General features: G+C 43.5%; 1 protein-coding gene and 3 pseudogenes across 2 annotated transcripts; 3 read left to right on the top strand and 1 right to left on the bottom strand.

Moving 5' to 3' along the window:
- Window positions 1-2,177: 2,177 nt before the first annotated feature.
- On the top strand, window positions 2,178-3,980 carry LOC136480902 (uncharacterized; annotated as a pseudogene).
- Window positions 3,981-17,120: 13,140 nt separating this feature from the next.
- LOC136480901 (uncharacterized) lies at window positions 17,121-18,035 on the top strand (annotated as a pseudogene).
- A 27,396-nt stretch (window positions 18,036-45,431) lies between these two features.
- Window positions 45,432-50,468, top strand: LOC136482943 (cysteine-rich receptor-like protein kinase 44). 2 transcript variants are annotated; one of them, XM_066480088.1, is made up of 8 exons: window positions 45,432-45,999; window positions 46,751-46,806; window positions 46,937-46,977; window positions 48,201-48,304; window positions 48,972-49,236; window positions 49,347-49,575; window positions 49,683-49,827; window positions 50,129-50,468. In XM_066480088.1, exons 1-8 carry the CDS (start codon window positions 45,562-45,564, stop codon window positions 50,345-50,347), a joined length of 1,497 nt encoding a protein of 498 aa, XP_066336185.1. In that variant the 5' UTR covers window positions 45,432-45,561; the 3' UTR covers window positions 50,348-50,468. The 2 variants fall into 2 exon arrangements, with proteins under 2 accessions (XP_066336185.1, XP_066336184.1); XM_066480087.1 differs by having other exon boundaries at window positions 46,937-47,004.
- Window positions 50,469-66,242: 15,774 nt separating this feature from the next.
- Window positions 66,243-72,089, bottom strand: part of LOC136484253 (kinesin-like protein KIN-14P) — a 6,284-nt pseudogene continuing 437 nt past the window's right edge.

Below are 72,089 nucleotides of genomic sequence, written 5' to 3'. Positions count from 1 at the left end.
AGGCTACCGCCCTGACCGCCGGCTGCCACGGGCGTGGGCATGAGCCGGTCCGGCCCCGGCCGCGCTCAGATTGTCCGTCCCCGCCGCGGCCCTAGCCTGGCCAGCCGCCGCCGGTCCTCCCGGCCACAAGCCCAGGCCACGGGCAGGCGTGCTGGCCTGGCAGGCCGGCCGCCGCCGTAGCCGCCCGGGCATGGGGGCACGCACAGGCCAACTGGCCCGGCCGCCGCGCAGGCCTAGCCATCACGCAGGCCGTGGGAGCAAGCCGCCGACCACTGGCTGACACCACAAGCGGGCATGAGGACGCGGCCGCTCCTCCCTCCTTCGGTCTTTCCCTGCGTGAGCGCCTAGGCATGCCGCTGTCGCCCTCCACTCTTTCACGCGGGCTGCCACAGGCTGGAGCCACGGGCGCGGCCCCCACGCGCTCGGCAGGCACAGGCGCCGCCCCCCACCCTTTCCCTACGTGTGTCTGAGAGAGGAGATTAGGGAGAGAGAGAGAGAGAGAGAGAGAGAGAGAGAGAGAGAGATGAGGGTTAAGGTTTTTCCCTTGGGTTTTTTGGATCGAAGCCATTACAATTCTTCGAAGTTGGAGAAATGCCAATACAATTCGGGTATTCTGAAACATGCCATTATAATTCTGGGTGTTGCTGGTGCTAGCCATTTTCTATGTATGTGAACAGCTCGAGCCCACTATCAGGTCGAGGAAGGCGTACATGACTTTCGTATGGACATCGGTGCCCTTGCTTGCGTGTTACAAGCCGCCGCAGCCCTCTCTCCCGTTCATTCCATCCCCCACCCGTGCTCCTCTCCGTCTTCCTCTTCCTTTCCCTAAGAACCCTAACCCTAGACTATAGCCACCGCTAGAGACCTGCGGAGCTGTGACGGTGACCTGCAGAGCTGCAACGGTGGTGGCAGCGGTTGGTGGTGTCACGTCTGTGGCCAGTGCATCCACCGGAGGAGATGTAAGACCCATGAAGACGACGGGCGAGGTCTTCCTGCTTCTGCGCCGTAGTGCTACGGCGGAGATGGAGGACTGCAATAGCAAGTAATGTGTGTGCGTCCCCGTTATCAGTTTGAGCACATAGTGTAGTTGACTTGTGTTTGCCTATTTACACTTCAATTTGGGACTCGATTTGATTGTTGGTAGGAATGGTATGTTCGCAGTAGAGGTTAAAGTCCACAGTTTCTTTACGAAAGACTCAGATGGTAGGAAATCATACACTAAAGGCACTGTGATTAAGTGGGATGTGGAGTTTGGGTCTTTAACGCTTGAACTATTGGTGTCAAGTATTGCAAATGAATTTAATGTGTCCTCTAACCAGTTACCCACAGTGTGGTTCTTTGATAAAAGGCTGCATGAGGATGTTAGATTAATTAGTGAAATTTAGATAGTTGATGTCTTTGAAATGTACAAGGAAGAGATGGGTTGTCAGCTTGTAGTGGGATTGTTTGATAATAATGCTGAGTTTGATGACCTACAGCCTTTATGTACAATTCCTCCTGAGGTTAGATTTGAGATACCCAACATTGATTTTTCCATTGTCGATGAACCAAATAGTACTGCTGCTAACAATCAAGAGGCTCCTGAACCCAGTACTGCTGCTGCTAACAATCTAGAAGCAGATACTGATTTAGAGCCTGAACAAGGTGATGATGTTGATGTAGAGCCTAAGAGGGAGTCTGATATATTTGATAATCCTAAATAATATGTTGGAGTTGATGATGGACAAATCTATATTTCAGTTGCTAATGCACAGCAAGCTGCTAATGCACAGCCAGTTAACAATGCTTATGATTCTATTGATGCTCACCCATCTGATGAAAATGCTTTTGCTGTTGATGATGAAGTTGATGATGCAGACCCTCTTGAGGTGCATGTACTCCATGATCCTGAGAATCCAAACATAGTGAAGGGGCACTGTTTCCTGATATTATTGCATTCAGGAAAGCAATTAGGCACCATGTAGTGAAGACTGGTTTTGAGTTTGCTGGGCTCAAAACAGACAAGACCAGGTTCTTTGCTCACTGTGCTGCCGAGGGTTGTCCGTGGCGCATACATGCATCCACTATTTTTGATAAAAAATAATAAAGGTAATGTGTTCAACTGCTACTGTTTATGACCTATTTGTGGCCTTTTTTGACATGCCAATGACCTGTTTGACATGTTTGTGCAGATAAAAGTGCTTCCTACACAGCACAATTGTCCTACCACCAAGCTTAGAGAAGGAAAGATGGCAAGTCAGGGCTGGTGTGCAGACAGGCTAGCAGACTGGGTGAAAAAGAATCCAAATAACGGCCCAACAGATGCCAAAGACAAATTGGAGGGTGACTATGGAATTAAGTTGAAGTACTCCAAAGCTTGGTCAGGTTTGCAGGTTGCTCTAGACCAGATTCATGGATCTTATGAGGAAAGTTTTCAACTTTTATTCAATTGGGCTGCATAGGTTGAAATAAGTTCTCCTGGTAGCATTGTAGAAATAGAATTAGAGACAATAGGTGAACAGAAAAGGTTCAGAAGGATATTTGTTGCTCTGAAGCCATGCATTGATGGGTTCTTAGTTGGTTGCAGACCATTTATTGGTTTAGATGCTTGTAGTCTGAATGGGAGGTATCTTGGGCAGTTGGTTTCAGCTACTGGGGTTGATGGCCATAATTGGTTGTACCATATTACCTATGGTGTTTTTGACACAGAGACTAAAGATAACTGGAAGTGGTTCATGCAGAATTTGCACAGAGCTATTGGGGACCCTCCAGGATTGGTGATTTGTTCAGATGCTTGTAAAGGCCTAGAAAAAGCTATGGGAGCTATCTTCCCACATGCTGAGAACAGGGAGTGCATGAAGCACTTGTACCAAAACTTCATGAAGCACTACTCAGGTGATGTGTTCACTGACCATCTGTATCCTACTGCAAGGAGCTACACAGAAGGCATGTTCAGGTGGCACATGAAGAAAATTTTTGAGTTTGCTCCTAATGCAATTGAGTACCTTGAGGAACACCATTCTAGGATTTGGTACAGATGTGCCTTCTCAGAGCTTAGCAAGTGTGATTACCTAACTAACAATGTGTCAGAGAGTTTCAATGCACAGATTAAAAGGCTGAAGGGACTTCACCTCCATGAGTTGTGTGATAGGCTGAGGGAGCTCATAATTGAGAAGAGGTACATTAGGAAGAAGATTGCAAGGTAGTGGGAGGATGGCATCCTCCCAGGTGTACTCAAGGATCTCAATGCCATTAGCAAAAATTTGAAAGTAGTCAAGGTTGCAACCTGTGATGATGGCATTGCAAAGGTCACAATATTAGATGACTGGAACAACCAGAAAAGACACATAGTGGATCTTGAAAACCACAAGTGTTCCTACAGGGAATGGCAAATAACTGGCAAGCCTTGCAAGCATGCCCTGGCTTGGATTTGCTCTAACAGAGGAGTCCAAATCTCTGACTATGTCCATGAGTATTACTCTGTTGCAAAGTTTAGAGCTGCATATGAACAGAGAGTGGAACCTATGCTAGACAGGTCCTAGTGGCCTCATTTTGAGCTGGGATTTAAAGTTTTCCCACCATTACATGGAAGAAAACTAGGCAGGCCTAAAGTGGTAAGGATAAGAGATTGCTTGGAAAAAAATAGTACAAAGAAGAAAGTGAAATGTCAAAGGTGTGGAGATTTTGGACACTTTGCCAAGACATGCAAGGAACCTGAGATGGGACCTGATGGTGAGACTGTTGCTGCATTGAATAAAAAGTAAGACTTGTACTATTTTCATTTTGTATTTGTCTACTAAATAGTGGTATCAAAAATAATTTGTTTGAACTAATGGTGCAGGAAGAGGCCGACTGAAGAAGAAGCTAGACCATCTCAAATGAAGAAGAAGAAGTCAGCTTCAGCTAAGAACAAGAAGACAGCTAAGAAGAAGAAAACACCAGTCAAGAAAAAACTGATGAAAAATGTTGCAGTCCACCTGCTAAGGTTGTTAGAGGTCTGATGGATATGCTGAATGATGGGCAGTAATCCACCTGCATCTTATTTTTTGATTTGGATGTATTTTGTGACTTAGGAGTCTGTGATGTAAATGGCCTTTGTGGCCTATCACCTTAGTGCATTTGAACCTGTAGCTTAATTTGTGAACTTGCTTGTGTGAATGGCCTATATGGCCTTTGGACCTGAACCCGTTGTAATGGCCTAAATGGCATTTGAACCTGATCTGCAATGGCCTAAATGGCATTTGAACCTAAACCTGAGAACTTGGTATTGCCGATGAAATGGCAGATTTGGTTTTATTTTCTTATCTTCACTTGTGATGGCCTAAATGGTTATTTCTGATATATTCTTATTCCCTTAAGTTGTGTTGCATTTCAACTTGGCATTGAGATATACATACAACCATTTGGGTCCTATATTTGGGTCATACAATTCTGGGTCATACATACACCCATTTGGGTCATATATTTGGGTCATACATTTCAGCTTGGCCTACAATTCTAGAAACATACAGCATATATTTGGGTCATATATTTCTGTTATAATACAAGATTTCAATTTGGCACCCATTTCAATTCATACCATACGTTCATTTCATTACAATTCTAGAAACATATAGCCACACACACACATTCTGGAAACATACACACACACTCCTTCCTAACAGAAATTGCTACAATCAGTTCACTTCCACATTGCAGCCACAAGCAAACCAAGCAAAACACCAACAAATCCTACAAAAATAGGCGCTAGCACAGAAGAATCCACCACAATCTGCATGTTCTTCTTGTCCACTTCAGTTGTCCATGCAGGCATTGGCTCAATAGGTTGCACCCTCATTTTCCAAAGCTCACAAACAACACTGTCCAGTGTTTGCTTCACCTGTTGCAATTCTTCCTTCAAATCGGCACAACAGTCACCAGTTGCATGCTTCACATTCTGCAATCGTCGTTCTGATGCTTCTAAGGCTTCATACTCACATTCTGCAATCGTTTTTAGTTACACTATTTGTTTCAGCTGTTCACTTCCACATACCAGCAACAACCACACCAATCATGACACCTACAAAGCCTACAAAGATAGCGGCTAGAAAAGAAGAATCAAGCACAATCTGCATGTTCTTGTTGTCGACTTTAGGCTTCACTGCAAGCATGTTCTTGTTGTCGACTTCAGGCTTCACTGCAGGCATCACCTCAACATGTAGCATCTTTATTTTCCAAACCTTTGCTACAACACTATCTAGTGTTTGCTTCACCAGTTCCAATTCTTCCTTCAAATCGACGCAACAAACACCAGTTGCATCCTTCACTGACTGCACCCTCCATTCCTCTGCTTCCAAGGCCATATACCCCTTCACAGAGTGGATGTATGGGCAGGTACTATCATCATCCTGTAATCGAAACAAAGGGCATAAATCAGAGATGAATCAACACACAGCGAGCACAACAATATAAAAAATCATAACCTTGATGTTGTACGGGCACTTGAGGTACCACTCGCCCTTTGTCGTCGGTTGCTTGCTCTGGATGCGGACCAAAGTAACATGTGAAAGCTCTAGTTTGGTTTTGGTGAATTGATGAAAACCTAAGTGCTAACCTAGTTTATCAAGTGATCATGAGATAGGTAGCACATTCCAAGTGGTGAAGCAAATGAAGATCATGACATAAAGATGGCGATGCCATGGTAATGATCAAGTGCTTGGACTTGGAAAGAAGAAAGAGAAAAACAAAAATCTCAAGGCAAAGGTATAAACCATAGGAGCTATTTTGTTTTGGTGATCAAGACACTTAGTGAGTGTGATCACATTTAGATTTGATAGCCATACTATTAAGAGGGGTGAAACTCGTATCGGAATGCGGTTATCAAAGTGCCACTAGATGCTCTAACTCATTACATATGCATTTAGGATCTAGTGGAGTGCTAACACCCTCGAAAATGTTTGTGAAAATAAGCTAACACATGTGCACAAGGTGATACACTTGGTGGTTGGCACATTTGATTAAGGGTGGTGAAGTTTAGGTGGAAGGGTAAGTAACTCCACCGATGGAGTGTCCGCCCGTAGAGTGTGGACAGTCCGACGGTGCCACCAGCGCCCTAAACAGAAAAGACAGAGGTCACTAGAAGTGACCGGACTCTGGCCTCGGTTGGACTGGTGCGTCTGGTCAGGTGTAACAGCGAAGACGCTGGCGTCGGTCAAATGACCGGACGCTGGGTCGCACTGCGACTGGATGCTGGTAGGGTGCGTTCGGTCAGTACTAACGTATGCTGACGTGAGGCGCACAGAGGAGACGTCGTCTGACCGGACGCTGGCAGGGTCCGGTCAAGCATGACCGGACGAGTTTGGTCGGCAAAATACGTTTCTAGAACCTTACTAGAAACGACCGGACGCTGGAGGCTTAGAGTCCGGTCAGTTGTAGCAGAGCGTCCGGTCAACTGATGACCGTTGAAATCTGACAAACAGTATTTGAAGCAGGGGACACGTGGCGTGAATCACGTGACCGGACGCTGAGGGCCAGCGTCCGGTCGATCGGACCAGAGCGTTCGACCACCCCACGCTGTACCCAGTGAAGGGGTATAACGGCTCTATTTCATGGGGGCTTCTATTTAAGCCCCATGGCTGGTTCAAGCTCACTCTCTTGGCCATTTTCATTGACATAGCAACCGTGTGAGCTTAGCCAAAGCCCTCCCACTCATCTCCATCATTGATTCATCATCTTTGTGAGATTGAGAGAGAATCCAAGTGCATTGCTTGAGTGTTTGCATCTAGAGGCACTTAGTGTTCGTGTTTCGCTGCGGGTTTCGCTTGTTACTCTTGGTGGTTACCGCCACCTAGACAGCTTGGAGCAGTGAGGATCGTTGAGCGAAGGGTGGTGATTGTCTCTGGCTTCGATCATGGTGATTGTGAGGGGTTCTTGACCTTTCCCCGGCGGAGAGCCAAAAGGTACTCTAGTGGATTGCCCATGGCTTGTGTGATCCTTAGCTTGTGTTGGTTGTGCGACACCCTATTGATGGTTTGGCGTGTGAAGCCAATTAGCGCGTGAACCTCCAAGTGAGTGAATCGCCACAACGAGGAGTAGCTTGCCGGCAAGCAAGTGAACCTCGGTAAAAAATCATTGTGTTCATCATTGATTCTGAGGTGATTGGTCTTCATTGTTATTCATCCTTGTGATTGATTAGTTTCTTCATCTACACGGTGGTATAACCTTCTTGATCACTCTCTTTACTTTACCGCAAACTAGTTGACAAGCTCTTTAGTGTAGCTAGTTGTGAGAGCTTGTTTGCTTGGTTGGTGTGGCTCTTTAGTTAGCCTTTGAGAGCACACTAACATAGGGTAGTGTCATAGCTTTTGTGTGAATAGACACTGTCTAAACTAGAATTGTGGTAGGTGGCTTGCATTTTGAATAGGCTAGCGCAACACTTGCTTTGCCTCATAATTATCTAACCTTTTTGTTAAGTGTTGTTGTAGAAATTTTTATTAGGCTATTCACCCCCTCTAGCCATTAGGACCTTTCAAGTGGTATCAGAGCTAAGGTCACCATGATTTGAGGCTTAACAACCTTCGGTGTAAAAATAGCTCAAATCAACAACACCAAGAAGCCACCCCAATTTGATGGCGCAAATTATCCATATTGGAAGTCAAAGATGACCACACACATCAAGTCAATCAATAGAAAGGTGTGGAAGGTGGTAGAAACCAAAATTGAGATTGGTGATCCAGAGAATCCCACCACGGCCGAAGAAGTGCTTCTCCAAAACAATGACATTGCTCTAAGTGATATTCATGATGCAATTGATGAGGGAACATTTGAGCAAATCAAGAATATTGAGATGGCTCATGAGGCATGGAAGAAGTTGGAAGAATCATTTGAGGGCACTCAAGCTGTGAAAGGTGCAAAGGCTTACATTCTCAAGGAGAAGTTTGCAAGTTTCAAGATGAAGGAGGATGAGAGTGTGTCGAAGATGTTTCATAGGCTTCAAGTGCTTATCAATGATCTCAAAGAACTTGGAGAAGAGGTGAAGGACAAGGACTTCTCCCACAAGTTCTTGAGATGCTTACCTTCAAGATTTGGTACATTGGTCACTATTCTAGTAAGGAGTGGTTTGGACACCATGACACCAAACCAAGTGTTGGGAGACATCATGACCGATGATACATATAGAGATGAAGATGAGAAGGAAGAAAAGGAGAAGAAAGATGAGAAGAAGAAGAGTGTGGCATTCAAGGCCACATCATCCAAGGGCAAAGCTAAGCAAGAAACATCAAGTGAAGAAGATGAATCATGGGATGATGATGATGAGAAGATGGCTCTATTTGTTAAGAGATTTGGCAAGTTCATGGTGAAGAAGGGCTACCGTGCTAGAAGAAAGAAGTCTTCATCCATGAACAAAGAAGAGTCAAGAAGGTGCTTCAAGTGTGGAAGCAAAGATCATCTTGTTGCTCAATGCCCATACAATAGTGACAATGATGATGACAACAAGAAGAACAAGAAGAAGGACAAGAAGGAAAAGAAAGAGAAGAAGGACAAGATGGCATTCAAGAAGAAGAAGGGTGGTTCATATGTAGTCACTTGGGATAGTGATGCTTCCTCAAGTGATGATGATGATGATAGTGATGATAACAAGACCACCAAGAAGAAGGTTCTTGCAAGCATTGCTATTAATGAGAAGCCTTCTCTCTTCGAATCTTCATCGTGCTTCATGGCTAAGGCCACTAAGGTACAAACTAGTGATGATGAAAGCGATGAAGAACATGATGATGAAAATAAAAATAAAAATAACCATGATAGTGATAGTGATGATGAACCCACCAAAGATGAGTTATTTGACATGCTAGAGGATGCTAGAGAACACTTTGACATCAAGAGAAGGGAATGCAAAAGCTTGTGTAAGGAACTAAAAGCCCTTAAGCAAGCCTTTGATGAGCTAAATGCATCTTATGAGAGGCTAGAGGAAGCCAATGAGAAGCTTGGCAAAGCTCACAAAAAGCTTGAAAAGGCTCATTCCTCTTTGCTTGATGAGCAAAATAAAAAGAAGCATGTTGAAACTTGCAATGTAGGTTTAACTTGTGATATAATTGATGAATCACTATCTATGTCTATCATTGTTGCTCCTACTAACCCTTCTTGTAGCACTTCCACTTCTACCTCATCTAGTAGTGATGGTCTCACTTGTGATGCCTCACTAGTGGTTGAGAATGAGAACCTCAAGAAGGAGGTCACTAAGCTCACTCACACTTTAGCTAAGGCTTATGGTGGTGAGGACCGCTTGCTTATGTGCTTGGGTAGCCAAAGAGCTTCTCTCTACAAAGAGGGATTGGGCTATACCCCCAAGAAAGGAAAGGCGGCCTTTGCTCCTCACAAGACTAGTTTTGTGAAGAACAATAGTTGGTTTTGCAATAGTTGCAAGCAAGTGGGTCATAAAGAGTAAGAATGCAATAACAAGAGCAAAAATGCTAATGTATCCTTCATAAAGCTTGATACTTGCTATATGCTTACTAAGGGTACAAATGGTGTGAAGGCTAAGTTCATTGGTAAACCATGGATGGGCTCAAAGAAGAAAGTTATTTGGGTACCAAAGAGCTTAGTGACTAACCTTCAAGGACCCAAGCAAGTTTGGGTACCTAAAAAGAATTGATATTCTTTTGTAGGTCAATTACAAAGCCGGAGGAAGGCATTGGGTTCTTGATAGTGGATGCAGTCAACACATGACCGGTGATGCAAGAATGTTCAACTCAATCAACACCAATGTCAATGATGGTTATGATAGTATCACATTTGGTGACAATGGCAAAGGCAAGGTCAAAGAGCTTGGTAAGATTGCAATATCAAATGACATGAGCATATGCAATGTATTGCTAGTAGAGAGCTTGAATTTCAATTTGCTATTAGTGGCACAATTGTGTGATCTTGGATTCAAATGCATATTTGGGGTAGATGATGTAGAAATCATAAGTGTAGATGGCTCTAATTTTATCTTCAAAGGTTTTAGATATGAGAATCTATACTTGGTTGATTTCAATGCTAGTGAAGCTAGATTATCTACATGCTTGTTCACTAAGTCTAGCATGGGTTGGTTATGGCATAGAAGGCTTGGTCATGTTGGAATGAAACAATTGAATAGATTGGTTAAGCATGACTTAGTTAAAGGCTTGAAAGATGTTGTGTTTGAAAAGGATAAGCTTTGTAGCTCTTGTCAAGCCGGCAAACAAGTTGGAAACACCCATCCTAAGAAAAGCATGATGAGCACTAGCAAAGCATTTGAGTTATTGCACATGGATTTGTTTGGGCCAACACAATACACTAGTATCGGTGGAAACAAATATGGCTTTGTAATAGTGGATGACTACACAAGATACACATGGGTATTCTTTCTAGTGGACAAAAGTGATGTATTTGCAACATTCAAATCATTTGTCAAAGGCATTCACAATGTGTTTAAAACAACCATCAAGAGAGTTAGAAGTGACAATGGTAGTGAGTTCAAGAACACTAGAATTGATGAGTTGTGTGATGAATTTGGAATTAGACATCAATTCTTGGCCAAGTACACACCTCAATCAAATGGCCTTGTTGAGAGAAAGAATAGAACACTCATTGATATGGCAAGGTCTATGCTTAGTGAGTACAATGTGAGTCAATCTTTTTGGGCCAAAGCTATCAACACGACTTGCTATTGTAGCAACTGCCTCTATTGTCACCGATTGAAAGAGAAGACACCATATGAGCTCTTGAATGGTAGAAAGCCAAACATTGCATATTTTTGGGTTTTTCGTTGCAAATGTTATATCTTGAAGAATGGCACTAGATTGGGCAAGTTTGACAAGAAATGTGGTGAAGGATTCCTACTTGGTTATTCCACTACAAGCAAAGCATATAGAGTTTGGAATTTGGATAGTGGTACTCTTGAGGAAGTTCATGATGTTGAATTTGATGAAACCAAGGGTTCACAAGTAGAGAATGAGAATTTGGAAGATGTTAGAGGCATTCAACTTTCAAATGCCATGAAGAACATGGATATTGGTGAATTGAGGCCTAGGCAAGTGAATGATGATGAAGATGATCAAGTGCAAGTGCTCTCTAACTCAAATGTGCAAGATGATACAAATCAAGTTAGTACAAGTGGCTCTCATGAAAATGAACAAGATCAAGTGGCTAGTACATCATCTCAACCTAATGATCAAGCAAGTGCAAGCAATCAAGTTCCAATACTCCAACCAACAAATGTTGCAAGGGATCATCCATTAGACACTATCATTGGTGATATTTCAAGAGGTGTGCAAACTAGATCAAGATTGGCATCATTTTGTGAGCATTTCTCATTTGTGTCATCCATTGAACCAAAGAAGATAGATGAAGCTTTGAAGGATGTTGATTGGGTGAATGCTATGCATGAAGAATTGAATAACTTCACAAGAAATCAAGTATGGGAATTAGTAGAGAGACCAAAGGGACACAATGTGATTGGAACCAAATGGGTCTTTAGAAACAAGCAAGATCAAGAGGGGATAGTAGTAAGGAACAAAGCAAGATTGGTAGCACAAGGCTATACACAAGTTGAAGGTCTTGACTTTGGAAAAACATATGCCCCGGTTGCTAGATTGGAAGCAATTAGAATCTTGCTAGCCTATGCTTGTGCCCACAACATCAAGCTCTATCAAATGGATGTTAAGAGTGCATTTCTCAATGGTTACATCAATGAAGAAGTATATGTTGAGCAACCTCCCGGTTTTGAAGATGACAAGAAGCCCAACCATGTGTACAAGTTGAAGAAGGCATTGTATGGCTTGAAGCAAGCACCTAGAGCATGGTATGAAAGATTGAGGGACTTCCTACTCTCTAAAGGGTTCATGATGGGCAAGGTTGACACCACTCTTTTCATCAAGAAGATTGAAAAAGATTTATTTGTGTTGCAAATCTATGTTGATGACATCATATTTGGATCAACAAATCAAGACTTTTGTGATGAGTTTGGAAAGATGATGGCTAGTGAGTTTGAGATGTCCATGATTGGAGAGTTAAGTTACTTCCTTGGTCTTCAAATTAAGCAATTGAATAATGGTACATTTGTGAGTCAAGGCAAGTATATCAAGGACATGATCAAGAAGTTTGGCATGAATGATAGTAAAGCCATTAGCACACCAATGGATACAAATGGCAACTTGGATAGTGATGCAAGTGGAAATATGGTGGATCAAAAATTGTATCGATCTATGATTGAAAGACTACTCTTTGTGACTGCATCAAGGCTGGATGTCATGTTTAGTGTATGGATGTGTGCAAGATTTCAAGCCTCACCAAGAGAAAGTCATTTGAAGGCTACTAAGAGAATATTGAGGTACTTGAAGCATACACCAAATGTTGGTTTGTGGTATCCCAAAGGAGCAAAGTTTGAGCTAGTTGGTTACTCTAACTCGGATTATGCGGGATGCAAGGTTCAAAGGAAGAGCACCTTGGGCACATGTCAATTATTAGGAAGATCACTTGTTTCATGATCATCAAAGAAGCAAAATAGTGTTGCATTATCAACCGCTGAAGCCGAATACATATCTGCCGGTAGTTGTTGTGCACAAATACTTTGGATGAAGGCCACTTTGAGTGACTTTGGAATCAAATTCAAGAAAGTGCCATTGCTATGTGACAATGAGAGTGCAATCAAGCTAACCAACAATCCGGTTCAACATGCAAGAACAAAGCACATTGATGTCCGCCACCATTTCATAAGAGATCACCAACAAAAATGGGACATTTGCATTGAGAGTGTAGGCACCGAAGATCAACTTGCTGACATATTCACCAAGCCATTGGATGAGAAAAGGTTTTGCAAGCTAAGGAATGAGTTGAACATATTGGATTTCTCAAATATGTGTTGATGCACCCCCCACTAATATGACATGCCTCTCCTTCGAGCTATTCAGGGTAAAAGTTGATTGGCATGACATACATCCTTGCTAAGGACATGTTTAGTGCATCTAGTCACATTTTCAATCTCATTAGGACCTTTCAAGTGGTTCTAGTTTATTAGGCTCATTCATAGAAATCAAATGAATTTGATGTTTATATGGTATCACTATTGCTTCTATGCTTGACTTAATCTAGTGATAGCATATGACATGTTTGTGGGCTTGAAAACCTAGTGTTTAATCTAGAAAATAAACTCTAAGTGTTTAACTCAACATGGTACAAGATAACCCTTATTTGGAGGTGTGAAGAAGCTTGTCCTTGGATCAAACCGAGTTAAATATCTTTGGCAAACAATCTAGATTGGACTAAATTTGGGAAAATTATCCTCACCCCATTGATTGAAATTGATAATATTAACCTATCTATTTTTTTGAACCTTTGTGGTCATTGATGACAAAGGGGGAGAGAAACAAAGATATAAGTGATAGGGGGAGAAACAACAAAGATATTAGTACATGGGGAGAAAAAACAAAAGATATATTAGTGTACTAAGATGGTGAAAAGACATCAAAGGTATGACAAAGGAAAGGAATCAACTAAAATTTCGAGCACACAAGTAGGGGGAGCAAGCTTATGAACTTGTATGGTGCATTTCATATGTTTTCTTGCATGACATAAGTTTTGAATTTCAACATCTATGCTTGTGTGGCGTATGCTAGTTGTAAGGTTGAATGATGAAATGAAATCATTAGATAACTTTCATTTCCAAGCAAGTTTTTACAAGTGGTATCTTTTCAAAGTATGTTTCCAAGTGATATAGAACTAACCATGGTGCTAAGGATGGTATAATGGTGCACTTTGATTGGTATCACGCTTCAAAGGTCCATCTTTTATACCTTAGCATCATTTGGTAGACATTGTCTCCTATAATTCCTATCTAAGCATATGTACAAACTACAATCCAAACTCTTAGCACATATGTAGGGGGAGCAATTGCTACCATATAGAGTTCATGAAACTTGTCCATATCCTTTTACACATGGTAAAAATGCTTGGGCAAGCAACATGGATTCAATTAAATTTCAATTCATATCTTTGTGCAAGGGTTGTCATCAATTACCAAAAAGGGGGAGATTGAAAGCTCTAGTTTGGTTTTGGTGAATTGATGAAAACCTAAGTGCTAACCTAGTTTATCAAGTGATCATGAGATAGGTAGCACATTCCAAGTGGTGAAGCAAATGAAGATCATGACATAAAGATGGCGACGCCATGGTAATGATCAAGTGCTTGGACTTGGAAAGAAGAAAGAGAAAAACAAAAAGCTCAAGGCAAAGGTATAAACCATAGGAGCTATTTTGTTTTGGTGATCAAGACACTTAGTGAGTGTGCACATTTAGATTTGATAGCCATACTATTAAGAGGGGTGAAACTTGTATCGGAATGCCGTTATCAAAGTGCCACTAGATGCTCTAACTCATTGCATATGCATTTAGGATCTAGTGAAGAACTAACACCCTTGAAAATATTTGTGAAAATATGCTAGCACATGTGCACAAGGTGATACACTTGGTGGTTGGCACATTTGAGCAAGGGTGGAGAAGTTAGAAGTGAAATGGAGTTGGTCGCAATGATGCCGACGTCGGTCAACTGACCAGACGCTAAAGGGGTGCGTCCGGTTATGTTGTTGGTCGGCACAATGATTAGGGTTAAGCACCGGACGATGGGCTGTGTCCGGTCAAGCATGACCAGACGCGTCTGGTTGGCAAAAACATGATTTGGACCCTTACTGTAAATGACCGGACGCTGAGGGTCCAGCGTCCGGTCAGCTCTGTCGAAGCGTCCGGTCAACCTTTCGACCGTTGAGATCAAATGATCATCGTTGAACGCAGGAGACACCTGGCCGCCATCAGGCGACCGGACGCTGGTAGGGTGCGTCCGGTCAGTGCTGACGTGAGGCGCACAGAGGAGACATCGTCTGACCGGATGCTAGCAGGGTCCGGTCAAGCATGACCGGACGAGTCCGGTCGGCAAAATACGTTTCTGGAACCTTACTGGAAACGACCGGAAGCTTGAGGCTCAGAGTCCGGTCAGTTGTAGCGGAGCATCCGGTCAACTGATGACCGTTGAAATCTGACGAATAGTATTTGAAGCAGGGGACACGTGGCGTGAATCACGTGACCGGACGCTGAGGGCCAGCGTCCGGTCGATTGGACCGGAGCGTCCGATCACCCCATGCTGTACCCAGTGAAGGGGTACAATGGCTCTATTTTGTGGGGGCTTCTATTTAAGCCCCATGGCTGGTTCAAGCTCACTCTCTTGGCCATTTTCATTGACATAGCAACCTTGTGAGCTTAGCCAAAGCCCTCCCACTCATATCCATCATTGATTCATCATCTTTGTGAGATTGGGAGAGAATCCAAGTGCATTGCTTGAGTGTTTGCATCTAGAGGCACTTGGTGTTCGTGTTTCGCTGTGGGTTTCGCTTGTTACTCTTGGTGGTTGCCGCCACCTAGACGGCTTGGAGCAGCGAGGATCGTTAAGCGGAGGGTGGTGATCGTCTCCGGCTCCGATCATGGTGATTGTGAGGGGTTCTTGACCTTTCCCCGGCGGAGAGCCAAAAGGTACTCTAGTGGATTGCTTGTGGCTTGTGTGATCCTCATCTTGTGTTGGTTGTACGGCACCCTATTGAGGGTTTGGCGTGTGAAGCCAATTAGCGCGTGAACCTCCAAGTGAGTGAATCGCCACAACGAGGAGTAGCTTGTCGGCAAGCAAGTGAACCTCGATAAAAAATCATTGTGTTCATCATTGATTCCGAGGTGATTGGTCTTCATTGTTATTCATCCTTGTGATTGATTGGTTTCTTCATCTACACGGTGGTATAACCTTCTTGATCACTCTCTTTACTTTACCGCAAACTAGTTGACAAGCTCTTTAGTGTAGCTAGTTGTGAGAGGTTGCTTGGTTGGTTGGTGTGGCTCTTTAGTTAGCCTTTGAGAGCACACTAACATAGGGTAGTGTCATAGCTTTTGTGTGAATAGACACTATCTAAACTAGAATTGTGGTAGGTGGCTTGCATTTTGAGTAGGCTAGCGCAACACTTGCTTTGCCTCATAATTGTCTAACCTTTTTGTTAAGTGTTGTTGTAGAAATTTTTATTAGGCTATTCACCCCCCTCTAGCCATTAGGACCTTTCAACATGGCAAAAGGGGCACTCCCTTCTACCGTTGGTCATCGAGCTCGAGCCACTAGAAGTTGCCTTCATGGTGCTGTGACTCCACTTCCTGGCCATGGCTTCAAAGTTGGGCGCCGCCATCGAACCGAGTCTTAAGAGCAACAGATGCCACTATGGCCGTGCTAGACTGCTCCACCGTGGGCTACGATGTCGGCTAAGGTAGGGGGTTGGATGCTAGCTATATTGTAGGGTTAGGGTACTTGGAGGAGGGGAACGGAGAAGGATGAGCGTAGGTCGCTGTCGTAGCTCCACAGGTCGCCGTTGCAACTCCATAGGTCTCCGGCGGTGGCTACAGTCTAGGGTTAGGGTTCTTAGGAAAAGGAAGAGGAAGATGGAGAGGAGCACGGGTGGGGGATGGAATGAACGAGAGAGAGGGCTGCGGCGGTTTGTAACACGCAAGCAAGGGCATCGATGTCCATAGGAAAGTCACGTACGCCTTCCTCGACCTGACAGTGGGCCCGAGCTATTCACATACGTAGAAAATGGCCAGCACCAGCAACACCCAGAATTATAATGGCATATTTCAGAATACCCGAATTGTAATGGCATTTCTCCAACTTCAAAGAATTGTAATGGCTTCGATCCAAAAAAAACCCTTTTCCCTTCCCTTTTATATGGCTGAGGGGCAAATCTGAGCCATCCATCTTGATGAACAGCCACGGATGGTTGGACCAAGAAGGCCAGTCCATGAGGCATAGTTATGGACCTTTTAGGCCCATTTTGAGTATACTGCACAAAGACCTTCATTTGTGCAAAATTTGTGGCCAGTAGCCCACTATATTTTTCTTTTATGTCACTGCATATTATTATTATTATTTACTGCAATTTATTTTCTACACTTATTTAAATTCCGCATATTTATTTATTTCAATTTATTTTACTTATTTAATCGCATTGTAATTCTGAAGATTATACCTAGAAAATTTTTGTGTAGTCCTGAAGACTATGCATGGTCATGATCCTAAAGATTATGCACTGACATTCACTAACCATGTACATTAATTGTGTAGGCATGTTGGACATCACAAAGAGGGATTTCGAGGCGCTCGCCGTGGACAGCAGCAATGACCTCACTTGGGCTACCGACGTCGAGATCAAACTCGATGGCATTAGCCTCGATCATACCATTATGGAGCCTGAAGCTGGCAAAGATGAGCGCACTAAGCCTAACAAAGCAAAAGCGTTGCACTACCTGCAACACCATCTCCACCCAGACCTAAAGTGTGAGTATATGATGGAGAGGGATCCACTGGTTTTATGGCAATCCCTAAAGAACCGCTTTAGCCAACAGCTGACGATTGTGCCCCCCAGAGCGCAATAGGACTGGATCAATCTGTGCTTCCAAGACTATAAGTCTATGGCAGCGTATAACTCTGCTTTGCACAGGATTGAGACTAAACTGCGTCTATGTGGCTAGAAGATCACCGACGCCAATATGATCAAGAAGACTCTATCCACCTTCCACCTCGGCAATATAGTACTGCAACAGCAATACAGGAGCTCAAAGTACAAAAAGTACTCTGAGCTAAGTGAAGTACTATCTCTTGCTGAACAACAGCAATAGAATGAGGTCCTCATGAACAATCATTCTACCTGGCCTACTAGTTCTATGGTTGTGCCTGAAGCACATGCTAACGTTGCTAAGAGTTCTCACAATGACAATAGGGGTCATGGAAAGGGGAAGTGGAAGGGGAAAAGAGGTGCTATGTTCAAAGGCAAAGAAAAGGGAAAGCCCAAGGGTAGAGTTGGACCCAAGAAGGAAAAAGGTGGCCGCAATGGGGAAGAGCAAGGCGATTGCTATAGATGCGGAGCTAAGGGGCATTGGTCATGTACATTCCGAGCTCCAAATATAGTAAATAATATATCTGTTTTGATAAGCTCGACGAGCTCTTCACAATGGTGCACTTCAATTCATCATTTGAGATAGTTTTGTTCTATGAAAAATTAAATATCCTGCGAGACATGTGATAGTACCCAAACTCGTGGAACTTGTTAGAATCAAACCCTATAACTATGTTTGGTGATGGAATTAAGCATATATGCAGGTTATGTTGACGGTTTATAATTGGTGTTAACGACCGTCAACAAGCTCCCCCACACTTAACCATTGCTAGTACCTGAGCAAAGGTAAACTTGAACAATGGATTAGGAGTTGCATCAATGTTTTCACTCCTCAAAAGTACACATGCGTTCAAACAAGAATTCTCCTCCGGATTAGAATAAACTGATCTAACTTTCAAACTTACCCATATTACCTTCAACCATGGAGCTTCTTAGCCTTTACTTGGGTCTTGAGCAATTGAAAGACATAACGATCAAATCAAGCACTATGTCTCAAGTTCTTTGTTTTCACCATTGTTCTGGAGGTTTTATAGGTTTTCAAAATAAAACTAAGAGATTCCATTATACGACACTCTTCAGTCTCTCAATATATGTGATATTTGTGGATCCTCACCAAGGCAGTAAAGATGCTATGCCTTTTTCTCTTCCTACCACTAAGACTTATGTAGAGTTCATAAGTAGGGAGAAAGCTAGGGCATACCTGCAGTGCATATATTGTAAAGTCAAACAATGGATCCAAAAGAGAGTTGAGTCATAAAATCAAATCAACATGTGTATGTGTGTGGATGTATGGTGGATATATTTGGTGGCTAACCTAATTCTACTTTGCTCCTTGAAAACTTATCTCTCTTTTCAAACTTGGAAACATTTTTGCAAGAGAACAGGGGCTATCTTATTTATCTCTTTTTTTTCTTTTCAGACGGGCATCTGAGTACCCATTGTTTTCAATATCTCGGACACTTGTCCATTTTTTCATCTCTTTTTTTCTTTTTTTAATGAATAACTTTTGCATAGCCCCATGTCTCTTTTCTACAACAAAACTTTGAGAGATAGCTTACAAGAACTTGGAGCATTGATTTGGCGGATAGAAAACCTAACAAGCATGTTTTTGGGTTCACCCCAGTGTAGGAGTAAAACATTTTTGAGTGGATCTAGATGGAAGGCATGTTTTTGCGTACTCCCAGTGTAGCAGTAGCATGTATATATGGCGTGTACGTGATCTTGATTTTAAGAGTATGACAAACCTCTCATAAGGGTCAACAAAGCTTGACAAAACTCAATGCAAAGCAAGCAGCATATATGTGGAAGTTTTTCCTGTCCTAGATAATATGTATGGCTCTAGTAGGAATTCAAGTTTTGTCATATAGGAACTCATCATATAGCATTTTTATGTTTTCAAAAGAAATCTCTAGAACTTTAGTGTCACTTGGAATAAGATAAACAGTAGCTCAGACCTTCTAATATCGTATTCGTAAATTACCTAGACTTAGATCAATCATATGCTACCCACAAGTTTTAATTTCAGAGTAAATCCTTATATCAAAACAATCTTATCCAAAACTCGAGAGAATTCAAGGTTGGAAACTAGGTACTTGAAAGCATTACAACATAGCAACTATTCATCATTTCCATTTTAAGTGATTTGCCTCAAAATCTTTATTATTTATTTAGCTCTTAAAAGAAATAAAAGCAAACTAGACACACTATTTTTATTTTATTTTTATTTTTATTATTATAGGGATAACTATTTATTTTTGCTTTTAGTTATTCATCTTTTTTAACATATATATTTTAAAGCAAACTAACAAAAGGAGAAGAAATACTTACCTAGATACACGGGGGTGCCTTCTCCCTGAATTTGGTTGTTTCTTTCAACATTTGTTGATGTTGTGCTCTGCTCGGGAGGTTTGCCTCCCCCACACTTAAATTCTGTTACCTTGCATAAACAATATGAGGAAACAGGCACCAACAAAATACTAGGAAGATCCTGGCAATACGGTAGCAGGTAAACATGGTTTTTAAGGGTTTTTTCACAGAGTAAAGAAGAAGAGCTGAATTGAAAATGTTATTTAAATTCTACGAAGTTAATTATATCCAATTCTTCTTCTGGCAATTGTGTGTCATGGAAAACTTTTAAACGTTGACTATTTACCTTCAAAAGCGTACCTTCATCATTTTGAAGTGTGACTGCTCCATGAGATGATGCGCTAATTACCTTGTAAGGTCCTTCCCATTTGCTTTGTAGTTTCCCATGTCCAAACAACTTCACTCTAGAGTTGAAAAGCAACACCTTGTCACCTGGTTTGAATTCCTTCTTTTTTAATCTTTTGTCATGCTACCTTTTCATCCTCTCTTTTTAGAGTTTTGCATTATGATATGCCATTTCTTGCAATTCCTCTAGCTCAGAGAGTTGCATTTTTCTTTTCTTTCTGGCTGCTTCAAAGTCCATGTTCCACCTTTTTATGGCCCAATGTGCTTTGAATTCCAACTAGACAGGTAGGTGACATGTCTTCCCATAGACCAGTTGGTATGGTGACATTCCAAGAGGTGTTTTGGAGGCTGTTCTATAAGCCCCTAGTGCTCCGTGTAACTTATCCTTCCATGTTGTCCCCATCTCGTTAACGATCTTCTGCAAAATGTTCTTGATTTGCTTGTTTGATGTTTCTGCTTGTCTGCTTGTTTGAGGATGATATGGTGTTGCGATGTTATGATGGACCCCATGATCAGATAAGAAGCGTCGGAACCTTCTATCAATGAAGTGAGGACCTCCATCACTAATTACCATGTGTGGAACTCCAAAGCGTGGAAAGATAGTCTCTGAAAATATCCTCTTGGCGTTATTGGAATCTGCAGCTCGACATGGTAAAGCTTCAACCCATTTTGAGACATAGTCAACTACCACCAAGATGTATTTGCATCGCCGGGATTTTGGAAATGGTCCCATGTAGTCGATTTCCCAAACATCAAAGAGTTCTAACTAGAGGTTGGTGGTGAGTGGCATGGCGTCTCTTGCATTGATATTCCCATGTTTCTGACACAAGATGCACCTCCATTTGAATTCCTTGGTGTCATCATACATGGTTGGCCAGAATAATCCACTTTGCTAGATCTTAACATTAGTGCGGAATGCCCCATGATGTCCTCTATACGGTGATGAGTGGCATCTTTCAATGATCTTGGTTGCTTCCTCAGCTGGAACACACCTCCTGAGCAGTCCATCAGAGCAAACTCAGAAGAGGTACGGTTCATCCCATAGGTGGAGGCAACTTTCATGAATGAGCTTCCGCTTATTCTCTCCTAGTGGTAAATAACCTGCAACCACAAAATTAATAATATTTGCATACCAGGGGTCGGATCCTACGACCTTTAGGAGCATGTCGTCCCGCAGATTATCATTGATGGGCAAATCCTGTGGATTCTCGAACTACATTCTTGACAAGTGATCAGCTACAAAATTTTCTATTCCTTTTTTATCTTTAATTTCTAATTCAAATTCTTGAAGCAAAAGGATCCATCTTATAAGCCGAGGCTTAGCATCCTTCTTAGTAAGGAGATATTTAAGAGCAACATGATCAGTGTAAAGAATAACTTTGGCTCCTACAAAGTAAGATCTAAACTTGTCAATAGCAAAAGCAACAGCCAGGAGCTCTTTTTCAGTTGTTGCATAATTAAGTTGATGTCCTGATAGAGTTTTACTAGCATAAGAAATTGCATGATGCTTTCCATCTTTCGTTTGACCCAAAACTGCCCCCATAGCATAATCACTAGCATCACACATGATTTCAAAAGGCAGCGACCAATCAAGGGGCTGAATGATTGGTGCAGAGATGAGTACTTTCTTAAGGATTTGAAAAGCATTTAAACACTCATCATCAAACTCAAAGGGAGCATCCTTGGTAACAAACTTGTAAGGGGTCTAGCAATATGAGAAAAATCTTTTATAAAATGGCGATAGAACCTCGCATGACCAAGGAAACTTTGTACCCCTTTGACATTTGTAGGAGAAGGTAGTTGTTCTATTACTTCTATCTTAGCTCGGTCTACCTCAATCCCATGTCCGGACACCAAGTGTCCAAGTACTATGCCTTCTCTAACCATGAAATGACATTTTTCCCAAATAAGGACTAAGTGCTTTTCTACACATCTTTGCAAAACTTTGTTTAAATTTTCTAAGCAATCATCAAAAGTTTTTCCATAAATAGAAAAATCATCCATAAAAACATCCGTGATTTCTTCTATCATATCAGAAAATATAGACATCATGCACCTTTGGAACAAAGCTAGAGCATTGCATAATCCAAAAGACATCCTACAATAAGCATATGTTCCATAGGGACAAGTAAAAGTAGTTTTGCTTTGGTCATTAGGATGGATTGGGATTTGATGATAGCTAAAATACCCATCAAGGAAACAAAAGAAAGCATGCTTTGCAAGCCATTCTAACATCTCATCAATGAAGGGTAATGGGAAGTGATCTTTCTTTGTTGCCTTGTTAAGTTTCTGGTAATCAATGCACATCCACCATCCTGTGACTCTTCGTTGTGGGATTAATTCATCTTTTTCATTTTTTACCACAGTCATGCCCCCTTTTTTTAGTACAACTTGGAGCGGGCTTACCCACTCACTGTATGGCATGGGATAGATTATCACTGCATGCAAAAGTTTTAAAACCTCTTTTTTAACAACTTCTCTCATCGCATTGTTAAGCCTACGTTGGGGCTCCCTAGATGGTGGATATGCTGGATCTATGGGAATGTGATGAGTGCAAAGAGTAGGACTAATCCCCTTGAGGTCTTCGATTGAGTAACCGAAGGCAGAGGCGATGCTTTTCTAAAATGGTAAGGAGCCAGAGGGTCTCGTCCTTAGAGAGTTTATCACTAATAATCACAGGAGACTCCCTATCGTTGTTTAGAAAAGCATATTTCATACCTGAAGGAAGGGGTTTGAGTACAAAGGGGAGTTTCATCTAGAGGGAAAGGATCTTGTGGTTCTTCTTCGTCTTGGATGAAATCCTGGGTGTCTTCTTTGAGGTCTTTGTCAGAAGCTTCTAGGAGAGATGCTGCCATAATCTCCTCCATTGGATCTTGCTCGGGACTCATCTCCGTCTTAATATGTAATGAGTGAGTGATGAGACTTACATTTATACTCTCCTTTCTTCCTTGATGTAGAAGTCTCTCTATTGGATGCCCTATCAAAATATTGAACTCCCAAATATCAAAAACATAAAAACTAAGGTACACCTTGGTTTCGTCTACTTTGATAGGGATGAGGTGAAAAATTCCTTTACTAGGAAGGATTTGCCCTGAGAGACTTTTTAAGAGTTTTGTTGTTGGAGTTAATTGCATATTTGTAGGAAGGGTATGTGCAAAAGATTTAGACATAAGATTTACTCCTACAACTAGATTATAAAAAGCATAGAAGGAGGTTTTATGAATCTGACAATGAATGGAGGTAGAAGGGAATCTAAACGAATGACTTCTGGAGAAAGCTTGGATTCTCTCAACCACTCATTGCTTATGATCGCTGTTAACTCCTTCATAGTCTTTTTAAGGAACTTCTCTTTGGTTGGGTTAGGAAGATGCTGGTTGGATGCGGACGGTGCTGAAGATTTCCTTATTGCATAATAATTCGAGGTGTTTCCAAAATCGGAGAAAAGATCTTCCTCGAATTCGAACATATTTTCCAAAGGTAGAATTTCTTCCTCCTTTGGTGGTTTGGGAAATTGGAGGACAGTTGAGGCTTCAAGTGGAGTAGCTAAAGGCTCAGGCTCAACTATCACAGGTTCTTCCTAAGGAGTTTCCTCAACTACATCTTTTGGACCATCGTTACAAACGCTAGTGTAGGGGGTGTTTTCTAGGATTTTTCTCCCTTCACTAGCAGAGCAATGTAAGAAGGCACCTCCAGAAGTTGATTCAAGAAACTATGCGGTCTCCCCACTAAGACCCATATAAAAGTGTTGTAAAAGCATATGGTCTTGAATGGCAAGATCGGGACCAGAATTGACTAGGCCATTAAAACATGCCCATGCCACATCAAGATTTTATTTTTCTTTCTATTTGAAAGATAGAACCTCTCTTTGAAGGCTAACCACTCCAGAGATGGGAAAGAAAGATAAGTAAAAGCTAGAGCATAGAGCTTCCCAATCTCCTTGTACACTCCCTATGGTTTGGGTATACCAGTGTTTAGCTCTTCCCGTCAAAGAGAACGGAAATAGCTTCCACTTTAAGGTTTCATGTGACATGCCCGTGATATGCAAGAATGCACAAGTTTGCTCAAACTCTCATAGGTGAGTATATGGGTTTTCATCAACTTTTTCTGAGAACTCGGACGCAACTCATAGCCAGGTGTGAGGATGGGTTTCGATGATTCTAGTGGCTCTAGTTGTGCGCCCGTGGGAGCAACAAATTGATTGATAGGTGTGATATTATCCATACTTAGAAATAAGTAAAATAAAAGATACAAGGACAAACCTGGTTTGACAAAATCACAACAACCACTTCCCCGGCAACGGCGCTAGAAAACTTGTTGACACCTGTGGAGGCACACAGAGACAAAATCCACAAGCGCACAGGTATCGATGTAGTTTTCACCCAGAGTATTATGGAATATCGTATCCATAGGGAAATGTGTGTATGTCGTCCAATAACTAGTTTGTCCAGGGATAGCAATCAAGGTTTAAGGTAGGAGTAAAGAGGATTCTTATGGTTATGACCCTATGCAAAGCAAGACTTATGATTATAGTGTTCACTTCAGGATGCCACTTAGACAGTAAAGCACCGCTAATAGATAACTCTACCGACACGACTATAGTCCTACTAATTTAAGAACCTGCTTAATTCGGTGTGGACTACAAAGGATAGACGGGGCTGTCACCTCCCATTGCTACCACACAACCAAGAAGCAGGGAGCAAACATAGGTAGCCGATAGCCTAAGCACCACGCTTATGCTAACGATTACTACTCTAATGCAGAGATCTAGCAAGGACTAGAGCACTCAAAAGAACTATGAAGCCATGAACAAAAGAGCACAAAACTTACTTTAAACATAAATCAATTACCAGATATATCTCAAATATTGACTTGGAGAAGCCTAGGTCCACCAAAGTACAAGCTGTAGAGGTAGCACCGACAGGCCTATACTTCCTCTAAACTCTTCGCTCACTCTCTAACTCGATATTTTTATTTACAAGACTAGATCCTATAGAGGACTAATCTTCTCTTGATGCCCTGATCCTGAGATGAGGATAGGAATTAGGGTTTTAGGATGACCGAGGGAGGGGGCAGGGGCTGCTATTTATGAGGGGCGCCAGGCACCCTCCCTCTCTGAATAGCCTCATTGGTACTAAACTTTCCACCATATCTCATTAAAATGCACATAGACCTTTATGGGCCAAATTTTGAATTGGGTCCAATTAATCCCGCAGCTCATAATGTCGAGTTTTTCTTTTATTTGCAAAATTTATATGTTTTCATTCCGAGCTGCAAATATAGCAAATAATATATCCATTTCGATCCGCTCGACGAGATCTTCGCAATGGTGCACTCCAATTCATCATTTGATATAGTTTTGTTCTGTGAAAAATTAAATATCCTATGAGACAAGTGATAGCACCAAAACTCGTGGAACTTGTTAGAATGAAACCCTATAACTATGTTTGCTGATGGAATTAAGCATATATGCAGGTTATGTTGACAGTTTTTAATTGGTGTTAATGACCATCAACAGTCTTTCTCATAATGTATGCTTTATGTTAAATTCCTATTTTCTTTTATGGTATTTAACAGAGCCTGTGGGAACCCTATGGCGAAAGCAAAAATCTTTCTTGTAGACAGTGGCACCACTAATAGGATACTGAGGGAAACCAGATATTTCCAAACATTAACAAAGAAAAATGGAAATATCATGACCATTGCCAGAAGCAATGCTCATATCGTGGGCATCGAAACTACCACACTGGTTCTCCCTATGGGTACTCAAATCTTTGTGAAGGATTATTGTTGTATCCTAACTCAAACCACACCCTTTTGAGCTTCAAAGATATCCATGCGAACGGTTTTCATGTAGAAACCGAGATAGAGCAAGGTACTAAATACCTGCTCATCACTAAATTCGACGGGTACCAAAAGCGAGTGGTGGAAAGGCTCCCTTCGTCGCCATCACGTTTGTACTACACGTACATAAAACCCACTGAAGGATATGTTGCGATGAAAACCATATTTAGAAACACAGAATCGTTTTGAATATGGCATGATCGATTGGGTCACCTTGGGTTGAGTATGATGAGAAGGATCATCAAACAATTCTGCTGGCGTTGATGTCAGAGGCTTCCCTAATCCTGAAGATTTTGTTTGCACTATGTCGATGAAATATGGTCGGGAGTCTACCTAGGGGTATGCCCAAGGTAGTAGATTGTCGGTAGATAGATGCGCAAGCCACAAACAAGACGGTGACGCAAGACAGACACGAGGTTTTATCCAGGTTCGGCCGCCAAGAAGGCGTAATACCTACGTCCTGTGTCTGATTTGTATTGCTGTATATCAATGAGAGATGTTTTTTAGAGGGATCCCCTGCCCGCCTTATATAGTCCGAGGGGCAGGGTTACAGATCTGGAAACTAATCCTAGCCAGTTACAATTGCCATATGTGGCCGGATAAGGATTCCTATTCTAACCGACCAGGATCTTGCTTGATCGCCAAATCCGCCTTGACTCCTTGTGCGGGACTCCGATCAGGTTGGTTGGGCCGCATGTCGTCTTTTGGTGGATCGGACCCACCGATCCGGGCCGGCCCAAGCTTAGCCGTAAGGGTATAGGGGTTAATACCCCCACAGCTAGTCCCCAAGCACCATGTATTATGCTGCGACATGCCATTTTAACCTTCTCCGACAAGTAAGGCTTGAGTCCTTGACATTTCTGACCACCGTCATCATCGGAGAAGTAAGTTGTCCGAAGAATGTATGGTGCTCTTAAGAAAAAAGAAAAAGATTTTCGTCCTGAGAAGTGTGCCCACTTGTATTTCTGAAAAGAAATGTAAGTGGTCTTGAAGCATAGCGTCCTTGAATGTCAGAGGCGTAGGGGTCAAAAAACAAACACATTCACCACAAGGTGAAGTGTGCCCACTTAGTCCCCGAGCCTGGTAGTAGGTGACGCAGGCACGTGGTGCCAGGGTCTAAAAAGAATTCCTAGTTAAGTTGAGAACCCAATTGTCATACAAACAAAAACGAGATGCATCGGCAGGTGCATCGTACCGACGTAGTCCCCGAGCTTGCTGGAAGGCGAGGTATGAGCCTTGTAGCAAGGTCTAAATAAATGTCTCTCAACTGTATGTGAGTATAAATCACATGTAGCCGAGGAGAACCATTCTCCGAGCAGTGGTCGGGACAGTCCCTGAGCACATAAGTTGTCGGAGCAGTCCCCGAGCACGGCAGTGGTCGGAGCAATCCCCGAGCACGGTAGTGGTCTAGGCAGTCCACGAACATGGCAGTGGTTTGGGTAGTCCTTGAGCACGGCAGTGGTTTGGGCAGTCCCCGAGCATTGTAGTAGTCTGATCCATCCTTGAGCACAAGACATGCAGCGAAAATACGAACGCCGCTTGTAATATTATTTGATGTATTTATTTATCTCCTTTCTCTGTCAAGTCCAGTCTGACATGTCTGGTCAGAAAAGCAGATGGGTATAGTACGTCACTTTGTCTTCTTGCTCTTTTCTGGCAAATAGTCGCTTGGCACCTGTATGGAGGTGCGTCAGTGTGGGCCCTCTTACACTATCAACAAAGAGGCGTGTACACTTGTAACGAAGGGGCGCATTTATTGGCATAGATCTCGAGGTTGTGTGAACAACCGTCTGCTGCGCGTGTGCACGTCTCCCAAGAATCTCGGGCGGACGAAACGACGGAGCTCTTTGTTATTTATAATATAGATCTGGTAAGTTACTTTTACCAATCCCCATTGTCATTCGCCGCCGCAACCTTCTTCTTCCTCTTGCCGAACCCTATTCCTCCAAAAATCATCACCAATCCCCTCACCACCGCATCCACCCCCTTAGTAAGGACAGACTAATGGCAAAGAGAGATGCCCAGAAGAAAGGCGGAGTCATGGCGAAGGAGTGGTGGAAGTCAAGGAGCAATGAGCAGACCATCGAAGATCTCATCGCCATGGGAGTGCTCCACAACAAGGCACTCGCGGGATGGCGTGCGCCGGAAGGAGAAAGCTTCCCTGATCCACAACCAGGTGAGATTGTGGTTTTCGAGGATTTCTTCAAGTGGGGTTTTGGGGTTCCAGTGCACCCTTTTCTTCAGGGTCTCTGCTTGTATTACAAGATTAGGATTTGCAATCTGCATCCCAACTCGATTCTTCTTGTCTCCACCTTCATCCATCTCTGCGAGGCCTATGGTGGCTTCCAACCCCATTTCGACCTCTTTCGCCACATGTTCTATCTGCGGAAGAAAGGGAGCGGCGGCTCAAAGATAGCCGGAGGTGTCTACCTCAATCTACGTGATGGTATGAAGGCCCAGTACTTGCACTGCCCCTGGAACACCTCGCTGGACAAATGGTACAAGAAGTGGTTCTACATCCGCGAAGAGCCAAACACAATCACCCTGTGCGATGTGGGGTTGATTCCAGAGAAGAAGAACAGCTGGTCGGAGAAACCCGAGAACTTAGAGCAGATCGCAGAACTGCTCGGGATGATCCCGTGGGGAAAGCTGGATGGTCCAAGCGTGGTCGGGAACTTCATCAGTCGAAGGATCCAACCCTGCCAGAAGAGGGTTCATCCTGGCTTCGAGTACCAGGGTAGCGCAGATCCCACGAGGACCAGAAAAGAGGCGCTCGACAAGATAGAAATCAAGGCCAGGATTGGGGAGCTATTCAACCTAGCCGATCCCAATTATGTCAGGTTGAACGACATCGAGCACGCCTTCAAGCTGGCCTGACCTCCCCCAAAGGTAAATGATGCTTTCTTGTTCCTGTAGAATTTTGTTGTAACAAAAAATTGACTGTTGTTTCCTTTATGTTTCCCAGAGTAATGGTCGTGACCGGGTAGCAGTGTTCGTGTCTCCGCCCCCTGGTGTGGATTGGCCACAAGTTACCAGCCCAGCCGCCAAGACCAGTGCCAGGACCGAAGATGTCCACTGGGCGGCACTCGAGGTTGTGGAGGATGCATCAGCCAGAGCTGCTGGCAAGCGACCGGCTGCTAATAAACGCCGCCAGGCCATCTTCCCCATTTCAGACGATGAAATAGAGGATGCGGACATCTTCCAACTCATCCCTCGAAAGAGGAGGAGACAAGTGGGGTCGACGGAGCAGGGTGGCTCCTCTGTGCCAGTAGTGATCGCATCACCGACCACTGCAACACAGAGGACAAGTGGAGGAAATGTCGAGCACCAAACCCCGGCGCCTGTACCGGTGGTGGAAAAAGATCCGGTGGAACCTGCCGAGCACGCGGAGCAGGGGCGGTCGAAGAGACGCTCCTTCGCCACATCATTCCACGCTTCCAAGCTGTAAGTATCTGTAACTTTGATGTAAGCTTATAATTTGTATTGAATACTATTGTCTTCTAAACTTTTCTCTAGTTTATTAGGTCGGCGTCCACAGAAAATCCCGACCAGCTAGCCGGGTGTGGCACGGCTTCGCTAGTAGTGGCGGAAAGAACTGCTCAGCAGCCGGCTGTAGAGGAACCTATAGAAGAAATTCCGCCGGAACCTCAACAGACGAGCGACTAGACGTCAGTCCCCGAGCAGCTGGTCGAGAAGACAGCCGAGCAAAGTACAAGTGCTCTGAGCACGAGCACGAACCCTACTAAAGCAGGTACCTTGGCGCCAAGGGAACTAGTCCAAGGCGAGGAGCAGCAACCGGAGTTGGCATAGAGCACGCTAGCCGATGCAACGGCTCGTGGAAAAGCCATGGTGGTCGCGGAGACTGCAGACTCCAGACCAGCGCCGCCCCCTGAACAGGAGGCTGAAGAGGACGAAGTAGAAGAGGTCCTAGGCCGTCCCCAAGATAAGCGACAACATGTATATGTGTTGCGCTGGTGGAACGACGAGTGGGTTATGCACGAAGAAATCCTAGAGGTCGAAGAGACCCTAAAAGTTGAACGAGCGGCAAAGCGTCTGGTGACAGAAGTCCAAGTATGTTTGGTTTGACCACTTGACCCTGTTATGTAGTCGAACTATCTGACTTAGCTTGTCTATATGCAGGACTTGATGAAGACTGCAAAGTACCGAAAGAGGTGCTTCGACCAGATTGAGGGGATCACGGTGAATAATAGAGAACTGGCGGCCGAGGTGGAATGCTTGCGCCGCCAACTTGAAGCCGCCGACCAGGAGAGGACAGAGCGAGAGGCACAGAACCAGAACCTGGTCGGCCAGCTCAATAATAAAGAGCGGGAAAAAACAAGTAAGTTGTCATTTTATCACAGCAAGTGTATGACACATTTTGTTGCGTTGTTGGTGGTAACAGCTGTAATGCAGGCTTAGAAGCTGAAGTAACATGCCTTCAAGAGGAAAATAGCCGTGTGACCGTAGAGTGTGGTCGCCTGAAGGAGGACAACGAGAAACTGGCGCGTGACCAGTCTAAACTCCGTGACCGTACAACCAAAATGAAGGAGGAACTGAAAAGTAAGTGTTCTAGACCACCTTGCTCATTCTGTTGCTCGCTTTACCTTGTCGTGCCATTACATTCTGATGCCTTATACAGTTTGTAGTTTTGAAAGTAAATGCCAAGAGACATCTGGAGGCCGTGCTGAAAGATCGTGATGGCTGGAAGGCACGATGCCTAGAGACCACCGAGGACCGGGACACATGGAAGAACCGGTGCCAGGAGGTGGCAACTAGCATTTTGCCCATCCTCGACCTTATCGACCCAGCACTTATAGAGGAAGTGCCTAGGACGCTGCAACTCGGACAGGTCGAGAGGTGCCGAAAGGCATGGGGTTGGTTCCAAGAGTTCGTGAAGGAGGCAGGTGAGTACACGGGTGCACATGTGCTAAGCATGGTGCGTGCTCACTACCCCTTGATCGATCTCAAGCGCCTGGAGGCTGGGTACTCGAAGGAGGTAGACCTAGACAAGGCGGAGGAGCTTTGGATGGCCCAGCTGGACTTGTCGTCAAAGATAATTGGCGACATTAACCTATGTGGAGGTGGGACAGCACCTGTACAGGGTACACCATTGACAAGTCAACTGGAAACGCCATCAGTTGCAAGCCAACCAACGAAGCCTGCGGTCTCGACCAGCCAGGCATCGGCGGGGCCATCCCCTTTAGCTCGACTAGCACAAGAGTCCCTGAGACTCGAGTAGGATATCGGAAGCGGCGAGCAGTAAGTGCCACGCGCCCCGACCAGCCAATGTAATAGGCTTAGAGCTATAGAAGGAGGACATAGTTGTGTTATTGTAAACTTGAGCCTCTTCAGGCAAGCTTGTAATAATGTAACTGTATATCATTATAAGCTTGTTTGCTTTGTATAAAACGTATTTAAGCTTGAAACTTTATGTTGGTGTAACTAAGTGAGAACATGTTAACGTTCTGTTTAGTTGTACCATTTTGCTCGACACATCATCCTGAAAAGTTTGTGCGGCCCTAGTTTGGCATGTGGTCGGAGTGTGAGGTATGATGACCTGTGCACACGTAGATGCGGACAAGTCAAACCAAGGGGGACCTGCCGATCACCCGTAACGTAGAGAGCAGATCCCATGCACATGTTGGGAGGAACCAGAGATAGGGCCTGCTCCGAAAACCATAGAAGGAGTGGCGGTCGGCTTTTACTGGCTTAGTTAGAATAACCATAAAATTCGAAGTGACACATTAGAGTGGTCGGAGAAATCATAATTGCTTTATTGAAGTAAATCGAAAGTACAAGAGGAGTACATATCTCAGTAGTTAAGCATAGAAACGTCTAAGCTTGTCGATATGCCACGAGTTTGGTACGTCCGTACCGTCCAGGTGACCTAACCTGTAAGACATTGGTCGTGTGACTTCCTTGATCATGAAGGGTCCCTCCCATGGGGTTGCGAGTTTGTGGACACCAGCCTGGTTCATCTTCCACTTCAGGACCAAGTCCCCGACCACGAAGAACCGCTCTTTAACGTTCTTGTTGTAGTACCTGCGCAAAACAGCAAGGTATTTGGCCGTACGTACACAAGAATCGAGCCTTTTCTCTTCTGCGCTGTTCACTTCTAGCTCCCATACTTCATTGACCTTGCCTTCATCGAAGTTCTCTACCCATGCTGATCTGAAAGCTATATCTGGTGGGAGGACTGCCTCAGCGCCGTAAACCATAAAGTATGGTGAGACGCCGGTGTTACGACTGGGCTGAGTTCTGAGGCCCCAGACCACGGCTGGTAACTCTTTGAGCCATCTTCCGGGAGCTTTGTCATTTTCTCTATACATCCTCTTCTTCAATGCGTCTAAGATCATGCCATTTGCCCGCTAGACTTGTCCATTAGCTCTAGGGTGCGCCACTGAGACATATTTTACTACTATGCTCCTTTCATCGCAGAAGTCCCAAAAAGCGTTCCCGGTGAACTGAGTACCCAGATCAGTGATGATGCTATTGGGTATGCTGAAACAGTGGATGACCTGGTCGAGGAACGTTACAGCCTTCTCTGAGGATGCCTGTACCAAAGGCATGTATTCTATCTACTTAGAAAATTTGTCGATCAGCACAAAGACGCATGTAAATTTCCTAGGAGCCAGTTTGAAGGGCCCGATCATATCCAGTCCCCAGCATGCGAAGGGCCAAGAGGCTAGTATTGTCTGGATCTCATGTGCTGGTACGTGGATTCTCTTGGCGAGGAACTGACAACCCTCACAGTGGCGGACTAGCTTTTCTGCGTCGGCTACTGCTGACGGCCAATAGAACCCTGCTCGGAAAGCCTTACCGACCAGTGTTCTTGAAGCCGCGTGATTGCCGCAGGAGCCAGAGTGGATTTGGTACAGGAGATGTTCGCCTTCTTCCTGGGTTATACACTTCATCAAGATTTCCTCCTTTGCGTTTTTGCGCCATAACTTGCCATCGACGAGCAGATACTGCTTACTGCGACACATCAGGCGCTCGTTTTCTGTCTGATCAGTATAACCGCTGCCATCTGTTAAGTACTTGATGAAAGGTATTCTCTAGTCGGGCTCATGAGTGGTCGGGGGTGGCTCGATGGTGCTCGACGCTGGAACCGTAACCACCAATTGCTGGTCTGGAGGCTTGTCTGCCGTGGAATCTTCCTCTTCGATGGAAGGCATGAGCAGGTCTTAGACAAATACGCCATGTGGGATTTTGGCTCAGGATGATCCTAACTTTGACAGCGCATCTGCTGCTTGGTTCTTGTCCCGGACCACATGTATGTACTCGATGCCATAAAACCTACCTTCCAGCTTTCTTATTGATTTGCAGTATGCGTCCATCTTTTCGCTGGTCGTGTCCCAGTCCTTGTTGAGTTGGTTGATGACCAGAGCTGAGTCTCCGTAGACATAGAGACGTTTAACACCAAGCTCAACCGCAATGCGTAAACCATGCAGGCATGCTTCATACTCGGCGGCGTTATTAGATGCTGGGAAATAAATCCTGAGGACGTACCAGAGCTGCTCCTTGGATGGTGACACGAAAAGGACTCCTGCTCCCGCACCACCAATGTTGAGAGAGCCATCGAAGTACATCATCCAATACTCGTTGGATCCCGGAGAGGCAGGCGTGCTTAAGTCTGTCCACTCGACGATGAAATCGACGAGTGCCTGAGACTTGATTATAGTACGGCTTGCAAATTCCAAGGAGAAAGGGCATAGCTCCATTGCCCATTTGACGATGTGCCCGTTTGCATCCTTATTGCGAATGATGTCCCCCAAAGGGTACTCGGTCATGACCACCACACGATATCCATCGAAGTAATGTCTCAACTTTTGGGATGTTATCAGTATGGCGTAGAGCAGTTTCTGAATCTATGGGTACCTAGTCTTGGATTTGTTGAGTATCTCACTGATGAAATAAATTGGCCGCTGTACCTTATAGGCGTGGACCGGCTCATCGCGCTCAACCACCATGGTAGTGGAGACCACCCGATTGGTTGCCGCAATGTAAAGTAGGAGAGTTTCATCTTCTCTGGGAGCAGTAAGGACCAGAGGTGATGTAAGGTATTGTTTTAGCTGCGTGAAGGCAGCGTCTGCTTCCTCCGACCACTCGAACTTCTCGGATGCTTTGAGCAGTTTGAAAAACGGTAGTCCTTTTTCTCCTAATCTTGATATGAAATGGCTGAGAGCAGCCATGCATCCGATAAGCTTTTGGACATCCTTCACCTTTTTGGGGGGCTTCATGTCTAAGACAGCTTTGACTTTCTCCGGATTAGGGCGTATGCTGTCGTAACTGACGATGTTGCCCAGCAGTATACCAGAAGGAACACCAAAGATGCACTTCTTTGGGTTTAACTTCCATTGGAATGTATTGAGGGCTGCAAAGGTGCATTCTAGGTTGTCAACAAGGGTATGTGCTTCCTTGGTTTTGACAACTACATCATCCACATAGGCCTCTACAAGGCCGTCTTTTATCTCATCTGTGAGGCAGGCCTATATGGCGCATTGGTAGGTAGCCCCGGCGTTCTTGAGCCCGAATGACATAGTCGTGTAGCAGTAGGCGCCGAAAGGCGTGATGAAAGACGTCTTGATCTGATCGTCCTTTTTGAGAGCGATCTGGTGATAACCAGAGTAGCAATCGAGAAAGGAAAGGAGCTCGCAACCGATAGTTGAATCTATGACCTTGTCTATGCGAGGTAAGCTGAAGGGGTCCTTAGAGCAGTGTTTGTTGAGATCAGTGTAATTAACGCACATTCTCCATTCATTATTCTTTTTGCGTACAAGAACCGGGTTGGCTAACCACTCCGGATGATACACTTCTTTGATAAATCCGGCTGCCAAAAGCCGTGTAACTTCTACCCTAATCGCCTCCTTTTTGTCGCGAGCGAACCGTCATAGCTTCTGCTTGATAGGTTTGGCCTTGCTGTTGACATTCAAGGAGTGCTCGATCAGGTTCCGAGGTACACTAGGCATGTTGGCAGGTTTCCATGCGAACACATCCACGTTGCTCCTCAAGAACCTGACGAGCGCGTCTTCCTATTTGGGATCCAGGTTGGCCCCGATAAGGGCCATTTTGCTGGAATCGCCATTGACCAGCTGGATCACCTTGTGCTCCTTGGACTTGATGTTCTTGCATGGAGCCTCGAGCTCTGGGATCTCCAGGTGGTCGGCTGAGGTCTTCTTAGCGTCAAGCATGGTCTCGGCCATGCGAATAGAGAGGTCGTGGGCCTCTGCTATTTTGAAACTATCGTCTTCGCAGGTGTAAGCTGCGTACATGTTGCCTCGGAGGGTTAGGACTCCTTTCTCGGTAGGCATCTTGAGCACCAGATACATGTAATGAGGTATGGCCATGAACTTGGTGAGCGACGGTCGACCAAGAATAGCATGGTAGGTGCCGTCGAAGTCAGCGACCACGAAGTTGACGTAGTCGGTGCGGAAGTGGTCTGGGGTCCCAAACTGCATAGGTAGCGTAATCTGCCCGAGAGGTGTAGAGCTCTGTCCGAGGAGAACACCCCAGAACTGTGCCTCGTACGGCTTAAGATCCGCCTGAGCTATTTTCAGGGCAGGCAGGCTGTTCTTGAACAGTATATCGATGGAGCTGCCGCCATCGATCAGTACCCTGTCGAACTGAACCTTGTTGATACAAGGATCGAGGACCAGGGGAAAACACCCTGGCTCAGGTATTGCGGCCCATTGGTCCTTTCTGCTGAAGGAGATTTCACGGTGAGACCACTAAGGGAGCCGTGGATCGGTGAGAAGGTTGTCGGTGTTTGCCACGTTCAAGCAAGCACGGGCAAGCAGCTTGCGTTCTCGTTTGGTCTCGATGGACACTTTGCCGCCGATGATGGTGTGCACACAATTAGTTGGCTTGACGTATTTATGATGAGGGTCTGCATCGTCGTTGTCGTTATCCTTGTTGCGCTGTTCCCCTACGTCGTTAGGCTTGTCGGACGTATCAGGAGCCTGTTGATGCGTGTAGATAGTCTTGAGGACGCAGCAATTCTCCATGGTATGGTTTGACTTAGGATGGAGCTGGTAGGGCCCCTTCAATGCTTTGGCATAGTCATCTTCGTAGTTACGACATCCGCCACCCTTTTTAATGGTATTGACCTCGCCGTCGTCTTCCCGAGCACGCTTGCTCCTGTAATTGTCACGGCGGTTACGCCGCTGATTACGTTGGTCACGGTGGTCGTGGGAGTCATTGCGCTAGTTGCGGCGGTCAAAATTGTCGTTCCGACCACGATTGCCGCGGTAATCGTCGTAGTGTGGGGGGTGGTCGGAGCGTGGAACCCTTGCAGCTTCTTCAACAATGATCTTTTTAGCATCGTCGGCATCCGCATATTTTTTAGCGGTGGCCAAGAGCGCTGTGACTGATTTAGGTCTCTTGCGGAGGAGCTTGTCCCTTAGGGCATCGTGGAAGCGGAGGCCAGTGACGAAAGCCTCGATTGCCTCGTTATCGGAGATTGATGGGACCTTGATGCGCATCTCCGAGAAGCGCCGGACGTACTCGCACAGTGGCTCATCCTTTCAATCTCGAATACGTTGCAGATCGTATTTGTTGCTTGGCTGTTCGCAAGTAGCAATGAAGTTGTCGATGAAGGCTTGCTTGAGCTCCTGCCAAGAGTCAAAGTAGTTCGCCGGCAAGCTGACCAGACATTGGTGACCTGCATGGCTAACAGCAACTGGGAAATAGTTAGACATGATGTGCTCGTCAGCCATGGCTGATCTGCACGTAGTCTCGTAGAGCATGACCCATAATTCGGGGTTTTCCTTGCCGTCGTACTTCTGAAGTTTCTCGAGCTTGAAATTCTTGGGCCATATGACTTGGCGAAGGTGTGGAGTAAACTGCTTCAAACCCGGTGGGCCATGGGCAGTGTCATATTCCATACGGTGATAACTTTCGTGGGATGCTCGATCGTTGGCTCTCTAGTTGATGCGAGCGCGCAGATCACGTCCACCGAGGTAATGGCGGAGATCGTTATTGCCATCACGGCGATCTCGGTTGCCATCTAGATTAGCCCTGCGACCGTGGTTATTGCGGCGATTGTCGTGGTTGTCCCAGCGGCGGTTGTCATCCCGACGGCGGTTGTCATCCCGACGGCGGTTGTCATCCTGGCCACCATCATGGCCACCGTTTCCGCCTTGACGGTCATCTGATGGGTCGTTCTTGCGCGAGCCACGTTGGTTGAGTGGTTGTGAGCGACTTGGGTGCTAGCGGCTGTGGCTTGACTCGACTGAGACGGATGGAGCCCGAGCTTGGTTTACAATCTCCGCGGTCTGGGCCATAGCAGCCGTCAGATAGGCTTGTATTTCATCGCGAACTGCTTGAGTTTCCGGGGTATTGGGTAGCCATTGCATTGTCACCATGGCGACGGCTACGTTGGCACTTGGAGTCCTGAAGACCTGTTTGTCCCCCACCCTATCGAAAGTATCATTGAGGTCACGTGGCTGGACCCTTATGCGTCGTGCCTCCTAGTCTGCTTCAGCTTCGATTTGTCGGTGATTAAACCGGTCAATATTGCGTGCTTCGCGTGCAGTCCTTTCTTGTTCTGTTTCGCCAACTGCTGGGGGCTCATCATTACTGACAGCATGGATCAAATCCCCTCGTCTTGGCGGGAAAGACGGAAATTGTGAGAAGCCCGAGGCGTGGTCTAGGAGATCCAGATCATATTTGACGCCTTCATCTTCGTGATGCTGAAGCTCGATGTGGACAGATGCATTAGATGCGATGCCAGACGAGGAGCTGGAGTCGCCCTCTTGGACTGTATGGACGGATCCTTCTTGATAATCTTCAATCCGAACCATGTTGACGAAGTCGCGTGGCTTCGGCCGAGGTCGGTGTATAGGACATAGATCCAAGCGGCGCTGTAGGTTATACGCGTAGCTGGAGGCAGCATTTCACAGGCCATAGGGCTAGACCTGGTGGTTCTCCGTCGAGGCTTCGTACCCGGAGAGATGGAGACCCGTCGCGAAGGCTGGCCGGTGACGAGCGGAGCGCCCCTTAGGAGTAGATATGACCACAAGATCTGTACCAAGTCATGTAGGATGACTAGTCCGAGCTGGTCGGGTAGATCTGTTGTGGGGAGCGGTTACCTGCTCATTAGGTTGACTTTGAATCGTACTTACCAGAGCTAGGGTTTCAGCGAGTTTGGTGCTGACCCGATCGATGGAGTCGAGCAGGTCGGTGTTGTCGATCTGCTTCCCTTTGTAGCGGGGAAGCGGATGACAGGTTGTCGGTGTGGCTGAAGATGATGTAGGCGTGGTCAGAGCCAGATGTACCATGGTCGAAGCCAGATCCATCGTGGTCGGAGCCGTATCCGTCGTGGTCGGAGCCATATCCGTCGTGGTCGGAGCCGTAGCCGATGCAGGTGAAGTAGTGGTCGGCGTAGACTGAATCCACGCCTCCTCTATGGTCATGGCGATGAAGTCATCGGAGCCGGTGGTCCAGGTGATCTGGCCGACGGTGAACGTGAGGCCATTCGGCGTAGCCATGGAGCCGGAGATGATGACCATCTTGTTTGCTTGGAGAGCAGTACGCACACCCCCTACCTGGCGCGCCACTGTCGACGAAATATGGTCAGCAGTCTACCTAGGGGTATGCCCAAGGTAGTAGATTATCAGCAGACAGATGCGCAAGCCACAAACAAGACGGTGACGCAAGACAGACACGAGGTTTTATCTAGGTTCAGCCGCCAAGAAGGCGTAATACCTACGTCCTGCATCTGATTTGTATTGCTGTATATTAATGAGAGATATTTTTTAGAGGGATCCCTTGCCCGCCTTATATAGTCCGGGGGGCAGGGTTATAGATCTGGAAACTAATCCTAGCTAGTTACAATTGCCATATGTGGCCGGATAAGGATTCCTATTCTAACCGACGAGGATCTTGCTTGATCGCCAAATCCGCCTTGACTCCTTGTGCGGGACTCCAATCAGGTTGGCTGGGCCGCACGTTGTCTTTTGGTGGACCGGACCCACCGATCCGGGCCGGCCCAAGCTTAGCCGTAAGGGTATAGGGGTTAATACCCCCATACACTGCATGTGCAAAGGGGAAGCTAATCACTAGACCATCTCTCCTGAAGATTAGGGATGAGTCACCTGTGTTACTGCAAAGGATACAAGGTGACATTTGTGGACCTAGTTAGCCCTTGTCGGGCCCATTTAGGTACTTTATGGTACTAATTGATGCATCTACCAGATGGAGCTATGTGGACCTATTGTCCACTAGAAACATTGCTTTCTCCACGCTCATTGCCCAAATAATCAGGCTAAAAGCAAGTTTCCCTGATAACTGCATTCAGTCCATTCGGATGGATAATGCTGGTGAGTTCAGGTTGAAAGCTTTTGATGATTACTGCTTAGCCATGGGCATTAAGGTAGAGCATTCGGTACCACATGTCCACACACAAAATGGTCTAGCTGAATCCTTGATTAAAAGGATCAAGTGGATTGTCAGGCCGTTGTTGCAAAATTATAAGCTGTCAACTAGTTGTTGGGGCCATGCAGTGTTGCATGTTGCAGCACTAATCCAACTTAGGGCAACTGTATATCATGACACATCCCCCTTACAGCTGGTGCATGGGAAAGAACCAAGTATTTCCCATCTAGGTATATTTGGCTGTGTTGTGTAAGTACCAATAACACCACCCCATGTATATCAATGGGACCCCACCGGAAGTTGGGGATATATGTTGGTTATGAGACACCGTCCATAATCAAGTATTTGGAGCCTATGACTGGGGATCTTCATATGGCTCGATACGCTGATTGTGTCTTCAATGAAGACCATTTCCCAGCATTAGGGGGAGATATACATCCAGAAGAATGTTGGGAAATTGAATGGAATGCAACTGGGATGCAATCCTTAAATCCACGCACCAGTGAGTCTAAACTAGAAGTTCAGAGGATTATACATTTGCAAAGCCTTGCAAATGAACTACCAGATGCCTTCAGTGACAAGGTCACATATACCTACAGTAAATGCGCCAGAGAGAGTATAGGTACCCCAGAAGGTTACCAACTCTGCTGTCTTCTCTAATCCTAGGAAGAGGGGTAGACCTCCAGGAGCCTAGGACAAGGTTCCGTAGAGACGTCCGTAGAGACGAGGACCTGAGCCACTTGCATGACTCAAGGAATTAGTTGAAGAAGCTCAACTAGAAATTGAGAATGCCCCTAAAAAGGCAACTCAACCTGAAGTTGAGATGGTCCCTGAAGGACCCCATCCTGAAGATGGAAAATCCCAATGCGCTGTGCGTACACTATCGCATTGGAAGATCGGAACGCCCTAGCTCAATCGTTATGGGAACTCATGATGAGTGAGAGAACAATCATGAGGATATCACCACTAATTATGTGGAGTCAGGAGAGTCATATCATAGAAAGACCACTATTGTCGACATATATTTCGCCTCAAAAATTGACTCAATGGATCCAGATCCAGAATCGAAGTCCATGATAGAGTGCCGGAAGCGCTCAGATTGGGGCAAATAGAAAGCAGCAATAGAGCCAGAACTATGCTCGCTTTACCAATGAGAGGTCTTTGGGCATGCAGTCCCAACACCTCCAAGGGTCATCCCTGTAGGATGCAAATGGATCCTCCTCCGGAAGAGGAATGAATATGGTCAGGTGGTAAGATACAAAGCGAGGCTTGTGGCACAAGGGTTCATGTAGAGACCCGGCATCGATTATGATGAAACTTACTCTCCTGTTATGAGTGGCATAACATTCTGATATCTCATATCTATGGCAACTAACTTGAATTTAAAAATGCAGTTGATTGATGTTGTGACCACATATTTGTATGGGTCACTTGATTCAAAAATCTATATGAGAGTCCCTGAAGAACTCAAGATCCTTCGATTAAATCAAAACTGCAAAACATGTTCAGCGTCCACCTACAGCGGTCATTGTACGTGTTGAAACAATCTGGGAGGATGTGGTTCAACCAGTTGAGTAACTTTCTCCTAGAGAGTGGTTACACAAATAATGATGATTGTCCTTGTGTCTTCACAAAGAAATCTAATGATGAATTTTGCATCATCTTAGTTTATGTTGATGATCTGAACATCGGGACTACAAAGCACATCCTCAAGGCGGAGTTTGAGATGAAAGACTTGGGTAAAACCAAGTTATGTTTGGGCCTGCACCTCAAACACCTCCCTGAAGGAGTGTTTGTACACTAGTCCACCTATACGAAGAGGGTACTTGAAAAGTTCAATATGAGCGAGTGCCACCCTCTAAAAACCCCAATGGTTGTTCGATCATTGGAAACAGATAAGGATCTGTTTCGACCCAAGGAAGAGGATGAGGAAACTTTGGGACCTAAAGTTCCATACCTCAGCGCCATTGGGGCACTAATGTACATCGCAAATTGCACACAACCAGATATTGCATTTGCAATGAACTTGTTGGCCAGGTACAGTGCCGCCCCCACCAAAAGGCATTAGGTTGGCGTGAAAACCATCCTTAGATATTTAAAGGGCAATCAGGACCTTGGGTTGTGGTTTCCTAAAAAAGGGGATTTAATATGGTGTGTTATGCTGATGCTAGCCATATGTCTGACCCCCATAATGCCATATCATAGACTGGTTTTGTGTTCCTCAGTGGTGGTGCAACCATCTCTTGGCAGACCCTGGTTGCCACACCGACCAACCACTCAGAGATAATTGCTCTATACAAAGCCGCACGAGAATATTTTTTGGCTACGACGGATGATTAACCACATCCAGAAGTCGTGTGGTATGAACATCATCGACACCCCCACCATTATCTATGAAGATAATGCGGCTTGTGTTGCGCAGATGCATATGGGCTATGTCAAGAGCAATCTCACAAAGCATATTGCTCCAAAATTCTTTTACCCCCATGAGCTCCAAAAGAGTGGGGAGATAAATATCCTACGAGCTAGATCATGTGAAAATCTAGCAGATCTATTCACAAAATCTCTGCCAGCCTCTAGCTTCCACAAATACGTCCGTGGAAGAGGTATGAGATGACTTAGAGAGTTGCAGGGTTTAGGGGGAGGCCAACCCTGAAGCCATAGCTCATGATCGTGATCCTAAAGCTCATGAGTCGGTCCTGAAGACCTGAACCAGAGATCAACTGTTGTACTCTTTTTTCCCTTGATGAGTTTTTTCCCACTGGGTTTTCTCATTCAAGGTTTTTAACGAGGCAGCAGGTGCAGCGTAAACAATGTATGGGATGTACTCTTTTCTCCTACCCTTTTTTCCCACTAGGTTTTTGGGGGGAGTTTTTAATGAGGCATACACATGACCTATAATTGGCCAAGCGGGAGTGTTGTGAATCAAAGTCCAAGAAACAATATGAACAAGAGAAATTGAATGGTGGCCAACTAAATGGAGAAGAGGAAGGAAGTCAAGGGTTCAAATATTGTAGCAACTTGTATCCATTTAGTGTCTTCCTCTATAAACGGGAATCACTTTCAATTGATGTAAGAAGTAAGAAGAAGCAAAAGTCACTACTACAGTAAACTTAACCGAGGCGGGCAAAATAGGTTAACCGAGGCGGGCATCACAACTGCCTTGGACAAAAGGTCACGGTTAATGGATTCTTTCCCGAGATGGTTCAAATGCCCACCACGGTAAATCAAATAAAAAATAAAAATATAAGAAAACCCATGGACAAGCCCAGCAAGCCCATCTATGGGCCCGTCGAGCCCATCCACGTGCCGCCGCTCCGCTCGCCATATCTATGTCGCGGCTCGTCGGATCTGCCAGAGAAGGGGGAGGGAGGCCGCGGGAGAGCAGATACGCCCTGGAGGAGGAGATCCGCACTGCCCCATGCTGGATCCACGCTGCCCCTGCCCGGAGACAGCCGCACTAGATCCACACCACCCTACTCTGAGACGGCTGCGCCGGAGGAGATCCGCCTGCCCCGTGCCAGATCCACACTGTCCCTGCCTAGAGACGGCCGCGCCGAAGGAGAGCTGCTTGCCCTGCGCCGGATCCACGCGGAAGGAGGTGCCAGGGGCCGCCACCACCGCAGCCGCCGAGCGCGCACGGGCCCTCACCGCCGCTTGACAAGGCCGGCCCCACGCCGTCGCTCACCAGGGCCGGCCGGTCCCCCGCCGCCGCCCGCCGGGGCCGGCCCCACGCTGCCGCCCGCCGGGAGAGAGAGAAAGATCCTGGAGAGAGATAGAGAGCGCTGGGAGAGAGAGAAAGCGCCGAGAGAGAGAGAGAGAGAGAGAGAGAGAGAGAGAGAGAGAGCTTGCGCCACGCGCCTAGTCTGAGAGTGAGGGGTGCGGAATGAGAAACCCTAAGCCTAAGTGTTCGTATATATATGCAACACTGGTAACAGGCCTTCTAGTTTTTTCTATGGGCGTTGGGCCGTTTTTCTGAGGCTGGCCTCCTAAGAGATCCACCTCCGAAAATGGAGACCATTTTTGGAATGCCCGCCTCCGTAAATAGATTTGAGGAGGTGGTTATTTTGCGACTGTCTCCGTAAATTTATTTTACGAGGCGGGTGTCGGCGCAAAAACGTGTCAATGCGCCTAGCACACAGCAAGCCGGAAGAATCTGCTTGATGGAGCAAGGCTGGAGATCCGCTTGGCTTCAACGCAAGACTAGTTGACCCTGCGAATTCCTGAAGGTGTGCCAGTCAATTTGACCTGCAATTGACAAGGAGAAAAAGTTTATCAGTAATTTAAGGTGGAACATGCCGGTCTTGCCCAGACAGTTCCAAGTTTGCCGCTTTGGGAGCAGCCAGACGGGAAAAATCGACTAAACAGCCGATACGCGAAGAAATCGGCTATTAAGGACTATAAAGCTCGTGGGTTGCGATTGATTTTATGATGACAAGTACAATGCACGCAGATGTAAGTAAAATCATCAGCTAGGTGGATATTATCGGTGTAAAGCATTGAGCCGATGAATCTAACGAGACGCGTTTACAAACATCGTCTGTAGGTAGTATCCTTACTACAGACGCGTGTATTGTACACGTGTCGGCACTATGTTTCTTCACACAGACACGTTTACAAATATTGTCTGTAGTAGGATTCTTACTACAGACGCGTGTATTGCTCACGCGTCGGCACTATGTTTCTTCACACAGCCGCGTTTACAAATGTCATCTTTAGTAGGATTCTTACTACAGACGCAAATAACAGACACGCGTCTGAGATATGGTTCTTCACACAAACGTGTCTTAATCTTGTCGCAGACGCGTGTTGGTAACACGCGTCTCCAGTAAGAGCTTACTGTAAACGCGTGTAGATACTCACCGGTCTCTGTGAAGGGCTTATCACAGACGCGTGTTCGTTTTTGTCAGTCGCGTATTGGTAACATATGTCTATAGTATGTGATTATTACATACGCGCCTTATTAAAGACGCGTTATGGCAGACGCGCTGTGCCTGAACACGCGTCTGTGATGTGCTTTTTTTACATAGTGATTAGGCCACCAGATCATCTGTGAGGTCAATCAGAGTCATTTAAAAAATCTATTATTTCAAAGATAGAGAAGTTCCACAGCAAGTCTGTGATGTGCTTTTTTTTACATAGTGATTAGGCCACCAGATCATCTGTGAGGTCAATCAGAGTCATTTAAAAAATCTATTATTTCAAAGATAGAGAAGTTCCACAGCAAGTTCGAGAAGAGATGGCTGAGCCAAAGTGGAACAGACGCATAGATACAGAGCATGTTAGGCGACATATACACACTAAGAAGTCGTGCCTTGACTAGTAGGGCCTTGTTTAGTTACCTTCAAAGTTCCAAGTTTTTTCACTCTCTCTCCATCACATCAATTTTTGGACATTTGCATGGAGCATTAAATGTAGGTAAAAAAAATAACTAATTGCACAGTTTAGTTGGAAATCACGAGATGAATCTTTTGAGCTTAGTTGGTCTACGATTGGACAATATTTATCAAATAAGACGAAAGTGCTACTATTCATCGGGTTGAAATTTTCTTCAATCTAAACGAGGCCTAGCATAACGTGGCCTGGTCCCGAACAGGAAACATCTCGATTACGACCTCGAGAATAGTGCCACACGGTTTGACTTACCCGGACCCGACACGGCTTCCCTTCACGGCTGACAAGGAAAACTTGCTTTTCGTTTCCTTGCAAAGAAACATCGCCATGACCCATGAGTGTTTAGCTAGTAGTGACTGCAATATTGTATACTAGCTGGAGCGCGAGTGTTCTGTCATTTCGTTGGAAACCAGTAGGCGCGTTTAGTTGGCGAAATTTTTTTGGTTTCGGCTACGGTAGCATTTTCGTTTGTATTTGATAATTAGTGTCTAATTATGAACTAATTAGGTTTGAAAGTTTCGGTCTCGCGATTTCTCATCCAACTGTACAATTAGTTTTTTTTCGTCTACATTTAGTACTCCATGCATGTGCTGTTAGATTCGATGTGACACTTTGAGGTGAAAATTTTTAGGAACTAAACAGGGCCTAACAAAAATAACGTGTGAGTAGTGTAGGGAGTCATGCTCGGAGTCGTCGGAGCAGGAAAAAAACCTTCCTACCGCCCGACCCGTGGGCATCGTACGTGAGGCTAGCTAGCAGGAGATCCGGCCAGGGGGCTGTCGGAGCCGGAGATGGCTGATCCGGTGGCCAGCGTGGAGAAGATCGTCAAGATCGGGCTCAGGATCAAGGAGGCAGTGGACACGGTTCGCCGGAACGAGGAGGTGTGCCAAGAGATCAGGCAGCGAGTGCTCAGGTTCAGCGCCATCCTGTCGCACCTGCATCGGACGGGGATGCTGAACGACGACAACCCGGCCATGAGCGGCGCGCTGGAGGACCTCGAGGAGACGCTTGGGCGCGCCCTCGACCTCGTCGCGGCCTGCCAGGGGAGGGGCCGGAGCGCCGTCCACCGGCTCATCACGGCGGCGAGCCTCTCCAGGAAGCTGCGCGAGGTCAAGGACGATATCTCCAACAAGGTCATGCTGGCGTCTTTCGCCATCAACGCCAACACCACCATCATGCTGCTGACTCTGCATTTCGGTGGTGCTTATCCTCGGCCACAACCACTGGAGGTACGGCACAATACATATATTCCCCTTGTTCTGCTTAGAGAAGTGGAGAGGGGAGGGAGGGGATCTATTATCTACTTCCTCCATTGTTCCAAATTATAAGATGTTTTGGTTTTTTTAATATATAGCAAAAGTTACGTATTTAAAAAAGTCAAAACATCTTATAATTTGAAATGGACGAGGTTTCATGTGTATATATCAATGCTTGTTCTTGAAGCATAGTTCAGTTCAACAGCAAGTTTAATTTTCAGCAATGGTATATATGTAAATAAAGGCCACTAGCAGAGAATCAACTTTTGGTTTCGCTTCTTTAGTCCCGGTTGTGTTGGGATCTGGGACTAATATGAGTATTAGTCCTGGGTCTAAATTTCATAGATACCGAAGGCCCTTTTGTCCCAGCTGGAAACGCCAATTGGGCCTAAAAGTCATCATTTAGTCCCAATTGGTGTTACCAACCCGCAATAAAGGTTCTCCAACCTTAATCCTCGTTGGTGTCACCAACCAGGACTAAATGTCTCTCACCCAGGACTAAAGGTACCCCAAAGGTGAATTCAAAAGGAGAGCGCCCAGGACTTTGTCACATGTGTTGTGCAGTTGAGTTGGTAAGAAAGCTACGCATGAGGCAAGAGGTTTTGGGTTCGAATCTCACGCACCGCATTCGCAGTCCCAGTTTTACTGCATGCATACTACTCCAGTTCGTATTTGGGTATAGTCGTCCAGGGAGTAACAAAGATCAATTGTCATGCTGTTTCAGGATGCAGGCGGACTGATACAGATATCCCATAACAGCGACTCAGCTGAGGATGCTAGGTGAGATATATATCACGCAAATCCCTCTTTTGTTGTGGCACTGTGATCAAGTACGTACTAAGATATAGCCTTTTCTCCTATACTATTAACAAAAAAATTGTTTTTTGCTGTATAATGGCAATAATACCAGATCTGAACAGAACGGTGAGGAGAACAACGTCCTAGGAGAAGGTGAGGCCCTGCTTGCTCCCTTAGTAGGTAAGATCTATCGGATCCTTGGCAAATTTTTGTCAGCCATATATTTACTGATAAAATGTCATACAAACCCACCCACCACGGTGGTTAGAAAAACGAGATAAATAATATAGAAATTCTGACAAAAAGACAAAAACATCCAGGTGTTTTTGCATTTTCTTTGATTTATTCTGTGAGTAAATAGCACTAAGTCTATTGAAGGTGCTCACTGGGATAAATAGGATGTGTTTTTTTCCTTTTCTTTTCTTTGCTTTTTTTGAAAAGAAAAACTTTATGGAGGGAAATGAAAAACTTTATGGAGCTCTTCTATTGACTTTGAGGTGTCTCATTCCTTATGTGTATCATCTACTATCATGAGATCGAAATTTGACCACATGGTAATTTTAATTCCAAAATTCACTAGCACACAAGGCATTGTCACTTAAATTTTTCACAACCCTCTTGATCCCGTTAGGATACTGTATTCTTTTTCCAATTTCTAGGAGTCCATAATGTTCAAAAATTACCTAATTCCCACATTTCTGAGTCCACTTTAGCGCTCCTATTATTTCTGTAAGAGTTGAGACATTCTATTGGCTTGGTGCGGCTCATATGAAGGTTTATTCCTAGTTAGAAAATAACCCTAATAATAACCAACCTGTCTATGGCGCCAAGGGCAGCTGGTACTGAAATTTAAGTTCTCCTTAGTAGCCGGGTTTCTGTTTTCTGTTCTGCTGTGGCCGAGTTGTGTTCAGTTTTTGTGTAGGTTTCTTTTCGTTTCCTGTCAGCAGTAGTTCAGCTCCGGGTTATGGTAGCTTTTCAATGGTTGTTTAAGGCCTGTAAATATTTGTAAATCTGCTTTTTTTTCGTTTTCTATCGTCTAATAAAATCCGCGGCAAAATCTTTTGCCGTCCTTTCTAAAAAAAAATAACCAACCTGTCAAGCCGAGACACATGCCACGCATTGATGGACGCAGACACATAGCATCGTGTAGTGTGTTTAATTTTAGGAAAGAATGACACACCATACAGCTGCGAAATACTAAATCGACATATATCGATGTTTATCCCCTGATGCTTCAAACTGAATGTTATGGCTTCTTCCTTCCAAAACAAAGGACAATACTGTGACTTCTACTATAAATTAATGTTATGACTACACGGTTCATTTATGTTCGCATAATCCAAATCTGAATTTCATAGTATGTGTTGTTTCCACAGCAATAACCTTTAGAGAGTTCAAGTTCTCTGAGTTGACGGCCGCAACCAATGGATTTTTAGACAGCAACATCGTTGGCCGAGGTGGCATAGCTACTGTCTACAAGGTACTTCATATGCCTAGTTTTCCATTTTATGGATTATTTAGATTATCATTGTTATTGTAGAATCTCCAATGACAAAGATCTGAAGAGACACAAAATGTCAAGCTTGAGCTCCACAATTTTGAAAAAAGTTTATCTTTATCTGACTTCATAAAAATGTTATGATTTTTTTATATAAGAGAAAGAGAGAGTGCACCACATTTGGCCCCACCGTCACATCAGCAAAACCATACAAGAAACTACTTTGAAATGTTCAAGGGATATTTTATCCAGTTTTGAAAGTTAAGGAGGTTGATTATCTGGTATTCAACTTCGAGGGTAGTGTTAGCAGCAGGGTAGCAGGGATACGCAGAGGAGCATTGAAATGTTAGCAGCAGGGTAGCAGGGATAGTGTTAACCAGGTCTCCATAGCACATATAACACTTACATGGCCTCAACCCAATTAAAAGTAGGCACAGGCCAGTCCGAACCTACTGTATTTAGCTATTCTTAATTAGCAGCCCATGGTTGTGCCATGACAGGTAGTTCTTAAATTCAGCGACAGGTTCAGGGGACAAATTTAACATTTGCCTAAAGTACAGGTCTTTTTGTTTCCCCTGAAGCAAAAATACAAAACTCTCCACCACGTTCTAAGAAAGAAAAATAATAACATGAATATATCTTGTACCAGGGTGTATTAAATGACGGGAGTGTGATCGCCATCAAGAAATTTCGTTGGGCACCTCGCTTAGGTTGGGCTTACACATACGAGCAACTTCTTCTTGCTTCAAAGCTTCAGCACAAAAATATCATCAAAGTTCTGGGATATGCTCATGAGGTTGGACCTGTTGTGGAGTGGATGAAAGGCAGAAAGGGCCCAAAAAGAGAAACAGAATACATTTGGGTCGAAGAATATGCACAAAAGGGAACCTTGCATGATATTATCCATTCCCAAGGCATGTTTATCTCCGTTGATATATCTATCGTACAATTCACCTCCTGACCAACTTGTGGTTGCTTATCGACTAACTTTTTGCTATAGTTACTTCCTTGTGAAATCTTGTAGAGCACCAACTTGATTGGTCCTCCTTGATCCAGATAATTGAGGGGATAGCTCAGGGCGTAAATTACCTACATGAGCAACACATTGTCCATTTGGATCTGAAACCAACCAACATTGTCATGGATGTCCATATGAATCCTAAGATTACTGATTTTGAAGTAGCCAAAGTACTGAGTGCTAATCAGATGAGCCGTGATATCTTCAAAGCCGATATCATCACAGCCGGAACATTGTAAGATATCATCCCTCAAATGTTGATTTCCATTACTCAGGTTTTTTTCCTTTCATTCTTATTTATTTATTTTTTCTGATGTCATTCATTTTCATTTAAATGATCAGTCAGTATATAGCTCCAGAATATCTGACAGATGGTGTCGTGTCAACGATGAATGATGTGTACGCTTTCGGTATCACTCTTCTTGAGACCGTCAGTGGTATCCGCAGACGAAGTAGCCAACCTAGAGAATTCCGGTTACACCAATGGGTATGTGTTCACATGAACCACAACATGGATCTGTTATTGTTTATCACAAGCTTATGTAAGAAATTTGAGTTGAACAAAAATTGTGCAATGAGGCAGGGAATTCTTATTGCATATAATTTTGTCCAAGCTCAAATATTGATAAATGTTAGCTTGCAGCATCCATGATCTGGTGTATTTTTTATCCATTTTGAGAGGTGCTGCCATGAATTGGTAACACGGTAACACTAGATATGTTTTCCTGTAGAGAAGACCCTATTATATAATGCAGTGTTCCTGATCTGTTAATACTTAATACTGTCAGGCTTGGAAGGCTCTTGAAGGTCGAAGAAAGGAGTTTGATCCATTACTGTTTGGCGAATCTCAGCTAGTGGAAATAAAAAGATGCATAAAGTTAGGACTGCTGTGCGCTCAGCATGAGTGGAGAGACCGTCCAACCATGGCAGATGTTCTTCTGATGCTCAATGGAGAGAAGAGGGTACTGACCCCAAAGAAACCAGCATACATCAAATCGAATGCCTAGAATGAATGGACTTGCAGCCACTGCTCATCATTCGTCTATAACATTGTGTGCTACTGAACTCTGCTATGCAATCAGTCTGCTTGTAATTACAACAATGGAGATGATTTTGAAGTGCTTTCGTTTGTTCATTAGTTCAAGTTTTGTTTAATCCGGTTTCCAATATTTCTGATTACTGCATATATAGTAAGTACTAGTAAGCTGACGGAAAAACTTAACAATCTCAAACAACCAGCGTCGTACATAATAGAAGGGGCAGTCAGGGGTCAGCCCTCCAACTTGGTCGATCAGTTGGATCGAGGAGCCTTATACGATACTTAGGGCATGATTGGTTCACGTCTAAATATTACCACACCTCACATTAGTCAGCCATAGTTTGTTATGCAACTAATTTTGGTTATTGATTGCCACAACTGTGGCAAGCCATGTTTTGTCACAACGTGTATGAAAAGAATAAGTGGTCCAAGAGTGTGAATTAGCTTTTGTAAAAATTAAACTAGAGCAAGTAGAAACCAAACGTAGCAAATAAATACATCTTAGACATCTACAGAAAATTCCTGACATCTTTTCTTCAGGTAGGTCGCCATGTCTATAATCTTGGTCGAAAATAAAATTAACATATTTCTGCACAGAATAAATCTAGCAGGGCAGATGCACTGCTATGGCGATTGCTCCTAAACTACTGACCAGATTTATGTCAAACCCGAGCCATTGGAAATATAAAAACTAGATCTACAACTTTTGTTTCAAAGCAATGTTGAGATTTTTTTCTCAAATACGCAGGAGATCTGTGTATCAATATATTAAGAAGAAAAGGGTATAGAATCCAAACAACAACACACAACCCTAGCAAACGTTCAGATCACACACACAAAAAGAAAAGGAAAAGAAAAATAAAAAGAAACTCGCCAAAGATTGCAAGCATCAAACAGCCTCGACCAACTAACTAACTAATGCTGGACCCAAGGGCAAGGAGATGTGAAACCCCTCGAGCCCCAGCTAAACACCAGAAATATAACTCCTCCCTGATGGACTCTAAAACTCCATCCAAACTAGGCGAAATTCCACCAAAGACGCACTGATTGCGGAGATTCCAGCAATGCTGAGATTTTGCACCAATTAATCCAAGAATTTCATTGAACAAGACAGCAATGTTGAGATTTTGCACCAATTAATCCAATAATTTCATTGAACAAGACAGCCTAATTCACACAATCTGAAATTGATCTACTAGTCCAATTTAATGTCCCTAGATCAAACTGATGCATCTATTGTTGTAATGGCTGGTTACCTTTCAAGAAAACAACACAAATCTGAGGAAAACTTGCCAAAAATCAGCAACTTTTGCCTTCGCTTTCTCCACTCTTTCTTCTCCTTTCTATCTTTTCTGCATGCTTCCCTTTTCTTCTCCTGTCATCAGCACTAGCAATAGGTGCACAACACCAGAAAATAGTCACACAGCAAAGGAGCAGCAACCCCCTAGACCACCCAGCTGCAAAAACCCACAATTAGATGCCAACAGGTCAGAGGGAAGGGGCGGGGTGCTTCCTGGAGTCTAGTGCGTTGCATGATGGCATGCAATGGTTGACTCAAAGTTGGAGTAGTGGTGTATGGTCGAGACTGAGTCTAGAGTTGGAGTAGTGTTGAGCATGGTGCCAATTTGAATGGTGCAAGCCGCATCGTCCGAATGAGCAAGTGGCTCACAGTGTTGTTGTGCGGGTCCTACGGATCATGGCGCTAAGGCTGCCATGGAGGTGTGCTTTGTGGCGTGTCCTTGTCAAGTAGCCCCTATGCTCCCCTATAGTCAGTTGCCAAGTCCAAGTGAACAATGTAGCCAAGATACAGGATAGTTTGTCGCCGCGGCGTTCATCGCCGAAAAACACTGTGTCTATTGTGCTTTTCTACCTCTCGCCAAGGGCGTTGGAGTGTGTGTGTGTTTAAGTGGTTCGTGGGTGAAGCTAAAAATTGGTACCAAAGACGGAGAAGATGTCGACCATATCACTGGAGGAACTCGTCAGCATGCTGCGTGCGGCGGAGGAGCGCTGCAGCAGAGTCGAGGCGGTCGCAGATGGCATCTAGTGTCTGCTGCTCACAGTGGGAGGTGTGTTAAAGTCGTCAACACCGCAGCAAGGAGCGCTCGAGCGAAGGCAGCGACAAGCGCGGTGGCGGCAAGGAAGGCACCAACGTCGACGACGAGCCGACACTCCTGTACGTTGCCTTACGGGGTGTCGTGGATTAGGGGGGTGATTGTTAGAAGTAATCCACGAGCACTAATTTTGGGTAGTGTGTGCCTCCTGGAGTCTAGTGCGTTGCATGATGGCATGCAATGGTAGAGTCAAAGTTGGAGTAGTGGTGTATGGTCGAGACTAAGTCTAGAGTTGGAGTAGTGGTGTGCATATGGCGCCGATTTGCATGGTGAAAGCCGCATCGTACGGTTGAGCAAGTGGCTCACGATGTTGCTGCGTGGGTCCTGTGGATCATGGCGCGTGTGCTCCTTGGCATATCCTTTTCTATAAGTAGCCCCTATGCTCCTCTGTATTCGGTTGCCAAGTCCAAGTGAACAATGTAGCCAAGATACAAGCGAGTTTGTCGTGCGGCGTTCGTCACCGGAAAGCAGTGTGTCTATTGTGCTTTCCTACCTCTTGCCAAGAGTGTTATCTGTGAGTGTTACCCGGGAGAACCACGTGTGTCGCCTGGGAACCACTCTAACACACAGACGCCGACGCTCACGGCGAGAGATAGAAAAGCACAATAGACACACTATTTTCTGGCTACGAATGCTGCAGCGACAAACTCGCCTGTATCTTGGCTACATTGTTCACTTGAACTTGGCAACTGAATACAGTGGGGCTACTTATAGACAAGGACATGCCACGGAGCACACCTCTATGGAGGCCTTGGCACCATGATCCGTAGGACCCGCGCACCAACACCGTGAGCCGCTTGGTCATCCGGACGATGCGGCTTCCACCATGCAAATCAGCGCCATGCACACCACTACTCCAACTCTGGACTCAGTCTTAACCATACACCACTACTTCACTTTGACTCAACCATTGCATGCCATCATGTAATGCAATAGACTAAATAGTGCTCGTGGATTATTTCTAAGACAGGGTAGTAGGCACTAGTAGGTGGGCGCTGTTACCGGCATGTACGCTAGTAGGGGCAGGGGAAGATTCTTGGGTCATGGTCTGGGTAGCGGCAGGCCATGGCAGCGTGAATAGGAGAAGTCACAAGAAGAGAATTGTGACAGAACATGAGAAGACTCGATCTGAAACCTAAGCAAAATCCGAGGCCCAAACTTAGTGGACACACCATAGGCTTGGCACCTGGTGAAGCCTGGAGTTTGTTCTCTGCATGGATCATTAAGTCTAATTTGAGGTCAACGTTTGGTATTGTGTATGGCAGTATAATGTGGTTGCCCTTGCTTGTGTGAGATCTTGTGTAGAATTTGTTGGTACTCTATTGGATACACATTTGATAGTTCCTTTCACTAAGACAGTTGTCCTTGCAAGAGCAGCTATAAATGTCATCTCTTTCATTAATCAGTGGTTTGGTGCACATACTGGTGTTCACATGTGCAAGTTGCTCATTTAGTGAGTGTTGGTGGAGTTATGTGTTTTAGGTGGAGCACATTTGGAAAGTATGGATTTGCATTCACTGTTATTGGCATATCCTTTGGTGATCAAGGAATTTGCTTAGATTTGGTTTAGAAGGTCAATTGCACATGTTCTTAGACATTTCCTAGGGCTAGAATTTGTTGAAGACTCAGTTTTGTTCATCTAATTTGTTAATATGTGCTTGGGACTTCCTACCTTTCTTGCCTACTCGATTTGGCGGCTTCATGTGAAACATTTATTGGAGGTTTTGTTTATGCATTTGACTTAGAGTTGGAGATTGTGCATTTGGCATCAAGGTCATGGGTGTGTTGGGCATATATTTCATTCGTAAGAGTTCATTGATGCACTTGTTTGTGGCTCAACCGTTTTCCATGTCAAACCTAGCTACCTACATGTTGGAGGCGACGAATTTGCACTTGTTGATTGTTCATTTGAAGATGAATGATTTGAATATTGGACTTTCGACATCAAGAATATTTGTTTACTCTATGGTTCAATCATCGCTGAGGTGAATAATTGTGATGTTGCAGCTGACACTATTTGAGGTTCATTTGAGGAATTACATTATATGCAAAATGATGTTTATATATTTGGTTAGGTGTATACGGGCTCATTTGTAATATTCTTCAACTTTGAGGTACCATTTGCAAGGTGAGTAAACCAGCCCAAATGAGGAGCCCAAGCTCCCCTTCTCATGGTATACCAACACTACTACATAATTGATGATCACTGCCGCCATTTTCACTGCAGGGTTGCTCAAAACCAGCGGTGATACTCATCACTGTTGGTTTGTATTACAAATCGTTGGTAAATGATTATCACCGCCGGTTCGTGTTACGAACCGTCCGTGAAAATGGGGGTGATTATTACCAATGGTTCGTAACACGAACCGGCTGTGATAACCTATCACTATCGCCGGTTTGTGTTACGAACCGTTGGTGCTGGTCGATTCATCTTCACCGCCGTTTGGTATTATGAAAAGACGGTTTGACTTATGCTGCAGCACAATAAAATTCATAACTTTTTCAAACAAAGTCGAGTTAAAACAAAATTTATATATCTACAACTTTGTAGTTATGGCTTTTTCGTTTGAAATCATTTACTCACACAAAATTCTGTTTAAAATAAAGGGAGAGAAGTGGGAGCCAGCAGTATGGCGTCTTCCTTAGGGAATATTCTGCTCGAGGGCGACCAGGGCAACCTTGATCCGCCTCCATGGACGCACCCTCCCTGGCTGACTACGTGCCCCTAGCCTTCCGCTGGGTCCATCCGCCAGAGGAAGGGGACCCTCCCTTCCCCACCCGTCAGGGGAATCAAGCGTGGAGCCCAGGTGCAGGCGCGGTTGGTGGAGGACGAAGAGGAGCTGGTCGAGTTTTTTCGGTCAGTTGTGGGTTATCGATTCCCCACCTCCGCGTTCTAGGGTTCCATTAGCCTCCGACGCCGCCGCAACTCTTAACCCCGGGAACCTCTTCTGGATCCGAAAGGAGTTGGGCCGCTCAAAGAAGATCTCACCGGAGGATTGCTTTCCTGTTCGGAGATCTGATCGATTTGATGGTCCACCGATGAAGCTCAGTTTCGCCAAGGACATCTGGGGCAGAGGTGGGGAGAAGGATTCGTACTCTGCGGTGCTCAAGCGGGATTCCATGGCAGAGGGCGGGCGCTGGGTTTGGCAACCGGAGCCGCGTCGACCAGTTCAGCAATGCCCTCCCCGACCGTCGCCACCGAGGTATCCTCCCCAACCACTGCAGGTCTGGGTGGATCAAGGGTGGAGGAACCAACCAAATAATCCCAATCCCATTCCACCTCCCCAACCTCAACCTTAGTATCAACAGCGGCAGCAACCACAGCCCCAGCCTCAGCAGCGGCAGCAACCACCTCCTCAACAACCACGACAACAAGCTAAGCGGGGTGCTACTCAAGGCAGAGGACAGGGCAATTAGGAGTCTGAACTCCCTCCTTTCAGCATTGATCCAAGGTATCGTAATCTGACCTGTTACAATTGTGGAGAACCAGGTCACTTTGTAGGAAACTTCATTAGACCGAAGATATGTTTCATCTGTGCTGTCCCTGGCCACCATATGAATGTGTGTCCCATGTGGAAATCTGATCACCCTGTGGCAGCCTATGTTGGAAGTGCTAGTCTGGGTTTGGGATTTTATCACCTTGAGGTGACATCGGTTGAATGAACTTAGTGGCTAAATCTAACCAATTGTGGTGTGGTGAAAGTCAAGACTGGCCAGATTTCCCTAGCAGAATTGGAGCAGGAATTATCTGAGATATATTGCAAGGAATGGCCTTGGCAGATTAGGGAATTGGAAGAGGGAATGTTTCTGTTGAGGTTTCCTCCTCACAAAAAGGTCTCTGACATCAAGAATTACCCCTCCTTCAATCTTAGAAAAGATGGGGTGCAAGTTGAGGTGCTTGAATGGATTGGTGACTTGAAACCGTATGGGGAGTTGCAAGAGGTCTGGGTCCAGTTGAGGGTATACCTCCTAGGTGGTGTCATTGGAAGGTCTTTGCCTAAGTTGCTTCGGGATTTGGTTTATTGGTTGATGTGGATTGGGCAACTGTGTTTAAAACATTCTATGAGACTGTAAGGATCAAGGTGGCTTACAGAGAGGCTTCTAAGATCCCTCGTGGGAGATTATATGAGATGAACAAGAAGCTGCATTTAGTGGACTTTGAGGTTGAGACTGATGATAACAAGGGGAAAGGAATTGCTACTGACAATGGAGATGATGGAGGTAATGATGGGCACAATAGAGAAGGATAAGCAGCCAACCCTGGGAGACAGTAGTAGCTTTAAGACTCCAGCCCCAAGCACTAAGCCGAGCCACACCTCTGGTTACAAGACATGTAATGTTGGGATAGAGATTCTGGATGTTATGCAACAGGACAAAATGCTGGTGCAGCATATGAGTCCTTCTTTGGTATTATCTGCAAAGGACAAGTTGACTAATGTGGGAAGAGAACATGCTGAATCTTCTAGTTTAGTATTCCAGCCAGCTGAACAGAGGGTTGATACAAGCTTACTGGGGGAAAGGCTTAAGCCAATAGAGCCTATAGGTGGTGCTATTCACTGTGTTGACATAGGTCTTATCAATCTAGAAGGGTGCAACAATTTTGACTGTTGGAAAACTCCTGATGCAATGATGCAGAGGGGATCTGACTGTCATATTGTGGGGAACAAAGCTCTGCATGATATGCTGGATGAATCTCAAAACTCTAAGTGGGAAGAGTTTAGGAAGTTGGCTAAGGCTGGAAATGATACTGCTGAATGTTCTTTTCTGTTGAAACAAATGGAACTGGAGGACTTTGAAGCAGAAGAGGAAGGCTGTGAGGAAACTGAGTTCATGTCTCTGGATATGGATGTCACTTCCCAGAAAGTAGTCAACCTGGATAAGGAGACTGAACTTGTACAAGATAAGGGAAACATGAACAAGAGGAAGAAGCAGTGAGGGCCAACACAAAGGGTAGATAGACCTAGAAGATTTCCTAAGGATGGGAAGACTGTCTTACAAAGGGCTAAGGAGTTGAAAGAGCAGAAAAAATTATGTAAAGGTACCATTACTACACACTCTTTTGCTTCTGAAAACAATTCTTCATTAGCTGATAAACAAGTTGTGTTAACATATCTCTAGGAGAAAATAATGAGGCGGTTAACCATGTTATTGATTGCATTAGAGATAAGGAAATAGCTTGTAGAGATAATTTTGAGGATAGGAATCCGGAGGTTAACCTCCCTGCTGATTTGGAGGTGGACTTAAATATTGAAAATTTTCCACCTTTAGCAGTTTCGAAAAGTAGTGAATTCTTTCCTCTTATTAAAGGATAAGGGGATGCTAACTGTTCTTGGGTAGAAATTGTGAACAAGGGTAGTAAACCCTCTTCATCTAATGTGGAAAATGATAGGTGCAATATGGAATGTTAGGGGCCTCAATAAAAGGGGTCGGTCACAATGTATCACTGGTTTTGTTAATGAGAACAAATTGGACTTTGTGGGTTTTCAGGAGATTAAAAAGAATCTTTTGAGGATTCCTTCTTAAGCTATATACATAGAGACTTTGCCTGGCAGTTCTTGCCTGCTATAGGAACAACTGGTGGTATTTTGGTAGGGTTTAATAACAGAAAATTTGATATATTGGCTCACCAATTGAAAACCTATGCTATTTCTGTTATGATCAAGAATTGTGTTGGCAATTTTATTTGGAGATTCATTTGTGTGTATGGTTCTGCTTATGAGGAAGGTAAGATGGAATTTATCCAAGAGTTAGAAGGGATGTTAGAGAATTGGTCTGGTCCAACTGTTTTAGGCGGAGATTTTAATCTGGTGACTAATATTAAAGAAAAAATAATGGTATTATTAATCAGAAGTGGGCTGATGTTTTCCAAGATTGGATAAACAAGTTTGGCTTGATTGAGCTTCAGAATTCCAGTAGATCATATACCTGGTCAAACAATCAAGAGCAACTAATTATGGCTGCTATTGACAAATTCTTTTGTACTGCTGAGTTTGATCAAAAGTTTCCTTTAGCTTTTGTTTCTGCTAAACCAAGAGTGGGGAGTGATCATGTCCCATTAATTCTGAATTTTGGTATAGGAGAGAGGAAAAAACCAAATATGTTTAGGTTTGAAAAATGGTGGCTGCAACAACCAGATTTTAAGGATCTGGTCAAAAAAGTTTGGAATACTGAATGTATTTTTACTGATCCTTTGGATATTTGGCAGTTTAAGGTTAGGTTGTTGAGGTAAAAAGTGAAGGGATGGGCTATTAATATTAATGCTGAAATTAGGAAACAAAAGCAAAATCTCCTTAAGGAGTTTGATATTCTTGACATTAAACAAGAGACAAGTATCCTATCCCTAGCTGAGAGGGATAGGATGGATAATATTATTAGAGATTTGGAGGCCATTTGGAACATGGAGGAAGTGAAGGCAAGACAGAGATCTAGAGATAGATGTGTAAAGGAGGGTGATCGAAACACAGCTTACTTCCAAGCTATTGCAAATCAAAGAAATAGGAAAAAGAGGATTGAATGTCTAGAAGGTGAGGAAGGTCTTTTGACAGACCACGAGTCTATGATAGAGCATGCTATGGGTTTCTATAAGAATTTTTTTGCTCAAGAGGAGGATTATGGGGTTAAGCTAGATACAAATTTTTGGGGAGAGGAGGATAAAGTGACAGTTGATGAGAATGAGTTCTTAGAAGCCCCTTTCACTGAGGAAGAAATTAAAGATGCTGTTTTCAGCTCCTACGCTGAGGGAGCACCTGGCCCTGATGGCTTCTCTTTTCTTTTCTACCAAAACTTTTGGGATGTCATTAAGAAATATTTTATGAACCTTGTTAGGGCCTTTGAGAATGGGGAGTTAAACATGGATAGATTGAACTATGCCATGATTACTTTAGTTCCTAAGGAGCCTGATGCCAGGAATCTTAAGAAATTTAGACCTATCAGCCTTTTGAACTGTAGTTTTAAAATTTTTGGTAAAGCTATAAATAACAGGCTCATTAAAGTGGTTGACATACTGATTACTAATAATCAATTTGCTTTTATCAAAGGTAGGTTTATTTTGGAAAGTGTGGTTGCTACTCACGAAATAGTTCATGACATATATAGAAATAAAGAAAAAGGAATTATCCTGAAGCTAGACTATGAGAAAGCATACGATCGTGTAAGTTGGCCATTTATAGAGGATATGCTTTGCTCTAGAGGTTTTGGTAGTAGGTGGAGAGGATGGATTATGAGATTAGTTCAAGGTGGTTCCATTTGTGTGTGGGTTAAGGATGATAATAACAGCTACTTTAAACCCGGGAAAGGACTTAGACAAGGTGACCCTCTCTCACCTCTGCTTTTCAATCTAGTTGCAGATGTGTTCACTAGGATGCTTTTGAAGGCATCTAGGTATAATTTGATTTCTGGTTTACTACCACAGGTTACTATTGGAGGAATTATTAGCCTGCAATATGCAGACGACACTTTATTGTTCTTTGAGAATGATGTAGAGAAAGCTAACAATCAGAAATGGATTTTGAACTGTTATGAGTTTATGTCTGGCATGAGAATTAACTATGATAAGAGTGATCTACTTACTATAGGGCTAGAAGAGGAGGAAGCAAATTGCTTTGCAAAAATTTTTTGTTGTAAGAAGAGTGATTTCCCTAGGGGTGCCTTTGCACTATACCAAACTCAGAAGAGAGGATTTGCAACCTGTAGTAGACAAGATTATTAAAAGGATTGCTGGATGGCGGGGTAGATTGTTGTCCTATGCTGGTAGACTGACCTTGCTTAACGCTTGTTTGGCTAGTATACCCATTTACCTTTTATCCATTATAAAATTTCCTAAATGGGCTATTGAGGTAATTAACTCTCAGGTGGCCCATTTTCTATGGAATAACAGTGAAACTAATCATAAGTATCATTTGGCTAATTGGCAACTTGTAGCACAAAGAAATGAAATAGGGGTCCTTGGTGTCCCAGATTTAAGAAATCTAAATCTGTGTCTATTGAGTTCCTGGATCTTTAGATATCATCTGGATTCCAGTCCCATTTGGAGGCAAATAGTTGACTATAAGTACAAGACTGAGAAACCAAACCTTCTGTGCTGTCCAGATTTAAATGTTTCCCCCTTTTGGAGAGGGGTTCTCTGGGCCATTAAGGCTGCTAAGATGGGTATTAGGTGGACAATTGGGAATGGGCACAAAATTCGGTTCTGGAAGGATATTTGGTTTGGTAATTCAAGTTTGGCTACACAATTTTGGCCTCTATACATTATTAATGAATAGCATGGTAAGACAATAGCAGAGGTGTGGGATGGAGAAACTTTGAAGCTCTCTTTTAGGAGAACTGTCTCTGAAAGAAATAGTAGAGGATGTAGTTCTACTGGAGGATGAGGATCAAATTATGTGGAGCTATAGCTCCAGTGACAACTATTCAGTGCAGTCCTTATATGCAGTAATTAATCATAAGGGGATAACCCCGGTCTATGTTCATATAGTCTGGAAATTGCAGATTCCACCTAGAGTCCAAATGTTTTTGTGGCTTCTATCTAAAAATAGAATCTTGACTAGAGACAATTTGGCTAAACGAAGAGAATTGGCAGATCAAACTTGTCTTTTTTGCACTGAAAGAGAGTCGGTTGACCACCTCTTCTTTCATTGTTCTGTTGCCAAACGGTTATGGCGTGTTGTACTGTCCATCTTGAATCTACCTGAGGTTTGCAGTTATGAAATTTTGGCATCCCGCTGGCTTGCTAACAAGCGCCATACTGTTAACAACATCATTTGTGCAGCGGTGATGTGGTGCTTATGGAAATTTCGAAATGATATGTGTTTTCAGGGAAGAGTTTGGATAAGCGAGAAGCAGGTACTGGTGTGGATAGCCAAGACGCTACGAAGATGGCTGCCTATGTTCAAGATGGAGGTTGGAGAACAAGTGGAGGCGGTAATCTTACAACTGGAGCATCGGGCGGGACAACCTTTGGAGCTTTGCTGGGAGGATGCCAGAAGTTCACTAATATCAGGTTCGGGTCGATTGACTACCCAAGCTTTGGAACTGGTCTCTACAGCTGCGAAGAGATCTGAGTCTATCATCGGCATGAGATCAGAGAATGACTCTGTTAATCCTTAGTTTGATTAAGTTTGTTATTTGGTTGGCCTTTAAGGTCTGTTCTGCGGGCGCGCATATGCTTGAACTGTGAACCTGGATGTTTTTTATCGCTTTATGCGTATAAAGCAGGGGAAACCTCCTTGTCTAAAAAAATTTGTCTGAAGCTCTTAAATTTTGACATTCAATTATTTTGAATTGTACAAACGACCTCTGATAAAAAATGACCAAAATAAAAGTTGTAGATCTAGATGTGATCAACAACTTTGTACTTGACAATTTTTTCATTATAAATCATATATGGTCTCAAATTTGTATCTGAAGTTCATAAATTTTTAAATTCAAAATTTTCAAACAATGTCGGATGGAAAATTGATCAAAACCAAAGTTGTAGATCTCGATTGGAACTACAACTTTATAGTTGATGACTTTTACATTTAAATCATTTGAGGTCCAATAGTATGGCTGAAGTTTTGACGTTTTGAAATTCAAATTTGTCAAATGACCGCGGATGGCGAAACCACCAACATCAAAGTTGTAGATCCCGATCAGAACAACAACTGTGTAGTTGATGACTTTTTTTATCTGTGTCGCACCCGGTTTTAAGAACAGAACCAATACACATCATATGTGGGTCAAGGAAATCAAATCTCACATATAACTACAAATAAGGGTAATATCAAATCATAATGCTTAATTAGATAGCGTATTAATACAAAGAATACAACCTTAGATAGCAGACAGTGGAACGACAACTCCGATCTTTAGGCGAAGGCTCCAAAACCACAGGGACAACTGACCGGTTGATCACAAGTGTAACTTCTTCAAACTATAGCAATCTGATTTTTATCCAAATAATTGAAAAGTAAAGCAAGCGTAAGTAAATGTCGTACTCAATAAATATAACATGGGTTCATGAGGCTCAAAAGGTTGACACAGGTTTACTGCAATTAGCTTTTAGTGAGTTATGATTTTAGCAATTGAGTAGCAAGAAGTTTATAACAAGTCCATATAAACACATGATCAGGTAAACATGAATAATGAATAGCATAAACAATTAATCAATAGTGATCATCTATTCCGTAAACGTTCCAAGGCCGCTCATGACCGTGAGCACGGCTGATATACCAGTTTTACACTCTGCAGAGGTTGTATACTTTCACCATGAGCCGTGATTTACCCTTTCGCCTGAGGCGGCCAACCTCTTGACCCACTTCCAAGGAAGGTCGGTAGGGTTCACTATGAAGCCTTTCAAAAGTTCGTCTCACAAGTGTAGCTCACTAAGGATTCCCCATCAACCAGTAAGATCCCTCCCCCAAGGTGTGACTAATAAAAAGACATAGAAAACAAAGTACACTCCCTTGGTAGGCTGTGAGATCAAACTAATCGGAGCCCCTCTTGCGCCTTTCGGTAAGCTACTATGAGCTAGAAAATATCCTTATACTTGACTAAAGCCAGAGCCATATAGCACTCATGGTTGTACTGTAAGTCCCGGTTGACCACTTACAAATAAGTTCTTAGAGAGAGGAATCTAGAGCATCGCAAAAACTATGCTCTAGCCCCCTTGTTCCTTGTTGCTAAAAAATATCTTTTAGTGTTTATTGCATATTCCATTAGTCAAGTTACAAGATCATGGTCTTTAATTGAGCGCTAGCATCATACTAACCAATGCATAAACCCAAAGGTAACAAGGTACCAGATACAAAAGACTAGGATATCCTTAATGGTAACATGGTAGACAGATGCAGTATGAATTAAATAATTAAAGGTGAATAGAACAATACGGATGATCCTATGCTATACTTGCCTTTCACTTGCTTTACAACTAACGATCAACTCATTGTTGAACCTTCGATCTTCTAGTCTTTCAGTCTCCAAAGCTTTCGGACAGCTCTTCTTCTACTCATAGATCGTAGCACAACACACACACATACAAGAAGACAACTAAGAGCAGTACACCACACGAGATAAAACAACATACTAAAAGCGAGCTAGTTGCTATGGTCATGAGAACGCAAGAGACGCCGAAAACGGAGCTACGGTTGCGACTACTGAGAGTTTTATATTATATAAAAGAAAAAGCCTACAACTACAAGCTTGATTTATTTTAGTTAAATAAAAACATGGAAGAGTCATTAATTCAGTTTAAACAAATCATATTTATACATAAAATCGAGTTGAAGCTAACCATATTTTATCTTATAAATATTATCACGTAATTTATTAAGCAAGTTAAACTTTAACTTTGCAAAATAAATAAGTATGCGAGAACATCTAAACAAGCTGTACATGATGCGTGTTTAAGCTAAGAAATTTTATAATTGAAAATCATATTTATAATAGCAATTAATAATCATATTAATATTTGTATATAAAACAACGCAGTAGAAAACGTATATTGATTTTAATTATAAAACTAGTTGCATTAACATTAAATTATTTTAATATTTAACTATATATGGAACATGTGACATAAAAAGTATTAGCATTTCTGCCTAGAGCGCATCAACACGAATCTAACGCAACATGAACGAATCGAATCGGAATTAAAACGAAGAAACGACGGAGATAATACGAACCAGTGGCAAACTCGTAATTACTTGGTCTTCAATCTTGTACATGACGTACAGAACGCGAGGGCCTCCATGCCATGGCTGATCAGCGGGGTTGGGCCCTGGATAGCAGGAGGGGAACAGGTTGGGACGGCGGCGGACCGGCGGACGGCGACAAGAGAAGGAGGAGAAAAATCTATTTTACTACACAAGGGATTTCCCAAACTAGGGGCTCCCTTACAGTAGTTTTGGTATGTTTTGCCCAAAGGGTTGGTACATATATATAGGGAGGAAAATTCTCCACATCTACATCAACTAGCAATATGGTACTAATTGATGTTGCACCATCCACCTCCGCTAATAGGCCTAAATAATCATTTAAACCCATTAGTAAATAAAGGCATGGGCCTTTGAGAGTCGGTGGAAAATTGGACTCAGATTTTTCTAATTTAGAAATTAATTAATATAATGAAATAAAAATAATTCTAGAAAGTCTAGGATTACCATTTATATCACGAAAAATGCTTCGAAGCTTAGAAAAATAGCTGGAAAAATCCTGGAGATAAATTGAAAGACGAGGAACTCAGACAAAATATTTGGAGCTCAAGAAAAGATTGTTGGGAAACATAAAGATTAAGGTCAAGGAGGTTGAAATTTAATTCCAGAAAGAAGCTAGAAAATTCCTGGAGATAGTTATTCGTCTCCTAAACTTATTTAAAAATAAAAATTTGCAAATAGAAATACAAGGTGCGACCGACATGAATGCAACAAACATGTTTCTACCTTAAGATAAATTTTAATTTAACAAAAAATTATTATTTCCCTATGTTTTCATGAGCACAAAAATACAAAATTAAATTATTTTAGCTCTATTTCAAGAGAAGCAAATTTTAGGGTGTTACAATCTGAAGTCGTTTAGGGTTCTAAATATTCATTTTAAAATCCTGAGAAGTTAGTACTAAAGGAATATACATGGTTTATGGACACAAGTGACTAGGGGGTAGAGTGGTTAGAGGAGTTACACGCGAGGACACAGGTCTCAGGTTCGAAACCCAGCATCGTGTAGCTTGTGACTTGTGACGCATGACCGTGCGGCTAGGCTGGTGGGGCCTTCCCGGGATTAAATCATTTTTTTGTTTTTTTTACCTGATTTTGGAATTTCTGAAAACACTAATCACCACCGCTGGTAACACGAACCGGTGGTGGTAATTTTTCATCACCGCTGGATGGAAACCGGTGGTAATGACCAAGGTCATCAACACTGACTTTACTGCTCGAGGGTCAAAACCGTTCGGTGAAGGGGGGTCTGGAACCGGCGGTGATGAACTTTCTTTAGTATTGCAAATCCATCCACTAGAGAGTGAAATTTGTGGGGATTTGGAGCCTCCACCATCCTTGTTGGCTCCCACCTCTTGTATTTTCATCTTGGAGTGGATTGCTAGCTTGTCACCGCCCGCCCTCGTAAGGGGATTCAATGTAAATCTTGTGTAGTTGTGATTCAGTATTCCTCTTGCCATATGAGTTGATTGATTTTCCATCAGGCATGGTATTGGCGCCATTTGTTGAAGATTGAATGAGTTTTCTCAAGTTAGATGGCATATTGTTGTGTTGATAATTTAGTGATGGGAATTGAAAGATTGTCTAGCTAGTTGTTGCAAGTGCTTTGTGTATAAGTCACATGCTAAACTTCAGCTCAAAATGTCAAGAAATGACTCTGAATATGTGTCTTTCGAGTTCATGGTCTGTGCAAATTCAAACTTTTAAACTTTGGTCGGGAAGTTCCGAACCAAACTTCTGAACATTCAAAACTTTCTAAGAAATCTCCCAAAGTTCCTAATTTTGTTGATCCGTTTACATTTGGGTGTTAAACTTTTAGCTCCCGTTTGTTCCATTGATACCGTCCGCTATGCCAACAATGGATTATCCTCTTTTGTGAGGTCATGTATGCTTAGCATCTTCATTCTTTTGGCTTGTTATTAACATATTATTTGTGGTTATGTAAACCAAAAATAAGACCACAAAAATTTACAAGCAACCAATCACAGGGTTGGACATGACTCATGAATACATCATATCAAAATTACAAAACTTTGATAGATATGCACATTAGGAAGAAGGTTAAAATATCCTTGTGGTCATGATTTTCTTCCCATCTCGAGGTTTTTCTGGCCTTTTCTATGTGTACTACAGCAAAAATGAACGAGTAATTTACAGCATATGGCTGAAGATCCAGCAACCTCTCTCAAAAGGACTGACATATTCATCTGTCAAACATCAATGTATCACCCAGTAGGATCAACATGTTTATCTGTCCCTGACCATGGTGAAGTTGGTCACAACGAAACCAAGTTTCATCTGGATTGCTTACTTCTTGGCTCCTGTTTTACCATTTGGAGTTTTCTTTCCTTCAGCACCGCTCTTCTTGATTAGCGTTGGTGAGGGTGCACTCAGCTTTTTCTGTAATGGCGATGACCTTTTTGCAGGATTCACTCTAAAGTAATTAAAAATAAAACAGCATAGTTCAGAATAGTTGATCTTAGCATTTGCTAGTTACCTTCTAGCATAATATAAAGATATAAATTAGAGTAGATGATTACCTAAGGTCTGAACTTTTTGCACCTTTGAGTTGGGTCTTTCTTGCAGCTGAGCCCCCTCCATTTGTTAAACCTGAAGCTTTTGGGGCACTAGATGGTCTCACACAATCTAGCTTCTGACGAACAATTAGTTGTCAACCTCGAAATCATCGGAATCCTCTGTTCCAACAGACCCAGACCAGCTCCATTGCTGTTCAGGGCTGCTTCTTTGGTAGAAGGCAAGATCTTGTGTGCCATCAGGTCCCAACTCTGGCAGGGAATTGCTGCTCCCGAACTGTGAGTGCTCAGCCAAATCTCCCAATGCTGAGTCATTCTGAACACCATTACAATTTACAAGTATCAAACCATGAATATGGATCAATTCAAATTGTGTTCAAGGAAAAGACCATATCATAAATTTTGGCTAAAAAAAAGGAATACCTCTATACTTCCATGTTCTATTGGGTGCCTCGATGCAGGTGATGCATTACCTGTTCTCATTCTATATATGTCTGGGCTTGATTGAGTGCTTCGTATGCTCTCATGATCTCCATCTTTCCTAGCTAATGCTGCCCTGAGGCAAGCAATCTGCAGTAAGAAAGTAATGAGGCACAATTTCATAGAAGATATTGGTTCACAAGCCCTGTGAACTCAAGAAAGCCATGAAGCAGAGTTCACAGACAAACCTGTTCTTTGAGCTCTCTGACCTCTCCTCCTTCCTTGTTTGATTTGGCGGCTCCAAGCTCAATAGTGGCAACACGCTCGGCAAACTTCAAAGTACTTATGGACTCACTAACAGCATCTGGTTCTGGAGCTATGTGAATAAACATCAATGTCTTCGCTTGTCCTCCTGAAAAATAGAAACAAAATACTTACAACACATATTTTTGGTGCTGACAAGTTGCAAACCAAGGATATGGAGCTTTGGATAGTTACCAAGTGAGTCTTGTAATAGTTGAGTAAGTTTACTATTTCTGTAAGGAACATGTGTGCTTTTCTGGGCTAGGGCTGCAATTACATCGCCTAGTGCAGCCAGTGACTTGTTTATGTGCTGTGCCTCCTTTAATCTATCTCCTACCACTTCAGATTTATCAACTCTTTCACTGCCAGCTAGATCCACAAGATGCATGCAACCTCTTAGGACTGTTCCAGATGATAAATCTCGTCCTTGAACATGAACAGTCAGACAGCTGTAATTGGTATCAAACATCAGCTAAAAACACCAAGTTCAACATCATGCCTGGAACTGGAGGCACTAATGCAAAAGCAACAAACAAACCTATGGGAGCGACTACTTCGGTCATTCATGGCAGTTGAGCAAACTGCACGATTCTTTTGGCCAAGATTCATCAAGTCAATTACATCAGAGGTCGATGTGACTGGAACCACATTTGCATCTGGAACTGCAATTCCTTTTTGAGAATTATTTCGAATTTCCAATGTTTCTTCGTGTTAAGGAGGTCCAATATCATAAATAAGATAGATGTTCAATATATGCAAAAAAAATAGTTAAGATATCTGAGAGCAGGATTAATATCAAGCTCAGTATGAAAGGATATTTTTTGTTTCCACCATTCTGAAGGAGATCTCTCACTTGCTCGTTGTAGATCTCCATCATCTGTACAGCAATTTCATAACAAATTGTATCTTTCCTCTGCTCCTGGATACTGAATAGATCATTTAGTGCTCTGTAGTTGACACCGAGCCCTTCTTCTGTCAAAATTTTGGGACCACTCTGCAGCAGCCAGAAAACAATGTTTTCATATTGCAAACAATATCAATACTCATGTAAAAAGTAACAGTTGACAGGTCAAACACCATTGTAAAGGTCTTTCCCGATCCAGTTTGACCATATGCAAATATACAAACATTGAAGCCATCAAGAACAGAACGGACCAAAGGTTGCATGTCTGTAAAGACCTCCTCTGCACTAATTGAAAGACTTTGTCACTTAACTAAAAAAAGGTCTAATTTTAAACAAATAATTCAGTGGAGCAACTTGTGCGTTTAACCTTGTGTGGCCAGGGGACCAAAGACACTGTTGAAAGTAAAAGACTTCTTTGCATCTTTTCCATATTTTGATGGTACCATAAGTGTGATGGTTCTATCTTCTATTCCAGCAACACTGCTCGAGGAACTTACTTTTCCAGGAAGGAAAGGTCTCACTCGACAATAAACTCTGATATTTCCTTGTGACAAAGAAGAAAAGAGATTTTTCAGCATGCTTGTCGCATTAAAATCATGAAACATGAGTATATAGTCCTCATGTTTCTAGTACATAAGACTGAAAAAATATACCTCTAAGGTCTTGTATTTGGTTGTAAAGCTTGCGGTTTTCCTCAACAACCTTACGGTATCCAGAAGCCGCGTGAGAAACAATACGCAAATGATCACCTAATATAACACAATATGATGATGAACACCAAAACTTTGGAAGAAAAAAGTTTAATGATTACAGATGTCCAAAGTTCAGCACGCAATATACCAAGCTTTTTAAGGTCTTCAGAGTATAGCAGTTTTAACTGCTCCATGCAAGACTTAACAGTGGACATGTTACTTTTCAAATCCTACAGTCAGTCTCAATAGTCACAGAATAATAGTGGAAAATACAACCAGATTCACTGAAGAACACAAAGCATTTGAAATACCTGGATCTGTTTCTGTTCTTTATCAAAATTTCTCACTGGCCTTGGCGTATTTTTATTTACATTATCATTGCTTCGTGGTACATGTACTAATGTGCTTACATCTTCTGTCACACTCAATGCATTCAGCTTATCTTCATCCATCTTCATATTTTCAGTGGCCTAATGAGAAATATTAGTGCACGGACCAATTTCATCCAGAATGAACAAATTAAAAATCTGACATGTCTAGATGAATAGTCTATAATACTCCTTCCATTCCAAAACGATTGTTTTCTCTTGAATCAAACTTATTTAGCTCTGACCAAATTTATATAAAAATACACCAACATCTACAATATCAAATCTTATCTAAAAAAATCTACAATATCAAATTAGTTCCATTTTGACCATCATAAAATGTCTTGATAGTGTATTTATTTGGTACTCTAGATATTAATGTATTTTCTATACATTTGGTCAAAGTTAGAGATGTCCGTCTTAGGAGAAAATAAAATATATTACATTTTGGGACAGAAGGAGTAGCAAATATTTACTTGTACCAAATTAAGAACATTCAGTTATTGATGTATTAACAAAAAGTGGATACCTTCTCCAGATCACTGCAGGAAGTAGACTCCACTTGTGGAGAGTCCACTCTGGATAATGACTTACTATCATTGGTGTCAAACGGAGAGTCCATTCTCAAAACTGAGTTACGGTCATTGGTATCCATAGTGTCTTTCACCTGTTCCATAATCTCTGTTAGTCCAACTGTGATATGGTTGGTTTAGTCAAAACTAAAAACACAGCAGGAATTGTGAGGCTGGTAAGAGAACTGAATATACCAATTCACTCTGGCTTGCAGCACGGCACTCAAATTCATTAATTACTTTGCTCAGGAGTGATTCTACAACCTGAAAATTAACAGATTCAATATGAATATTTATTCTCTCAACAACATTGCATAAACAGCTAGCTACACAGTAGGCTCACTGATGGAATTTCTTCTGGTTTCTTATCTGAGAGAACTGTTTGAACAAGCATCCGGATGGAGTCTGGAGTAGTCTACAACCAAGAAGATGAGTATCACCGCAAATTAAAAAGAGTGTTACATAATGTGAAAGAAGAACTAGGTGATGGATTCTTACTGTTTCAGTGGGTTCTAGGGAAAAATCAAGACCTATTTGCTCCAGTGATATGCCATCTCGGAGTAATTCAGCTGAGTGACTCCTCATCATCACCTTCGTAAAAGGTTCATTATTCTTGCGAATGACATACTTTCCAGACAAAGGCTTTACAACGCCACCATATTTGAATGGAGATTGTTTTCCCACTTGCTTAGCATCACAAAATAACTTCAGAGCAAGAACACAGTCTACAACTCGAACACCTTGTCCACCCTGAGGTTGATGGCAAGTGAATATATAAAATTGGGATGGCTAATATAAATAAAATTAGTTAATAGTATTTTTACAGCAGCACTCCTTATTAATCAGGGAGTAATCCACTAAATAGTACCAAAATTGTGGAGTTAATAAAAACGTGTCGATCATTCAAAGTAAAAGTAAATAAACCAGGCAATAGTGTAACCTTTTCCAGGTCTGATGCCTCAAATGTTGGAACACCTAAATCTTGCAGGCCAATGAGGAAATTCCTCACATTCTCAAAGTACTGATATGCACAGAGAGCTGTACCATCGGCAGGGACAGTAGAATCCGATGGCACCTCCACAACCTAAAAGTGTCATCCTTAGCATGCAAAATCACAGTAGAAAATGAAATTCTACATATCTGAAGGACAGAAATGCAACCTTGGGTACCGCACCAGGTTGAATCTTATTGAGTGCATTGCAGAGAATAATGCCATTTCTCAGGCCAACACGGAATTCCTCCTCGGAAGGCTCTTCTGAAAGGTCCTTCGCACACACTACCCCAACTATCCTTCGCAACCAGTTGGCTGCCTCATACCTTCTTATTGCTGCATTTCTCAAACCAAAGGAAGCACCAATTCAAATGACCCTGATTATGCTAAGTTGCTAACAACAAATGGCAATAGGTGTTTATATCCAAAGATACAAAAATAGACCATACCAATTTTTTAAACAAGTGCTGTATCACTTAAGTGTAAATCTGTGTTAGAAGCCAAATGACAGTATGTAAAGAACTCGATTACAAGATTGGCGTTGTTTAGAACTTAAGTGGAACAGTGGATCAGCAGTCATCACATTCTTAAACAAAAAATAAAGGTATTCTATGCAGGCAGGTTTGGAGGTGGACCCTTATTAAGGCCCCCTCTTTGTCATGACAACCACGATGATAAAAAAAGTAACTACATATAAACAACAGTTAGGTTGTTGGCCCTTGCCCTGTTTTATATGGTCAAGAGTGACAAGGAACAAAGGCGCATAGCAAAGAATAAGGAATCATTGCAGCTAAATCTAGTGTTATGAATGCCTAAGAGAGAGTAATCATATAGGAAAGCCAACTAGCTATAAAAATGAGTTAAGGACTTCTGTTAGAAATTGTATTGCAGGAATTGCATTGCAGGTGCAGGGTTATGATTATGAACACAAAACTTAATCCCTCTCCATCTTGTCACTTTTATTGAGCCAAGTCTGATTAGATTATGAAGTATGAAGCTAAGCCAGCTAATGTGAGATGAAATTCTAACGGATTCATAATTCAAACTAGCATTAATGAGACTAGAGCAAAATTCAAGCTCTCCAAGAGGGTAAAAACCTATTCTAGCAGACTAGCACAACATATT

The sequence above is a fragment of the Miscanthus floridulus genome, chromosome 9, assembly GCF_019320115.1.
Source record: "Miscanthus floridulus cultivar M001 chromosome 9, ASM1932011v1, whole genome shotgun sequence".
Lineage (NCBI taxonomy): Eukaryota > Viridiplantae > Streptophyta > Magnoliopsida > Poales > Poaceae > Miscanthus > Miscanthus floridulus.
This window is presented reverse-complemented; position numbering and strand designations above follow the sequence as displayed.

Coding starts and splice junctions, on each gene's coding strand:
- LOC136482943 (XM_066480087.1), top strand. CDS start 45,562: ATGGCTGATCCGGTGGCCAGCGTGGAGAAGATCGTCAAGATCGGGCTC. Junction 46,000..46,750: donor CTCGGCCACAACCACTGGAG/GTACGGCACAAT, acceptor ATGCTGTTTCAG/GATGCAGGCGGACTGATACA. Junction 47,005..48,200: donor CCTGCTTGCTCCCTTAGTAG/GTAAGATCTATC, acceptor TTGTTTCCACAG/CAATAACCTTTAGAGAGTTC.